Source organism: Dryas octopetala, chromosome 9 (genome assembly GCF_963921425.1).
Source record: "Dryas octopetala chromosome 9, drDryOcto1.1, whole genome shotgun sequence".
Lineage (NCBI taxonomy): Eukaryota > Viridiplantae > Streptophyta > Magnoliopsida > Rosales > Rosaceae > Dryas > Dryas octopetala.
In genome coordinates, this window is record NC_141374.1 from 3,064,040 (window position 1) to 3,136,128 (window position 72,089).

The window sequence follows — 72,089 nt, forward strand, 5'->3', positions numbered from 1 at the left end:
TAGGTTTGCGACCGATAAGGGCAGATGTGATATCTAATGTACCCTATTTTCAATATCAGTTTTGGGCTGATGTCTATATCAAATTAGACATCCTATTTGTTAAATATCCGATATTGTTAATAAATAATATATATCGATTTTTCAAGTTTTCGATATCTAAATGAACAGATTCCGATATGTAATATACTTTCAATATCATTATTTTTTCAAGAACTGACATTAAAAGGTATATTAAATATCTGTTTGGTTCTATTTTTCGATATTATAAACTCATCAAAAGCTATATTTGGTAGGTTGTTACATCACTTTTTTTATCAAAGCGATATATAATATTTTTAACACATCAAATTTGTAACTAAAACCGATATATATGTACACATTAGATATCTGTTTGTTCGTTGTTTTAGATATTATAAGTCTCTTAAACATCATGTTTGAGTTAGAATGTGAAATAAAAATAACATTATATATCGGTGTTATTTGTTATTTCGATGTATATACCTATATAAATATCAGATTTAATACACATTAGATATCAGTGTTTAACTGATATTGTAAATTTTTTTGAATTAAAAAAAATAGAATAAAATGGGTTGTTAGATATTAATTTTTCCTGCCAATTTGTGCAATTTAAATGCTTCCATAAATTTCATCCAACATTCTCATACATTTCCAACATCCAATTTCAACCCATATTCAAGTTAACAAAAAAGAATTACAAATCCCTCTACAAGTGGGGATAACCATAATCCATATATAACCCCCTAAGCAACTTCAAAAATCTACACAAAATATAAGGCATATATGGCTAGTTCTAAATTATGCACACCTATGACTAATTGATAATTATTATCCAAAACCAATACAGATTTAATATAAGCAAAATTAAAAGGATTCATTTACATAGATAAAAGTTACCTAACTATACAGTAATATTCCTTAGTCCATAAAATTCTGAAGATTACTTCCACAATTTCCATATCATGTCCTTTTATTGAGAGTGTAATACTTGGGGTCTCTTTCTTTAGCCTAGGGAGCTCAACTTCCTCAAAAGCCTGCAATTATTAAAAGAACTCATCACATTGGCACATTATCCACACATAGTTGAAAATTGTCATTGGACCAAAGCAATTAGCAACACTAAAAAAACTTCTAACCACAACCAATTGCATATTTATATATTGTAAGTCAACCATTACATACCATAAAATACTCAAGTGTTCCAAACTTGTTGACCAAAACATACTAGACCTATCAGCCTGCCATCTCCATTACATCACATATTAAAAATCATTCCCCTAAACAAAAGGTCCAAACGGAACCAAGTAGACAGATCAAAACAGTGAACACATCACCTTTAACCAAACTTGATGTTATATATCAAGACCATCACCTAAATATAAAGCAGCAAGTTCACTCAATTTCACCTCAAGGGGATGTTCACTGAACTAAAATACCAATCAAAATACTAGAAATAGCTTTCTTACTATGATCATATCAGCTGGCTCATGGAAGTAGAGTATTGCTGCTGGTGGCGCCAACCTGTCCTCTAAGGTAGCTATCAAGTGCACTTGACACCCTACCATGTAAAGGCCTAATCAGTAAAGAGGTTGATGAACATAGGGGAAAAAAAAAATTAAAAGAGAAGATGCGATTTTGGTAAGTAAAGAGAAATAAATGCATCATAAACATCATACCATATTTCCATTTTCGATGAAAGAGCCTTTGAAAATTCCACCAATGAAAATCTGAGCAATAAGGGAAAAATGAAATATGATAGAAGCTCCAGATATCAACAAAGACAAGTAGCACATCATAACATTTTGTTAATGAAAATTGACAACAACAAAAATTTACCCTAACATGCATACCACAAAATTATCATATACAGAGAGAATGTCAAAAACTAAAATAATTAAACACCAAAAACACCCAAAAAATTACTTTCTAAGCAATCGTATGAATTATATACATTTTATATAAAACATTTAACATTGTCATGATTAATCTTCATATGTCTATTAAAAACAAAGAACAAAGATACAAAACAAGGATAAGAATCTAATTTATACCAGCAATGAACAAATACTGTACAAGTAAATCACTTTACTTATATATATCTTATCTCTGTCTTTAGGCTTGCCTTTATGAGAGCTGAACCTGCACCCTCTATCTTGACCCAACCTGTTGATTAAACACCATATAGCCCATTTAGTAAGGATGAAATTGCACATACCGATGACGATACTTAATTGTAGTCCTTCTTGGGTTTTGAAGCCTTAGTGTTCTTGTTAAAATGAATTCCATTTCAATCTTACCACTACAATTTTCTCCTTTAATGCATTAATAAGAGGGAGGAGAGGGGAAAATTCCATTTGGCTGCAATATGCACATAACTTTTGACACTAGGAGTACATCAAAATAAGAAAAGTCTGATTGTACTTTTTTTTCTTTTATTTGGAGGCTACATATGAAACTTCTAGGAAAAGAAAATCATATATATTTGATATTCCCCTGCAAATTTAGGGCGTTTCGCGTTTTGATGCTACTGGTGCTCTGCTGGGATCTATAGATGGGTTTTAAAAAGATAAATTTGCAAAACTATGTTCAGCTTCTACCATATATTATCAATATCAAACAAATTATGGCCTCAAAAATATGTTGGGAGGTACGAAATACCCAAAAAGTGGGGAGCTTTACTTTAGATTCTACTTAATGTATAGTCCTAGTTGATGTTGAAAATGATATATTCTTCCTAGCAAAATTATTGTGGACCTGGTCCTGGAAACTGGGAGATTCAGATACGTACCCTGCCATGGGCTTCTCAAAATATAGTATGAAGGAATTCATTCACAGCTATTTAAGATCACATGCAAAAGCATAAACAAGGAAATACCTAATTAAGTAAAAACAAATAAATAAAAAAAATGAAGAACGAAAATGGGTCAAAGAGTACCTGAGAAAGATTATAATATTTTTTTTCGATCTGAGATGTAGAGAGAGAAGTTAGAGAAATTGGGAGTTAGGTTTCCTAAAATTAAAGACAAAATGTTGAATTCAAGAAATCACTTACCTCAGAAATTGGGAGTTAAGGTTTACCTTAGAAATTGGGAGTTAGGGTTTACCTCAGAAATTGATAATGACCAAGAGGATGAATCAGGCAAAGAGGGAGTGAGAGAGTGATAGAAACAGAGAGAACAAAGGGTGCTGGGTGTTTCAAGGGATGAATGAATTGGTTGAGAGTAGGAGGATTGTGGTGGTGGTGGTGGTGGTGATGGTGATCCATGTGGTTGTTGTTGTTGTCGACGGGATTTGGGAGAACGCTTCAGAGCTCTCCATTCCCTCTCCACATTTCAAAACCCTATTTCAAAAAATAAGAGGAAAAACTTTGAGAAATTCTTCACTAATCAAACTTATTCTAGATTAAGAAAGGAGAACAGGGAAAAAGAAAGAAGCATCCATACAATGATGAAAAAATGAAGTTCTTAACTAACAATATATTACTGCAAGCATCCGAATTAAATACCTTATGAAGGAAAATCAGCTATATTTACCTACTTAATGAAGGAAAGAAACATCTCCAATCAAACCAAGTACAAACTTGTTATAGCAATATATAGTTTACTGCAATATCATATTCAAAAGCTAGCCTAGATAAAACCCCATCTCAGCAAACTCAACCAATAAGACCAATAAGACCAAATGGGCCTAATGTAAGCTTGTAAATTTGAGAATAAAAGGTACAGTACATAAAGTGAGGATCTTTTTGTTGAATTTCAATAATCGAAGCTGTACCTTCAATCACGACAGGAAGACATCCACTACTTCGCCATGCTGATATCTGTAAACAGTCCAAAGATGGAAAACACATATGAGATTGCAAACATAACATTTTCTTGGGAAGATGTTTTAAAACTATTCTAATCCCTTCTGAAAGTATCAGTATCTGATACATCCACTTAGACTCTAAAACTATTCTATGAACCCAAAAATAAAACTGAAAAAGAAATAGCCAACCACATCATACCAAAGACCAAAGTACTTCCAAACACGAATTTGAAGTCAATCAGACCCACCCTTTTCCTCTAGTATCTTAATTTACCCCACAAACTCATTATTTACTTCACCCCACATTGATCAACCAAGTACCCCCCCCGATTCCTTGTATGCCTTTCCTTGATTCGTCTATCATTTTAACGAAGTCAAACAAGCCTCATGTAGAATAGTCATCATATTGAAATAACAAAAAACACTTGAGCACTAACTTTCTTCTTCTTTCCTCCATTCTATTCAGCTACCAATCATACCCTCACAAACAACCATATTCGTAAAACGTACAACAAAAGCAACACAAACCCAAATATATACAAATGTATATATATATATATATATATTCAATATGTTTAAAAAAAAAAAAATTAAGTAACACTACAAGGAAATACCCCATCGAACATGCACCATCCAATTTCCATATGTTTTGCTTGTTTTAGATCGACCATGCTATATATATGTAGTATGTACCATATACTGGCCTCTATACATAATCTTAGATTAATTTTTGGGAACTTAATTGGATGCATATATGAATTATGAATGAAGCAATATATATTGGTTTCATACTTCTTTCATCTTCGAAACTGCAGTGACTTTTGCAAAATAAAGAATCAAATTTTCATTTTATTTCATCTAGCTAGTAGATATATATATTGTTGGGTTTTCTTGGTATTTGCATATTTGCACCCAAACAAAAATATGGGTTTCATAAAGCTAGCTGAATATTACCATTGGAAATTGAACAAAATTCGAACAGCTAGCTGGTGCACAGAATACAAGATGATCATGATATTGCTAGATGTATTGAAGTGATCATTTGAATGAGTAGTTACTTAATTTTAGTCACTATGTGATCAGATCATAGAAGCTAGCTAGGCATTAAGTGAGGGACAGTTACCAGTACTTGTTAATAAGGTACATATATAATTAAACTGGGCTATATAGCTGGTCGATCAACTAATTGAGTGCATGCTAGCTGCTTGTGCTTTTTAGACCCCAAATTTGAATGCAGAGTGTAAATACCCATTTACTTCATACAACCACCACCATGCAATCAATCTATCCTAGCTTGTACACAAGGCAAGGGAATATATATATGTTGACTACTGTTAGCTAGCAAGGGTCAGGACCACATGAACCACAATACATCTCCATAATTCAACCGCATGAAATAATATTGCAGCTAGCTGTGTCAAGTTGTACCTTATTTTGAATCTGATATATGCATGTTTTAATTTTTTTTGAACCTGGGAGGGGTAATGAATTAAATTATAATTTATTAATTATTATGTGTCAAGGGTCAAACCATGAAAGCAGAGATCTTGCTGATACTGTAGTACTCTATCTGTGGAATTACTTGCAGAGGAAATGAAATGAGCTACTAGAGAAACACAATACACAAGCTCGTTATCACAATACAGCTATATAGAGAAAAGGCAAACCTTATATAGCTCGTTATCACAATACACTCGCTGCAGCTTGCTCAGGCTCACAAGCTCCCAAGTCGAAAAAAATTGTACACCTACCAAAGCTCCTGTGGTGCTGAAACCAAAAGCCATAATCAGCACAAATAAAAACCCAAAATTCCTAAGTTAATTCACAGAATCAATCATGCCAAGAAAACCACAGAATAACCCCCTAATTAAAAGAAGCAAATGAAGCATTAAGCCCATAAAAAATTAACCCTAATTTGAAGAAACAAATGCACCAGATCCCTAATTTCATGAAGCATACGAACCTAGCTAAGAAATCCATAATTTGAAGAAAAACCTAAACAATAGAAAAGCCCAATTTTGAAACCCTAATTTCAGTAAAGAGAGAAGAGGACAGAGAGAAAGAGAGAACCCAGGATGAGATAGAGAGAAGATCGAGGACAGAGAGAAAGAGAGAACCTAGGACGATGACTAATCTTACCTTTTGGTTGCAACCCAGGACGATGAGTGAGGCAGAGAAAGCTCTTGAGGGCCGATGATATGGCTAAGGTCAACTACGCGACGATGACAAGGACTGTGAGAACGGCGACGCGACGATGAGGGCGTGGGTGAGAGAGAGAGAGAGAGAGAGAGAGAGAGAGAGCTCGGGGTGAGAGGAGTGTGAGAGGAGTGTCTGAGCTATAGTGTTTCTGTGTTAATTGTGTTTGAGAGGGGGGCAGTGTCGGGTCTAACTTAAGTCAAAACATTTAAGTTGTAGCAAAAATTTGTATATTTGATTTTTAGCTGAAACAATTAATATCAGTTTATGGTTTAGATATCGGTTATTATAGAATTTTAATTTCTACCCAAAAATTTGGATATCGAATTTAAAAACTTGGCGATATATAAATGTATTTAGACATCATTTTTAGAAAACTAAAAATCCAACTGATATAAAAAATTTTGACAATATCAATTTTTTTAAAACCGATATATTTTTAGTGATATCTAATGGGGTATTTCCTAGTAGTGATGGTTTACAATAAAGATGGCGAAGGATATATAGATATATATATATATATTTATGTATTGGGATAAAGATATTATAATAACGATTAAGGGATAAATGAATTGTTTTCATTTTGGAAGTCCAATGATGACAATGAAGGAATTTGAGTAGAGAGATACATGACTTGAGATGAGGGAAGAAAGAGATACTAGAAGGTAGTAGGCGTACGTGAAGTATTAGACTCAAGTAATGGATTATAGTAAGTGTTAATAATAGCATAATAAAGGGCGTCTCACGTCGGCATCATAAGAAGCAATGATTAAATTAAATGTGAACTCTTGTGATTCTAACCTTTCAAAAGTTGGGTTGGTGATGACTTATGAATGGTAATGAGGAGTTAGACCTTTTGGGGAAGTAAGTATTATCAGGTGATTCAAGAAATCACACGTTCCTAAGGAGATGATGGAAGCTTAAAGGTGACGTACTCCTTCACAGTCAGAGCTTATTTTTGTTTTCATGGATAAGTGAGTAATGGTGTGAAAGACGTGGTCATTTAAAATACTTGAAGTATAATCAGATTTTACCTTGGATTTAAGTTAGAGCTCAAAAGGTTAATCAGAGTAGCGCAACGAAAGCGTAATGAGACTTAGACTAATCACCCCAACTCGTGGCTAGCAAAGAGATTAGCGAGATCGAGATGAATTGAGATAGTTTGGGCAAGATTTCGGGTTTCTTTTGGATATGAAAAAGGATTTACGAACTACAGTTACCAGTCATGCAAGTTGAGGATTTACATGTCGAGTCAAGTGAATGAGTTAGCATATCAATCACCAATTGTCACAAATGAACAGTATATACACAATCACTTGTTGACAACGATCTTGACGTCTCCCCTTAAATTTTTGGAGGGACACGAGGACGCTCTCTCGTTACCTATTTGTGACACCTACTCCCGTGGTACAATGATGAAACTTTTAGTGGATTACCTAATGAGTTATAGTGTGCACCATCACTATAATTTCGAGATAGGAGTTTGTGACTCACCTTTTGGATTTCGACATAGCGACAATTCACTTCGAAGAGTAATATACCTTTGTTTGGATCAAAAAAGCGAGGTACTATATATAAAGGAATATTTTACCTTGGTCAAGTCTCATGGTTGTATCGTTCATTGGTGGAACTGGCTTAGAAAATTGATAAGGAGTTACGAGTTCGGGCATCACTTGTCTATTACGATTATACTAAATTTCGTCCTTTGTAAGGGGGGAAGGTTGTAACAACTCGTCCCAAACTTTTAAAAGAAATCAGAAAATTTATTGAACTTTATTTATTTTAAGAAACTTTATAAGGAAAACGAAATTGGAAAGACCTCAGAAAATTTTAATAAAGGAAATGTTTTAAGAATTTATTCGGTGTTTTCACTGAAATTGATTTAACGTCATTCAAAACTTATTGGTTAAAAGTGTTATGTTTTTAAATTGTTGAGACCTTGTATTTTTCAAAGATTTAAGCATCACTCAACTACCGTGAGTCCCAATCGCTCTGAGTCCCACAGTAATAAGCATCACTCACTAGCAGAAACGTAGTTAAAACCAACTTCCGGTCATCAAGACATCTCATGACCTCAAAGATATATCATCTCAAGTTGTATCATCAACTCATTAGCCATGCTGGGATCCGAAGTACTCGAAAAATTTAAGGCCCCAAGCTTACGGGCACGCTCAATGCTGTATTCCCCCTCAGGAAATGCTCTAGTGCAAATAGCAGTAGTCACTGCCTCAGCTAGCCTATTGATGGACTGTTCAAAACCCCATGACATCTCACGACATCATTTGCAACCCTATGGTGGGCCCCCGGCGGTCGGCCACGTCGAGGAGGCATAATACTTATATGAAAGCCACAGACTTATCAATCATAGGGATGCACATTCAGTGTAAAGTCAAGGAATCTGAAACCTAAAGCTTTGATACCAAGTTTGTAACGACCCGAACCCAAGTCTTATTTCTTTAATAAAAAAATATATCTTTTGGACGGGCCTTATCAAATTTTTGGAAGGGAATTCTAGCATTTAGAGGAGTGTTTTAATTCAAATTTGTAGCCTTTAAGTTCGAGACGGTGAATTAGAACTCGAGTTTCCAAACGCGTAGACAAAAACGGTGTTCAATTTGAGAATTTTAGTAAGAAGGGTGGAGAATTTTCTAGAAAGGGGCAATTGGGTAATTTCAAAGCCCAAATACCACCATTTCAATCAGCCATCTCTCTCTCTCTCTCTCCTCATTCTCTCTCTCTCTCTCTCTCTCTCTCTCTCTCTTCATCTTCTTCCCTCACCGCACCCTCCCCTGCGTGCGTCACCAGCCACCACCAGCGACCATCAGCCACCATCACCGGCCACCCATCGCACCCCCCAGTGCCGACCAGCCCCCCGAGCCTAGTCTCTCTCTCTCTCCCTTTTTCCTCTGTGCGCACTCAACCTCTGCACCCAGTCACCATTTCCGTTCACGTCGCCGGCCATTCCGACCACCTGAGACCTCCGGCGACCCTTCCTTTGGCCGACCAACTTAGCCTGGCCCTCCCCCTGCACCGAGCAGCTCCCACGGGTCGGAAACGACTCAAGAACCACCTCAAAACCGCCGGCCTCATCCTCCAATTTCTGGCCAGTTTTCACCACCAATTTTTGAGGATTGAAATGGGGTTTTCTCATTGAGGTATGGGCTGCCAATTTCCCAGTATTTGGGTGTTTTATTTTGAGTAATTGTAGAGAATTAAAATTGGAATTTTAGGGCCATTTCGGGTTTTAAGTTGGATTTTCAATTGGGAGCGAAATATTGTTGTTATTTTGGGACAATTTGATTTCTAGAAATTTCAATTTATGCTTAGGATTGAGAAGTTGATTGGGCCTTGTTGAAGTCATCCTTATTTGGTTATTTTGGCCTTGAAAATGGCCACTTTGGGCGGCACTAATGGTAGTCTTGCTCACCGCTGTCATAACGTGAAATTGGGATTTGCTCCTAGAGTGATTCTAAGTAGATTGTTGTTTTGGTTAGGTCCGAAGTTGTTGGAGAAGCCGAGAAGTATTGGACATAAATTTGTGACTTGCCGATACAAAATTCATCTTAGGAAGAATTTTCTGATCAAGGTAAGACCTCCCGCTGATTCTCTTTAGTTTGGGATGTGTTTTGGTGTTGTGGTTGAGGGTGGGTTGAGCCGATGAGTTTTCGAGGAAGGAGGAAGTGTTTATAGGGTAAATTTGAGTAAGTAATCTTTGGGTTGAACTAGATGTCGAGCGTGACGAGTAGGCTTGTTTTACACGCACACACTTTAATTTACGTAAATTGAGACTAATTTCATATTCTTATCATTTTGATATAGGCGAGACGACCGGGGTTCGTGACGATCCGGCGGAGGATCGAAGTTAGATTTTCTCACTGTGAGTGGACCTTGAATTTTAATAATTTATGTTTTTATGTGGTTTTAATTTCTTTGGCTTAACTTAAATTCATTTTGAGTTTTAAATTTTAAATGTCTATCAAATAATCATTTATATTTCGTATTCTTCGTCTCAATGTTTATTTATATTTGTTATGGAATATTACAATTTAAGGAAATGTATTTTGATGAATTTGGTATTGTTAAGAAGAGTTTTGGAAGAAAAATGAAAGGATTTGAGATTTGGATTATGTGTTTATGAGTTATTGATTTTTCAAGCACCCACTTCAGTACCCTTCCAGGTTATCAGATTAGATAGGTCTTTGGGACCCATTGCGGCACACACATAGGCTTTGGGCCGTGTGTCGTGATGCTTGACCCTTTGGGGGTTGGCTCTGCGTGCACGTACGACAGACTTTTAGGCTCTGCATGCGTATGACAGATTCTCGGCTCTGCGCATGTATGACAGATTCTCCGGGTAACTGGCTTGGGGTGTTGTATATGTATTATACGGTTTTATGGTGATAATTTATTTTAAAATTATAAAACTATTCAGAACTTTAAATAATTGAATTCTATTTGATAAATAGTTTATTTTCTATTTGGTTATAAAAACTAATTTTGAGCGAGTTTCTGAAAGCGTTTTAAAACTGGGGGATTTCAGAGAGTAACGTGAGGTCTTAATACTAAATGTGGCTTTGAAAGATTTTCTGAAACAAGAAGTTTACTTTTATCTTCGTTTTCATTAAACTGTTCACTCACTGAGTTTTGTCTCACAATTTGTTTTGCTTTGTCTTAAATTGTCCCCCCAGGTAGTAGCTTTGGTGGAGGTCGAGCCAATAACATCGAGGCATTCGCGTCCATCTCCCTAGTCGGACCTTGTAGGCGAGATTTTATTTTTGTAAAAATTTCCTTGTAATAGAATAGGAGCTCTGATAACCATTCTACAATTTTAAGTTGGATTCTGTGAGATTGCTGGGTCTGAGACCCTATTTTGGTTGTGGTAGAGGTGGTTGCTGTTTAGAAGTGCTTTTTAACAGGTTTGAAATTTCTGGGTTAGTCCACTTTCAGGGGAGGTTCTGTCGAATTTTCGGTAGGATTTTCCTTGAATTTGGATCCCGCAGGATCCTTCTGGGTTTCAGGGTGGAAATCCGGGGGCGGTCCTGTCAACTTGGTATCAGAGCATTAGGTTTTAGATTCCTCAGTTCTGCACTGAATGTGCATCCCCATTATTGATAAGAGTTTTGTTTTCTTATAGGTATTATGCCTCTTCGACGACGTGGCCGACCACCGGGGACCCACCATAGGGTAGCAGAAGGTGTTGATGAGACGACACAAGGTTTCGAGCAGTCTATTGATAGGCTAGCCGAGGCAGTGACTACTGCTGTTCGTACTAGGGCGTTTCCTGAGGGAGAGTACAGCATTGAGCGTGCCCGTAAGCTTGGGGCCTCAAATTTTTCCGGTACTTCGGATCCCAGTGTGGCTAACGAGTGGATGATACAACTCGAGAGGATCTTTGAGGTTATGGGATGCCCTGATGACCGAAAGTTAGTCTTGGCTACCTTCCTGCTAGTGGATGTCGCTTATCACTGGTGGGACTCCGAGCGCTTGGGACTCACGGCAGCTGACATCACTTGGGATAGATTTAGGAGAGTCTTCTATGAGAAGTATTATCCCTGAGTTTATTGTGATGAGAAGAGGGCTGAGTTCTTGAGACTTAGACAGGGGTCTATGTCAGTAGCAGAGTATGAGAGAAAGTTTACTGAACTTTCAAGGTTTTGCCCAGCACTGGTGGCAGACGAGGCAGACCGATGCTCGAGATTTGAGGAGGGTCTGAGAGACTCTATTCGCACAGTGGTTACTGCAGCTAACCATTCCACCTTTAGTTCATTGCGGGATGCTGCCATGAGGGTGGAGAGATCTTTAGCGGAGCGGAATAGGAGTGAGGTGAGACGTCGCCCTCACCAGAGTACCTTTATGGGTGGCCCTAGTCAGGGACCATCCAAGAGAGGTAGTTTCAGCTCTGGTTCTTCTGGGAGTGGAGGATTCAGAGTTGACAGACAGAGTTCTGGGGGTAGTGGAGGATCTGGGTACAGTCATAGCTCGAGTCATCCTTCAGGGGGTAGTTCAGCCCGAAACAAGGAATTTTTGGGCAGACATCAGAGTCAGACTAGTGGGAGTTCACATGCCCCATGCCGCAGTTGTGGTAGATTTCATAGTGGGCCTTGTCAGAGGGGTAGTGCTGGTTGTTATCAGTGCGGACATATGGGCCATATTCGAAGGGATTGTCCGAGGTCGCGACGGGGCGATGGGAGAGCTTCAGGGCCCGCCATTCATCAGGGACAGACTTTTGGGGCACAGAGTCAGGGTCAGGGGGCCGTTCAGACTGGGGGTGCCACTTCTAGTAGTGGCGCTCAGTCTAGTCATGCTGGCAGAGGCGGAGGACAGCAGAGGAGTCAGCCAGGACGCCCCAGATCCCAGGGCAGAGTTTTCGGCATGACACAGCAGGACGCTTTGGCTTCACCGGACGTCATTATGGGTACGATTTCTATTTTTGGACGAAATGTACATATATTGATGGACCCTGGTGCCACACACTCTTTTGTTGCACGTAGACTTGCTTTATCTGCCGATAGGATGCCAACCCCGTTGGAATCTGAGTTAGTTATAGCTACACCAGCCGAGGTTTCACTTTTAGCTTGTGAAGTTTTTAGGGGTTGCCCCATCTTAATTGACGGTCATGAACTGAAGGCAGATTTGATTCCCTTGGATATTTTTGACGTCGACCTTATTTTGGGTATGGATTGGCTTGCTACTCACCACGCATCTGTTGATTGTTTTCGGAAGATAGTGACATTCAGACCCCCAGGGCGACCGGAGATTGTTTTTCATGGAGAGCGTCGAATCCTTCCATCTTGTATGATTTCGGCTCTAACTGCTAGACGTCTGTTACGAAAGGGTTGTACGGGGTACTTAGCCCACTTCATTGATAGTCGAGCTAGTGAGGTGAGACTGGAGGACATACCGGTGGTACAAGACTTTCCGGACGTATTTCCAGACGACCTTCCAGGTTTACCTCCGGAGAGAGAGATCTACTTTGCTATTGATTTGGTTCCTGGCACGGCACCTATTTCTTTGGCACCATACAGAATGGCTCCAGCCGAGTTGAAAGAGTTGAAAACTCAATTACAGGAATTAATCGAGAAGGGGTTTATTCGACCTAGTGTTTCTCCTTGGGGCGCACCTGTGTTGTTTGTAAAGAAGAAGGATGGAACTATGAGGTTGTGCATCGATTACAGACAACTTAATAAAGTCACGGTGCGGAATCGATACCCCTTACCTCGTATTGATGACTTGTTTGATCAGCTGCAGGGCGCTAGGGTATTCTCTAAGATCGATTTGAGATCGGGCTATCATCAATTGCGAATTAGAGAGACAGACGTACCCAAGACTGCCTTTCGGACTCGATATGGACATTATGAGTTCTTAGTCATTCCATTTGGGCTGACTAATGCTCCAGCAGCCTTCATGGACCTCATGAATCGGGTTTTCCGTTCTTACCTAGATCGATTCGTCATTGTTTTTATTGATGACATATTGGTGTATTCTCGTAGCGACAGGGATCATGAGGAGCACTTGAGGATGGTTTTGCAGACTTTGAGAGAGCATCAGTTGTATGCCAAGTTCAGCAAGTGCCAATTTTGGTTGGATAGAGTAGGATTCCTGGGACATGTGATTTCAGCTGAGGGTGTTTTTGTCGACCCACAGAAAATTGAGGCAGTCATGAATTGGGAGCGACCGACTAGTGTAACTGAGGTGAGGAGTTTCCTTGGTTTGGCGGGTTATTACCGTCGTTTTGTAGAAGGGTTTTCCAAGATAGCAGCCCCCCTTACACGGTTGACCATGAAAGGAGTGAAGTATGTGTGGACTGATGAGTGTGAGCAGAGTTTCCAAGAGCTTAAGAACCGACTGACGTCTGCTCCTGTTTTGACACTTCCTGATGGCAGCAGTGGATTTGTGATTTACAGTGATGCTTCACGCCAAGGCCTGGGTTGTGTGTTGATGCAGCATGGTAAGGTTGTTGCTTACGCATCTAGGCAACTCAAAAAGCATGAGTTGAACTATCCGACCCATGACCTGGAACTTGCTGCAGTCGTGTTTGCTCTTAAGATTTGGAGGCATTATTTATATGGAGTGACTTGTCAGATCTTCACTGATCATAAGAGCCTCAAATACTTGTTCACTCAAAAAGAATTGAACTTGAGACAGAGAAGGTGGCTAGAGTTGATCAAGGATTACGATTGCACTATAGAGTATCACCCTGGAAAAGCTAATGTGGTGGCGGATGCTCTTAGCAGAAAGACTTCAGGCTCTTTGGCACATCTTAAGGCGATACGCTTGCCTTTATTAGTTGAGTTGAGGACTACAGGAGCTACCTTGGGTGTAGATCATTTTGGAGCCTTGCTAGCTAGTTTTCGAGTAAGACCAGTATTGCTTGATAAGGTACGAGAGGCACAACTTCAGGATTCCGTGTTGATGAAGCTAAGGGATGAAGTGGGAAGTGGGTTGAGAGCTGATTATACGGTCAGAGATGACGGAGTTTTGGTCATGGGTACGAGGTTATGTGTGTCTGCAGATGAGGTGCTCAAGAGAGAGATCCTGGAGGAAGCTCACAGTTCAACTTATGCCATGCATCCGGGCAGCACCAAAATGTACCGTACCCTCAGAGAACATTATTGGTGGCCAGGAATGAAAAGAGAAATAGCAGAATTTGTTGCAAGATGTCTGATTTGTCAACAAGTAAAAGCGGAACGCCAGAAGCCTTCAGGACTCATGCAGCCACTTCCGATTCCCGAGTGGAAGTGGGAGCACATCACCATGGACTTTGTATACAAACTCCCACGTACTCAGAGTGGGCACGATGGTATTTGGGTGATTGTTGATCGACTCACTAAGTCTGCGCATTTTCTACCTGTTCGTGAGACTCACTCTTTGGACAAACTGGCAAAATTATTTGTAGATGAGATTGTGAGATTGCATGGTGCCCCCGTGACTATTGTGTCAGATAGAGACTCACGATTTACTTCTCGGTTTTGGGAGAGCTTACAGCGGGCTTTGGGTACAAAGTTACATTTTAGCACCGCCTTCCACCCACAGACCGATGGACAATCAGAAAGAACTATACAGACTTTGGAGGACATGTTGAGGTCTTGTGTATTGCAGTTTAAGGGCAATTGGGATTCTCACCTACCATTGATGGAGTTTGCCTACAACAACAGTTATCACTCGAGTATTGGTATGGCTCCTTATGAGGCCTTGTATGGGCGACAGTGTAGGACACCTATCTGTTGGGACGAAGTCGGTGAGAGGAAACTTATTGGGCCGGAATTTGTACAAATGACATCAGAGAAAGTACAAGTTATTAGGAGCAAGTTGAAGGCGGCTCAAGATCGACAAAAGAGCTATGCTGATACACGCATGAAGGATCTTGAGTTTGAGGTGGGTGATCAAGTTTTCCTAAAGTTATCACCCTGGAAGGGTGTAGTGCGTTTTGGGAAGCGCGGGAAGTTAAGTCCTCGTTTCATTGGACCATATGAGATTTCGGAGCGAATTGGTCCAGTTGCCTATAGACTTGCCTTACCTATAGAGCTCTCTCGGATCCACGATGTGTTCCATGTGTCTATGTTGCGTAAGTATAGACCGGATCCTTCTCATATTTTGGAGAACCAGCCTGTTGAGTTGAGAGAGGATTTGTCATATGAGGAGCAACCCGTTGAAATTCTGGACCGTAGAGAACAGGTACTTCGTACTAAGACCATTCCTCTGGTTAAAGTTCTATGGAGAAATCACACAGTGGAAGAGGCGACGTGGGAACCGGAGGAACAAATGAGAGCTCAATATCCACAACTCTTCACATGACAGGTACAAATTTCGAGGACGAAATTTTCTAAACGGGGGGAGGTTGTAACGACCCGAACCCAAGTCTTATTTCTTTAATAAAAAAATATATCTTTTGGACGGGCCTTATCAAATTTTTAGAAGGGAATTCTAGCATTTAGATGAGTATTTTAATTCAAATTTGTAGCCTTTAAGTTCGAGACGGTGAATTAGAACTCGAGTTTCCAAACGCGTAGACAAAAACGGTGTTCAATTTGAGAATTTTAGTAAGAAGGGCGGAGAATTTTCTAGAAAGGGGCAATTGGGTAATTTCAAAGCCCAAATACCACCATTTCAATCAGCCATCTCTCTCTCTCTCTCTCTCCTCATTCTCTTTCTCTCTCTCTCTCTCTCTCTCTTCATCTTCTTCCCTCACCGCACCCTCCCCTGTGTGCGTCACCAGCCACCACCAGCGACCATCAGCCACCACCAGCCACCACCAGCGACCATCAGCCACCATCACCGGCCACCCATCGCACCCCCCAGTGCCAACCAGCCCCCCGAGCCTAGTCTCTCTCTCTCCCTTTTTCCTCTGTGCGCACTCAACCTCTGCACCCAGTCACCATTTCCGTTCACGTCGCCGGCCATTCCGACCACCTGAGACCTCCGGCGACCCTTCCTTTGGCCGACCAACTTAGCCTGGCCCTCCCCCTGCACCGAGCAGCTCCCACGGGTCGGAAACGACTCAAGAACCACCTCAAAACCGCCGGCCTCATCCTCCAATTTTCGGCCAGTTTTCACCACCAATTTTCGAGGATTTAAATGGGGTTTTCTCATTGAGGTATGGGCTGCCAATTTCCCAGTATTTGGGTGTTTTATTTTGAGTAATTGTAGAGAATTAAAATTGGAATTTTAGGGCCATTTCGGGTTTTAAGTTGGATTTTCAATTGGGAGCGAAATATTGTTGTTATTTTGGGACAATTTGATTTCTAGAAATTTCAATTTATGCTTAGGATTGAGAAGTTGATTGGGCCTTGTTGAAGTCATCCTTATTTGGTTATTTTGGCCTTGAAAATGGCCACTTTGGGCGGCACTAATGGTAGTCTTGCTCACCGCTGTCATAACGTGAAATTGGGATTTGCTCCTAGAGTGATTCTAAGTAGATTGTTGTTTTGGTTAGGTCCGAAGTTGTTGGAGAAGCCGAGAAGTATTGGACATAAATTTGTGACTTGCCGATACAAAATTCATCTTAGGAAGAATTTTCCGATCAAGGTAAGACCTCCCGCTGATTCTCTTTAGTTTGGGATGTGTTTTGGTGTTGTGGTTGAGGGTGGGTTGAGCCGATGAGTTTTCGAGGAAGGAGGAAGTGTTTATAGGGTAAATTTGAGTAAGTAATCTTTGGGTTGAACTAGATGTCGAGCGTGACGAGTAGGCTTGTTTTACACGCACACACTTTAATTTACGTAAATTGAGACTAATTTCATATTCTTATCATTTTGATATAGGCAAGACGACCGGGGTTCGTGACGATCCGGCGGAGGATCGAAGTTAGATTTTCTCACTGTGAGTGGACCTTGAATTTTAATAATTTATGTTTTTATGTGGTTTTAATTTCTTTGGCTTAACTTGAATTCATTTTGATTTTTAAATTTTAAATGTCTATCAAATAATCATTTATATTTCGTATTCTTCGTCTCAATGTTTATTTATATTTGTTATGGAATATTACAATTTAAAGAAATGTATTTTGATGAATTTGGTATTGTTAAGAAGAGTTTTGGAAGAAAAATGAAAGGATTTGAGATTTGGATTATGTGTTTATGAGTTATTGATTTTTCAAGCACCCACTTCAGTACCCTTCCAGGTTATCAGATTAGATAGGTCTTTGGGACCCATTGCGGCACACACATAGGCTTTGGGCCGTGTGTCGTGATGCTTGACCCTTTGGGGGTTGGCTCTGCGTGCACGTACGACAGACTTTTAGGCTCTGCATGCGTATGACAGATTCTCGGCTCTGCGCATGTATGACAGATTCTCCGGGTAACTGGCTTGGTGTGTTGTATATGTATTATACGGTTTTATGGTGATAATTTATTTTAAAATTATAAAACTATTCAGAACTTTAAATAATTGAATTCTATTTGATAAATAGTTTATTTTCTATTTGGTTATAAAAACTAATTTTGAGCGAGTTTCTGAAAGCTTTTTAAAACTGGGGGATTTCAGAGAGTAACGTGAGGTCTTAGTACTAAATGTGGCTTTGAAAGATTTTCTGAAACAAGAAGTTTACTTTTATCTTCGTTTTCATTAAACTGTTCACTCACTGAGTTTTGTCTCACGGTTTGTTTTGTTTTGTCTTAAATTGTCCCCCCAGGTAGTAGCTTTGGTGGAGGTCGAGCCAATAACGTCGAGGCATTCGCGTCCATCTCCCTAGTCGGACCTTGTAGGCGACATTTTAGTTTTGTAAAAATTTCCTTGTAATAGAATAGGAGCTCTGATAACCATTCTACAATTTTAAGTTGGATTCTGTGAGATTGCTGGGTTTGAGACCCTATTTTTGTTGTGGTAGAGGTGGTTGCTGTTTAGAAGTGCTTTTTAACAGGTTTGAAATTTCTGGGTTAATCCATTTTCAGGGGAGGTTCTGTCGAATTTTCGGTAGGATTTTCCTTGAATTTGGATCCCGCAGGATCCTTCTGGGTTTCAGGGTGGAAATCCGGGGGCGGTCCTGTCAACCCCCAGATTTCCACCCTGAATCTCAGAGAGGTCCTGTGGGAATTCAAAATCAAGAAAAATCCTACCGAAAATTTGGTATAACCTTTCCTGAAAATGGACTAACCCAAAATTTATTAACCTGTAAAAACACTTCTAAAAACATCAGCCGCCTCTACCACAACCAAAAAAAAGGTTTCAAACCCAAACAACACCATAATAACATAAGGTTCTAGTATGGTTTTCAGTGCCACTACTTCTACTACAACAAATTTTACAATTAAAGTAAAAAGGAACTTCCAAAATGGAAGAGATGCCTACAAGATCCAAGTAAAGAAAATGGATGCTATGCCTCGATGTGATTGGCTTGACCTCCACCAATGCTACGGCCTGGGGGGAAACAATTTAAGACAAAACAAGAAAATTATGAGATAAACTCAGTGAGTGGACAATTTATAAGTACGGAAAATAATTGTCATTTATTTTCACGAATCCTTAAGAGTCAAATTTAAATTCTAAGACCTCACGTCGCTCTTTGAAATCCCCCAGTTTTAAAATCGTGTTGAAACTCTTTTTCAAACAAAATCAACGATTAGTCCACATAAACATTTTCATCATTTAAGTAAACACAATTGATCAGAAAAAAACTTCCATAAAACATGCAAGGTAAATGATTAAACATGATATCACGCCAAAGTAGATAATAATGTAATTAACTCAAATCCTCCATTGTCATTTATGCAAACTATCCATCTCTAGGCCATGAAATGAAACATCACATCATATTAGTATCTGGGAAAGTCGCTAGTCATACACTTAGGTAATTAAGCTCGCCACATCCCGTGAATAGGCATGAGCAGGCAAATAAGCTCGCCACTTCCTGAGCATAGTGATATTGATGCACGGGCAGGCAGGTAAGCTCGCCACCTCCCTTGCAGAGCGAATCGATGCATGGGCAGGCAGAAATGCTCGCCACTTCTTGTGCAGAGCGAATCGATGCACGAGCAGGCAGGTGAGTGGGCTCGCCACTTCCTGTGCAGAGCGAATCAATGCACGGGCATGCAGGTATCCTCACCCAAACTCTAACACAACGTTCTCAAAACTATCTCTTAACTATCATTGTTTCACAATATAATGCCTCTTGAATATTCAAATTCATCACCACGTATACAACATCATCAACACATGCTTGCACTACAAGAAAAGTAACTTTTTGTAACTTTAAGTTTACAACATTTAATACATAAATGATGTTAATTATTAATATTTATAACATTTATTTAATAAAATGTTGCATAATATGTTAAGTTTGTTTGATTTAGACACAACACCTGATTTTATTTATTTGCAACGTTACCTTCACGCCTTAAAATCCCTAACCTTTACCACGTGAGAGAAATGTTGTTAACTCCAGATTTTTTAGGGGTTTCATTCTTCCCGCACAGAAATTAGCTAGATAACCTTATCAATCATCTCTCAAATCATGATCGTACAAAAGTGACCCTAAATCTCAGAGGTATGAGGTTCTTCAAAAATACCCAAAATCTAGTGGTGCTTTCTTTCTCTCTTACCCACTGATCTTGGTTTGACAGTAGTTGTGTTAAGAAGTGAAAAATTTGGTACGTCTCTCTTCTTCTTCTTACTTTTTCATTTTTCTGGGCTGCTCTTTTCGCTTATTGTATGATTCAATGGACTTCTCTGTGTACTTTTAACAGTTCATTGTTGAGTAAACAAGTGGAATTTGATGGCATCGTATTGGAATTCTTACTGGGAACACTGGTTTGTGTGTCTCCGTGCTTGTCATGCTTTTTATTAATTATTTTTCTATGTTGGGTTTTATTTAATTTTGTTCAAGTTTAAAACTTCGAATGTTGTTGGTTAAGTTATTTGAAATAAATGTTCTTAACGGGTTTTGAGATATTTGTTTTAAAGTTTTTGTTTTTCGTAGTGGGGTTGGTTCGATTTCGAGTCTGGACTCGAAAATGGATCTGTGGTTGATTATTTTGTTATGGGTTTGCTGCGTCATTCTCTGTTTGCTTGTATTTCTTCTGGGTGTTGCTTACTTCAAAGAAATTTTTTTACAGGATTTATATATCTTTTGCAAAATACAAACATTCGTGGTGTATGAGTGAACTTGTTTTAGAAACGCCAAGGTAGATAACTTTTCTCTTTTTATTTTTATTTAGTACAAAAGACCATCTGATCTCTAGACTCTTCTCTTATATATAAAGTCATTGAGTTTGATGCATGTGCATTTATTAGTAATGAAATATACCATAATGGAGTGTTGTTCTGTTTTGGGACTTCCTGCAACAGATAAGTTAGCCATGTACTAACACCCTTTAATCTTTAATAGTTTGCATTTGTAACTGGTGGAGCATGGGTGAGTTTGCATTTGAGCTGAGACTGAGGTCAATTTTCTGGGTAGCATGATTTGTTAGCCGCAAAACACCCTTTAGCTATTTTGTTAATGAACTATAGACGAATCTTTTTCTTTTTCAATTTGAGATTAACTATGCCAAAAGTTGTATTTTGACAAATTGAAACTTAATTCTCTTTTTAGATTCATATGAATTTTGTATACATCATTAACTTTGAATACTAATTATAAATCTTGTATCACAATGTTTGTTATTCATAGAGTAATCTATATATACTAATTAAAACCATAACAAATAATTTTTTGTACTTGTGGCTGTTTTATCAAATTAACTATATATGTTTATAATTAAAGAGGCTACTTTTGTCTTGATCAAGCATTCTCTTGTACTTTTGTGATCAAACATGTGTGAATATTGAATGTATACTTGTCTGCATCAAATAGATTTTGGTTGCTGTCTTTTTTATATGATATCTTAGAAATAAGTCAATTGGGAATTGCCTTTTTGTTACAGGTTTTTGAAGGAAAAAAACAGAGGGCACAAAATCAGGTAATACAACTCATTATTGCTAATTCCATTCTCAGGTAACATTTGAAAGCCCTTAATTGAATTGTTGAATATAACAATGACATTGCAACATTACACTCACTATTTTATTTAAACTAGACTTGCTTCTTTATAATTGCTTCAACCACAAAATTGCATATTAGCAACCCAATAGTTAGAAAGTATAAATTGCATATTCTCTCATCCTTTTCTTCATTAGTACATGGATATCTATGTTAAGCTAACTGGTACATGGTATAATATGATCCAATATATTATTCAAATCAGGATATATGTGCACACGTGAGAGCAGGCTTTATATATGATGGACAAGACATGGGTGTATCTTGAAAGGTCTTTCCAATTACTTTGTTATAGAAAATACTAAAACATAGTATAGTCAATTTTAAACAATAATAATGATTAGTTTTATGTGTAGACGTTGTAAAGAATACCAAGATGCAGCTAGAAACTTTGTCAATATGGCTCAGACAAGCGCAGGGAATTTTGGTAATATCATATGTGTCACGCCCCGAAACCCAGGTACGTAACAGAGGCACCTATCTTGAGAATACCTGAGACTACAACAACCAATCCCCCGGTGTTATAATCCCAAATATCCACAAAATAGGTTAAGCCTTTTGGTTTGGTAAAAATGGGTTGGATCAGAGTGCTTGAGTTTGCAGCGGAAAGTTTATTCAGAAATAATTAATTCATAATTAAACCAACCCTCGAAGCTACTATTGTTTAGAGTAACTTCAAAAAAACTGTTTTTATAGACTCGATAATTTAAAAGTAGACAACCCAAGGACTCAGTGTATATACAAGATATGACCAAGGGTATATAAAGATAGTAAAAGGACACCAAGGACCTGCCCAAGGAAAATATACTGACTAAACAGGAACACATGAGTTGACAAGCTCGAGACCGCACCACCACCTCCTCAATCGAGGCCGTCAAAGTCCACACGCGCAGCACCTGAGAGGGAGAAAAACAACAATGTAGGGGTGAGCATCACATACGTTCATTGCTCCCCCTCAGGGAACTCCCTGCTAGGTTTGAAAAATAGTTTGAGATAATTTAAAATCAAATGCACAACACAAACCAGTTGTCAAGCTTTGTAAAACGAGTAGCATGCTCATACAATTTTCAAAATACAGTTTTCCAGGCCCAAGTTCAGAATCATACCTGTTGACCAGCCGTTAGGGCTAACTACCCTCTCACAAAAACATAACAAAGTCCTGCAGTCATTTGACTGGGACAGGGTAGCGAAAGTGGCCATTTCATGGTTATACCGCCTAGACTGGCCTCCCAAGAAGGACAATCGACCAGTCCGTCCGTACAACCCCTCATGAGGTTTTGGGGATCGAAACCCAGGGTCTACCGTAAGGGACCTTTCACTCTCAAGTCAAACACAATAACAATCTCACGAGAATATGCATAACAGTCATCATTCTCATCATCATAAAACCAAGCAGATATGCCAATCAAAAACATGCATCTTTATCACACAGTATTTATTATATAGTACATGCAGGAAATCCACTAGTCAGAGTGTGTTGTCCCCCTACCTAGCGTCCAAAGCTTTTGCCTGTTTTCGAGTACAAATCACAATTTGCCACGTCGCAACGATCTCCTTTAGGTAACTGGAGTTCCTAGTTTGACAACAACTGGTGTTAAAAACGGTCTTCACGTAAATTGATGACCTTGTCTGTTAAGACCAGGTATAATTCAGAGGTTTGGCACTAGCGTAACTGCTAGGCTTCTCTGAATTCTTAATCCGATATGACCTTGCACCCCGAGGCAAACAGTCATGTCAGACCGTGTGGTTTCTATATCTATTTTAATTCATTGTCGAGGAGGTTGATCAGATATGAACCTACAACGTGACCAGGTCAGTGCATGGGGAAACTGAGGGAGCTCTGGCTCAGTACCCAACGCCTGTATGCTCATGGACTGACCTTAGTCATCACGTTATTTGGTTACCACTGATATGGCCTCAATATTTATTAAGTTCATTTGATAACAACAGTTAAACAGCGTTCCGTCTATAACCACAACTTAAATAACAGTAGGTTAAATAAGCTGGGTTGAGGGTATACCTGTTGAAGACTTCCCACGGGCAGAGTCTCGGTACTACTAGACTTGCTAAGTAATAAGATTAAAATAGCCTAATTAACAAGAGATTAATTTAACGAAATTTTAGCAGAAATTCGACAGGGATCAAGAAATTACCTATGGAGCTCAGAAATGATTTTTTTAAAACTTCACCAAAACATAGCCTTCACACTACTAGAATTGAAGAGCTCGTCGCCACGATCGCGTAGGCGAAATCGGATCGTCGATCGGAGCTCCAGAACTCAAGATAAACTCAAAACAAGATTGAAGAAGAGAGAGAAAGGAGGAGAGAGGAGAGAGAAGCTCTCTCTTGGGAAGCGTGCGGCTGAAATGGGATGAAAATCAGCTGGGATGTGCGGCACTATTTATAGGGAGAGAGAGTGAGTCAACTCGGTTGACTCATCCGAGTTGACTGGGTTGACTCAAGTCAACCGTCACAAAATGGGCCAATGAGGAAGTGACACGTGGCATGTGCACTAACACTTGGCTGCACATGCAGCCATCAGATCTTGCTGCCATGCAGCGATGGACGCTCCAGATCGTGCCACGTGGCGCGATCTGGTGATTTCCTATTTTATTTTTCTTTTTCGTATATTCCCCAACTTCAAAAATTAATTAAAAATAGCTCGGGACTCAGAAAAATATCCCGAAAAATACTACGGACTCGTATCGACTAGTACTAATTAACTATGAGGTCAAATTACCAATTTACCCTTTAGAAAAATTTCAAAAATTTCAAGCTCCACAAACTAAGAAAATTTAGGAAATTCATAAAATAATCTCCCAGACTCGGAATAATACGAGACTTGCACCGTTGGGTTCGTGAGTTAAAGTACTACCTTTTAAAGTTCTAACTTGGGTCAAAACCCTAGTCAAAATTGGTCAAACAAATTAAAGCTCAAGGTGAAAAAAAAATTAGATTTTCTAACAAATAAATTCTATAAAACCTTTTTTGAAAATACGGAAAAATCACAAAATAAATTTGAAAATTTCCGGGTCTCACAATATGCCCTTGCACTAAATGTCGAAACCTTCACTCTCACCATGCTGATGTTGTTTATGAACACTTGGTTATCAAAGGAATGGATCCTAGATATACTACATGGGTCCTTCATGGGGAAAGTCCAAACATGAATGTAGAATGTGAAGATGTTGATATATCAGACACATATAGAATGTATAAAGATGTTATGATCAAGATTTAGGTCATGGAGAACCATTTGGTGAAAGAGCAGAGGAAGATTTCACGCAAAGGTTGGAAGATGCTGAGTCTCCCCTTTATATAGGATGTAAAAAGTACACTAGGCTGTCTGCAGTTGTACTTTTGTACAAGCTTAAAGCTGTACATGGTTTGTCTGATATTGGTTTTACAGAATATCTTCAGATATTTCGAGATATGCTGCCTGATGGAAATAGTCTTCCTGATTCAATTTACTCAACAAAAAGGTTATTGAAAGCATTTGATCTAGGGTATGAGAAGATAGATGCATGCTCCAACGATTGTTGTTTATTTTGGAAACAAAAAAAAGATATGGAGACATGCCCAAAATGCAGCACTTCAAGATGGAAGTTAAACCAACGCACTAAAAAGGTTCAAAAGGGAGTTCCAGTGAAAATTTTACGCTACTTTCCTATAATACCAAGATTTAAGAGGATGTTCAAGTCAGTGGAAAAAGCATAGCAGTTAACTTGGCATTCTAATAATCAAAGTCAAGACGGAAAGATGCGTCATCCAATTGATTCACCAGCATGGAATACAATTAATAGGAAATGGCCTGAATTTGGTTTGGAAGCACGCAATCTTAGACTTGGACTAGCAACTGATGGATTTAACCCTTTCGGTGACCTTAGTTGTAGATATAGTTGCTGGCCAGTGATACTAGTGATTTATAACCTTCCCCCAGGCTTAAGCATGTTGAAGGAAAACTTAATGTTGAGTCTACTAATTCCAGGTCCAAAACAGCTAGGGAATGATATAGATGTTTATTTAGAGCCCCTTATAGAGGACTTGAAGGAGCTATGGAACAACGGGGTGGACATGTATGATTCATACAATAAGGCAATGTTCAAATTGAAAGCTATTTTAATGTGGACGATAAATGATTTTCCAGCATATGGAAACTTAGCTGGATGTACAACAAAAGGGAAAGCAGCTTGTCCTATATGTGGTCTTGGTACATGCTCAAAATATTTACCCCACAGTAAGAAGGTGGTGTATATGGATCACCGACGGTTTCTTTCATCAACTCATCCTTTTCGAAAAAAGAAAAGTTGGTTTGATGGACATGAAGAAACTAAAAGAAGGCCTAAACCATTAACCAGTCAACAAGTCTTACAAGAAGTGAAAGATATTGTGAATGATTGGGGAAAGAAAACAAAGAAGAAAAGGAAGAGAGACCCAAAAGAGGTACAAATGTGGAAAAAAAAGTCAATTTTTTTTGACTTGCCATATTGGGAGGTATATGTTTAACACTATATTACTTGTTTAATAATTTAGACCATCAGTTTTTATTTTGGGTGTTAATTTAAACCATGATGTAATTATTTTCTTTTGATAATTTTGTAGGGATTACTCTTGCGTCATAACTTGGATGTTATGCATGTGGAAAAAAATGCTTGTGATAGCATTGTTAGCACATTGTTGAATATAAAAGGAAAATCAAAAGATGGGTTGAAATCTCGTAGAGATTTGCAAGTGATGAACATTAGGCATGCTTTGCATCCAGTAGAAAGAGGCAGCAGGATGTATTTGCCAGCAGCAATGCACATGCTTTCCAAGAATGAGAAACTAACATTTCTTAAGAGGTTATATATTTAAAGTTACCAGACGGATATGGATCCAATATTGGGAATTGCATCTTATTAGAGGAATGCAAAATAATGGGCCTTAAATCTCATGATCATCATGTTCTAATGCAGCAACTATTGTCAGTAGCAATAAGAGGCCTCTTACCAAATGGGACAAGGAATGCAATCTTCAGGCTGTCTGCATTTTTTAATGAATTGTGCCAGAGGGTGATTGATGGTAATAAATTAGAAGAAATGGAAACAGAAGTTGTAGAGACTCTATGCATGTTTGAAAGGTTTTTTCCTCCTTTTTTTGACATTATGATTCACTTGACGATTCACTTAGCACGGGAAGCTCAACGGTGTGGTCTAGTACAATATCGTTGGATGTACCCATTTGAAAGGTACTATCATTATTGAATTTTATTTTTATTTATAATTAACTTATCTCAACTCTAACTAACATAATTTTTATCCCATACATCATTTCTCTAGATATATGAAAGTATTGAAGGGGTATGTAAAAAATCGTGCATGACCTGAAGGATGCATAGCTGAGCGTTATCTAGCTGAAGAATGTATGAGGTTTTGTAGTGGATACATGGAACAAGCAAGTATAATTGGTACTCGACATGATCGCAATGAAGATTGGGATGATGAAAGAATATTATTTGGAGGACATACATTCACTACTGGGGTACCAATTATTTTGGATGATGATATGAGAGAAATTGCTCATTGTTATGTGTTACGTAATAGTGCAGAAGTTGAGCCGTATTTTGAGTAAGTTAGATGACTATAACCCTTATTTTAGGAACAATTATCTTAAGTTTTTTATTTTGTTTCTGTTTGGTTTGATATATTAGAATGCACAAAGAGGAGTTGAAACAAGAAGATGCCAGACTTAGAAATCCAAAGTATGAAAGCCTATTAGAAAAGAGGCACACAGACCAATTTAGGGAATGGTTGTCAAATAAGGTGGTTGAGTATTTTTTTTAATTTGCTGCCAATCTGCCTTTTGCATTTACATTTAGTTGGTGATCTCTAACTTAATTTTTATTTAAATAGATTAAGGTCCAAGAAGATGGGATCAGTGACACACTTTATTGGCTTGAATATGGACCTAGAAGTTATGCTATGTCTTATTCTGGATATATTATTAACAGACTCCGTTTTCGTACAAAGGATACTGAGAAGTCAACAAAAAATAGCGGTGTATCCATTGAAGCTGACACTCTTTGTAGATCTAGTGCAAAAGATCCCAATCAAGTTATGGAAAACATCTCTTACTATGGGATTCTAAAGGATATCATTTTACTAGATTACCACAAATTTAGTGTTCCTGTGTTTAAGTGTGATTGGGCTAATATTTCAAATGGTGTCAAGTTAGAAGATGGTTTTATATTAGTTAACCTCCCTGATGAAAAATCAGCCTTTGAAAAAGATCCTTTTATTTTGGCACCACAAGCGAAGCAAGTCTTTTATTCTAGGGAAAGTGATACATCATCATGGTATGTTGTACTAAAAGCACCACCTAGAGGCATTCATGATGTAGAGATGTCCAATGAGAGTGATTTTACTCCATACGCAACTCTAGATAAAGAAACAATTGAGTCTTCTTATATTAGTGAAGATGTCCAGTATGTAAGGGAGGATTGTGATGGAATCTTAGTGTAACTTCTAATGTTAGTGTAATAATCTAGATTTTTATTAAAAAAATTATATTTAGGGTACTATTTCATCTATTGATTAAGCACTTTTTGTTGTTAATTATTGGTTGCTTTTGCTTTGAAATGTCATATTATCTTTTTCCCTTTGTTTTTCATTAATAAACTTCATCTATTGAGGTTCATTGGAAAAAAAAAATTATATATATATATATCTCTATTTAAATTGGCATGTATGCAGGATCTTGTAATTGAAACCAGATTTTCAGAGATGTCCAAAACCAACCCAGAGGTAAACTCCACTGTACAGTTAATTTGCACATATCATCAATATTGGAATTTTGATAATATAAAAGTCTCTAAATTTCATTATCTATTATTACACAGTCGTCTAAACAGGGGAACAAAAGAGCAAGGAAAGAACAAGATGCCAGTGTTGCAGCTCTTAGAAATAATACTGAAAATCGTGGAATTAGAATCCGTGATGATTCTGATAATTCAGCGCCAAATGTAGATGAGATACCTGATTCCTCTTGATGAGTGTGCATTTTGCATCACTTTATGATACTAATTCCTTAACCTAGAGTGTTAGAACTCGCTATTTTGTGTTTCTTGTCTTGTTTTTGTGTTTTCAGGTCAAATGAAGCAGAAATGAGAAAAAGAAGCAAATGGAGCCATTTTGGGGCATTTCCTGGTCAAACCAGGAAAACGAGTGAAATCCTGGTCAAACCAGGAAAAGTGCAGAAATCCTAGTCAAATGAGGATTCCTAGTCACACTAGGAAACATCAAGTCTAGAACCATCATTGCGGAGCCAGAAATGTGAAATCCTGATTCGAACAGGAAATCCTGGTTGAACTAGGAAACCTAACCCAACTAGGGAAAGGAGTCCTAGTGACACTAGGAGACCCCAGGGGCAATATGGTCATTACGAGAAGTCGAAACGGATAAGGAATCTCTCATTTCCAGGAAATCCTAGTTGCACCAGGAAATGTTTTTCAAGGTTCCAGAAGCTTCCAGAAGGTGGTGGACATCCATGGAAATGAATGGAGGGAAGAAATGAATTTGAATTCAAATGGAAATGAGGGGCAAAATGGGAAGTCAAAAGTGGAGGGCCCATGGGCCCTAGGGATGCCGAACCAAGTGGGCCATGCATGCACATGCATGGGCCCAAACCCTAGCAGCCCAAAAGCCACACGCAAGGAGGTAGATGGCAGCCATGCATGCGCATGCATGCCATGCAAACCCTAGCAAGACAAGGGGCCATGCGCAAGCCCAAAGGTGACAAGCCCAAGATGGAAGCCCATGGAGTGAAACCCTAGCCCATCTTGTGCAAGCAACTGAAGCCCAACATGCAAGCCCATGCCGCAAGGCCCTAGTCAGCTAACCCTAGCTGAAGCCGCAAGGCACTAGGAAAAAGAAAACCCTATGCAGCCGCAAGTCTCTTCCTTGCCTCTCAAGGAAGGCTTCTCCTATTTAAACCCCCTCATTCAGACTTTTAGAGACACATTACTTTTTCTCCTCCTACTCCAGCCGAAACCTCTCCCCCTTCTAGTTTTATTTTTCTGTTTTAGGGTTTTATTTTCAGCTTTTATTTCTCTTGTAAGGTGAGCCGAATTCAGAGAGAGGTTTAGAGAGAGGGTGGCGTGACAAGTGAGAGGGAAGTACCACCTGCTGCCGCAAGCCCAAGCTCACCTTGCCGTGAGCCAATTGCTTGTGCTAGGTGCCTCCTCCTTCTTCTCTCCTTGCCGCAACCCCCATTTGTTGCACCTCTGATTTTTGTTTTCCTTCTCCTTCTAGTTTCTATTCTTATTGTTGGATTATGTTACTGATTTTATTTAATTAATTTGCTGTTTTATTTAGTTGTCTCTTTATTTCTTTTATAGCTTTGGTTCTGAATTTATTTAGTTATTTATGTTTATGCAATTTAATTTATGTAATCTAATTTAATTGTGTAGTTGTTCCAGTTACTTTATGTTTCTGATTTTTATTAGTTCATGCATTTAATCTTGTGTACTTTACGTTTCTGATTTCATTTAATTCATGCACTTTAAATTAGTTGTTTAGTTTATGTTTCTAAGTTTGTTTAATTTGCGTTTCTGATTTCCGTTAGCAAGCATGAATTGGGATTTTATTTATTGGTTGCTGTTTTGTTTTCATTTGTTTTATTTAATTATGTAGGTTAGTTATTCTATCTTGCATGTTAGTCGTAGGTCGATTAATGGATTCGTATGCTTTAACAAATCGTTTATCCGTCTCTTGGTCTGTTAGTTTGATGTTTGCGCATATTAAATTTCCACTATCTATTAGAACCCCCGTCACTAGTTGTTTGCATCCTTTGACTGGCCACCTTAGGGTAATTGCATCTAGTTTATCCGTTAGGTTTAGCTGTGAAATAGTCAAAGACACTAAACCACAAGTAACAAGGGAATAAGGGATTATTCTTGGTAGTGGGGTTGGGCGACCTCTATAAGGAAATAGTCAAAGCTTATATGTTGTGCATGTTTGACGTTCTCATAAAACTTAATGACTCCTGCATGGGTAACAGCTGCCCTAGCTTGAACTAGGGAACATGTAGGTTAACTAGCTAAGGAAGGCCCAAGAAGCTCTTAGTTTATGCATTAGGAGAACAATGGCGAGAAAGTAACTAGCCAAACCTTTTTAGCTGTCAAACTTTAATATGTTGTGTTCAAATTAACTGTCATTAGCCTTGGATGGTTATTGCATGCTTATCTGATTTGAAACTGAAAACTTAACATTGCAAGATAGAATAAAGTGTGTGTGCGTGTGGTGATGTGTGCGTGTGTTTCCATCTTCCAAAACCCCCCATTTAGTTATTCTAGTGATTAATTGCATTGATTTATTGTATATTGACCATTCCCTGTGGGATCGACCTCGTGCTTGTACGCTTTGCTACTGATGCGATTCGTGCACTTGCGAGTAAACTTAGAATGAGGTAATTGTTTATTTTATTCTAAGAAAACACATCAACACCTCTCCACTGAAAAAAAAGACCAGGGGCCCTGCAACGATTGATATTATCGGTCCTCCCAAAGATGGAAGACTTGTCAATGTTGAATTTAATCTTTTGGGTCAACCTGTGAAGAAAAGTTCTAATAAGCTATCTTCTTATATTGGTTGTTTGGCACGACAGGTGGTGCCCATAACATTAGATAATTGGCATGGTCTTGATGATGAAACAGAAGAACGACTTTGGATTTGTGTTAAGGTAAGTATTGTAACACATACTATTGCTTTTTACTATTATTAAGTTTATTACATTATAACTTGTTCATAAACCATTTTCTTTTATAATGTAGCAACAATTCAAGTTAGAGGAATGCCATAAAAAAATTGTTTTAATTTTCATGGGAAGGAGCTGGAGGACTCACAAATCTGTTCTAACACGAAAAATACGAGAATTAGCTGAAAGTGAGGATGTTTCCAGACATATTGGTGCATTCAAGGACTTGAAACCCAAAAGCGCTAACGAAAAACATTGGGCGAAGTTTGTCAAAGACAGACTGTCTGATACCTTCAAGGTTAGCATGTTCTTCTATAATAATGCAAATGTTGACATTTTTTATTAAGTAAAACAAAGATTGATGCCTTCTTAATTACATGTTTACTATTTTTTTTTTAATTTTAGGAAAAGAGTAAAAAGTTTCAAGACATGAAGGCAAAGCAGACTCTCATTCACACCACAGGTCGGAAAGGCTTTGCTCGTTTAGAAGATGAAATGGTAAAACTTGTATTGTCTATCAATCTTTAGTTCTTCTAAAATTGAAATTAATGAGTTATCCACTAATTATTTCTATGTTTCTTAAGAGAGAAGAGAATGGATCAGTGTCTAGAGTTGATGTGTGGCTTCGTGGATATTCAAAGAAAACAGGAAAGCCAATTAGTGAGGCACTTGCTGATGCAACGGTAATATACTTTAATATAGACCAAAAGGGGTTGGAATCCCTTATGGGAATGGTTTATTTCAATCTCTTAACAGTTATACATTGTCTATTTTTTTATTTAATGTTAGTTTGCTTTTTTTTTAATTATAAAGTTTTTCGAATCTGCAATGTTCTTTATTTGTTTGGATATGAGGTGTTGATTTTTGCAACTCCTATCCACTCCATCTAAGTGTTAATTTGTTTGTCCCTTTTGAGTTAGCAATATAAATACAAGCAGTAAATTTGTTAATTTTTAGCCTTACACTATTAACCAAAATATTTGCTTACATTCAGCAAAAAGTGAGTGAATATAACAAACAACATGCAAGTGAAGCTGCTCAATCTCTCAAGGACGATGCTCTAACCCATGTATTTGGAGCTGAACGACCAGGGCGAGTTCGAGCACTCGGGTTTGGAGCGACATCAACAAGATTCACTTTACAAGCACATAATAGGTCCAATGTTGCATGTCTTGAGGGTAAGATTAAAGATCTTCAATCACAATTTGATGAGCTGAAAGCCTTGTTTATCAAACAAGGCATCAGACAAAAGGTAATTTTTTTTTTTTGCTTTATCTAAAAGCAATGAACTCTATTACTCTAATTATAGAAATACACTAGCATGAAAAATGTTAAATTCATGTACAACCAAGGCCCTTACATGTTTGCTGTGATGTGAGCTGTGGTTCAATTTTAATTGACACCAAATGATGAACAATATATATGATTACTTCATGTTCAATTAGCATATATATGACATTTTATTATTTTTTTTTAGGATCAAACTACTACAGAGGACACATTGGAGCATTCTGAAGATATTCTACAGGTGTTGTATGCGTGTGTGTGTCTATTTGGTGTGTAAAAGATTCCAATTGTCTTATGATTTGAAGAACAACTATCTGTATTACTATAATTTTAATTTGATACACAAATGCTAAAATCTTTATAGGATCAGACTGCTACTCCTAAGGATAGCATGCAACATTCTAAGGAAACTTCAAAGGTTTGCATTATATATATGCTTATTCAATTTGGTCACATCTTCTTCTTGGAGAAAATTGACCGCATTTTATTTTTCTTTGTAATTACTCTATTTGCAGCACATGAATCCAACTATATCAGATGCAAGGAATGTGGAAAATGGTCGATGTAAATTACTATCATGGATGGGAACTGGAGAAGTTGTAGCTGAAGGAACTGTTGCATCAAAAGATCCTCTTTCAAAGGTACACCATGTTTGTCTTGGACCAGATTGTTGGAAGGTTTGGGTGACACTTATAGTATTAGAAGATGCTCCAATATAATGTCCAACATCAGAGTTTAATGTGGTTGATGATGCAATTGGAAGTATTATTGCTTGGCCCAAAAACTACATTGTTCTAAATTAAGTACTTAATTTAGAACAATGTAGTTTTTGGCTATTATGCAGAGGGGTGATCTTTCTAGGTCCAAAGTCTAACTAAAGTATTTTTGGTTCTACACATGGTCTAGGTATACCAATGCAGGATATGTTTTTTGAGTTTGTGCATATTTGGTCTTTTGCAACTCCATCTTGACCATTATTTTGGCTCTAGTTGATAATGTATATATTGACCTTTTTGTGGTCTACACATGCATTTGGTATATGTTAGAAGTAGGTGACCTTATTTTGTTCTACATAGTTGGTTTGATGTAGAATTTAACTTCTAGTTGAATGTATTTAAGTTCTTTTGTAATTTCCACTAAAAACTAAGGGGGCGAATTGATGTAATTATTTTACTATGTGATATTTTATAATTAATTGTAAGAATGCGATCTATTATTCACTTGATTTTATTTAATTTTTTCAATGTCTATTTTGATTCATGGATGACTTTGAGAGGAACATTTTAGAAGTTAGTGGGTGTATTAAAATATTTCTAATTGAACAATAATGGTTAATCAAGAGAATAATGATGTAAAAAAAAAAAAAACCAATATTCGCAGCATTTAAACAATGTTGCAAGCTGAGTAATACATAACAACATTTGCAATCTAATGTCTTTAGCAACGTTAAAAATATGTTATGAATAATATTTGTGGGGGATGTAAGACCTCTGTTGCAACGTTAAAAATATGTTGTAAATGGAACTTTTGCAACGTTATCCAACTGTTATAAAAGTCAATATCCAACGATGAAAAAATGTTATAAAATATCATTTGCAGCATTTCTTAGTAACATGAAATAAACGTTGCAAAAACAAGGTGTCTTTTGCAACGTCTCAATATACAGCGTTTAATAAAACGCTGCAAATGATAATTTAAAAATATGTTGCAAATGTATGTATAAAAATCCAATCTAAACATTCACCCTCCACCAAAGAGAATCTTCTCAAATAAATAAATCAAAGTTCAAATAAATCTAAAGATATGAATATGGATTTAAATCACTTTCAAAAATCAAAATCCAACTCACAATCTTTTTAGCTCAAATCCAAACTCAATATAGTCAAGAAATGAATTTAATCATCAAATGTATAAAACATTTCAGAAAAACAAAAGTCAGTCCACACACAAAGAGAGCCCTAGCTTCGATCCTCCGTCGGATTGTCACAAGTCACGGTCGTCTCGCCTATAAAATAAACAATAAAATAAAATTAGCCTCGACTCGACAACATTAAAGGTGTGTGTGTGTACAAGACCTAACGACACACCCGTCTCTCGTCCGACACAACGATTTACGATGCACCATTTAAACGCACAAACACCTCCTCAATCACCCCAAAGCTTCCTGGCTCTAACCAACACCACCCAACCATCCAAACAAATCTTAACCTTAAAAGGAAATCTGCACAAGACTTATTTCAGTCGAAAAGCTCGTTTTAGAGAAATTTGGTATCGGCCAAGTCTTACATTCCTGCCCCAAAACAGTATCGGCTTCTCCAACCACACTCTACATAACCAAAACCAAACACTCACTCAAAATATTGTCAGAAATAATCCCAAAATCACAAAAATACAGTGGGGGTTTGAAATTGCAGTGGTTGCTGCCCAAGAAGCTGTTTCAAGATCAAAATTAGCCAAAATTATCAAAATTCCTCAAACCTACTCAATTTCTGCATCCTAAACAATAATTGAACTTCCTAATATTGCAATTCTGTCCAAATAAAAAACAATAATCACCCCCAAATCCGAAAACCCCAAAGAAATCCCGAAATGGCATCAAATTCCCAAAATTTATAGTTTCTAAATTCAAGATTTCTGAGCTACCAAACCAAAGAAAATGAAAACCAAAAGAAAGAGGAAGACAACCCACCCAGGATGGAGGTGATTGGCGCCAGAATCGGGTCAGAAAAGGGAGGAGAAGTTGACGGTCAGGAGTGCCTTTTTCGAGCTGGATTCGCATGCAGAGGTGGCTGGGTTGGCGTGCGCAGGGGAGGGATGCGGGAGAGGAGAGAGAGAGAGCATGCAGGGAGAGAGAAAATGAGAGAGAGAGAGAGAGAGAGAGAGAGAGAGTGAGTGAGCTCGGGGGAGGCTGGTTGGCGCCTGGGGGTGCTCGCCGGAGGTTGGGGTCGGCGGTGGTGGCTGGGAGTAAAACCATTTAAGTAAAAATTACAAATATGCCCCCGACTTTAAACGTTAGTAAAACCCAAATCGTAATTTTGATTTACGAGTGCTTCGTGTCTACGAACTCGTGGAATCAAGACCCATTCAACGGGCTCAAAGTTAAATTCAAAAGCCTATTAATTTTAAAAGTCAACTTTGGGTCAAGCCCAATTTTTTTTTTTTTAAAGAAAATTAAAAATTAAGCCAAAACCTTTTTTATTTCTCAAATCAAATCCCAAAATCTTTAAAATAATTTCTCAAATAAATTCTCAAAATATTTAGGATAAATCCTTGAAAAAAAAATACGGAGTCTCACAATTTAATCTCCTACTACGCCTCTAAATGGCCATTACGAATAAAAATTTAAATTTCTCATGAAATTTGGGTCGGATCGTTAGATTTTTGAATTTTATTTGGATACTTGAGTTTGATGTGGTATGTGGTATAAGTCAATAATAGTTTGAGTGGTATGCTTGGTATTTTCCACACTAGATTTTGTATGTAATTATAGTAAACATTCTTTGCAAGTATTAGAGTTCCAGCAAAAGAAATGCAGTGTCATATTTGATCTTTCACGCAATCTTGCAAGGGTTTTGGAGTTTTGTACCCAAAAGAAATGCAATGCCAAGTCTGCTGTCAGTTTCCATTTTATCTTTAATACTCTTATCTTGCCTTTCTTTATCTTTTTTATCTCTTTTTTCTTTGATTTGATTTGATAATTCTACTGTATACTATCATTGCTCTTTATGGTAGATTTGGTGCTTAAAGATATGTGCATCTGTTACATTTATTAATAAAAAATATGTCTAAATAAGCATAGCATTATATATTATTGTCTTAAATTAATTAAATAGTTCTGAAAATGTTGTGTGCAGAGATTAGCAAGATGGAAAGTAACTTATAATATGCAGAATACAAAGTATGATACATTTGAGTAAATTGAGTCATGCAGTTTATTGTTGTTAGAATAGTTTAAATGCTAGTGTTAATTGCCTTTTTATTAACTCATTTCAGGCGCATTTTCTATCTCTTCTTTATGTGGATGCATGCTGATGATGACGAGATTGTTTTACTGGTGAGAGCATCTTCTTACTTAAGAATGATATTCTTCTATGTGTGCCTTTGTAGGTGGGTAGGTGGGTGTAGTGAGTTATGGTTTGAATGTAGTTTTAGTATAAAATCAGGCTTTCTTTAAACATGGAATCCCTTATCTTTTATATAAATTAATTTATCACTTGGTTCGTTTCAGGTTGGTGGATGAACTTGCTGCTTTGTACAAGGTATGAGAATGCACTTTTCTGTATGTGCATGTGCAGCATGTCCTATTTCCATATGTTTAAAGTTGCTTTTCTTTTCTTTTTATTTCAGCTCATAGATTTTTGTGGTGCAGTTGATTCTGAAAATGAGACAATTATGGATCTTAATTATTGCAGATTTGGTACTGTTTCCACATCTCATGGATCAGAAGTATCTAGAAAGTTAGAGGATCAGCAGAAGAAAAAGGCTAGAGCAGAGAGGTTTGGTCTTATGCCTCTTTTAATTTGGTGCTTGAACAGCTTCAAGAATTTGAATATTGAAAATCTTTAGTTATTTTGTTTCATTTATGTTGCAAAATGTTCTTAATGTATCTCTTGTTCATCAGGTTTGGGCTTGCTGGTTACTCTTCCATTTGCTTATCGACAAGGACAACGCTTCAAGGAAAAGTGAAGCCTTCAAGTGACAAGCCCTTATTATTCGAGTCATATATACTTTGTAGGTGATGTGTAGCTTAGTTATTTTGGTATATGACTCTTTGGACATTAATTTTAGTTCTAATAGTTTGGTAGCTTGTAATACTTGACTTATTTTTATTATGAAATTATCAATGCATGCAATTATTATATTCTAATGAATGTGTAATTTTGATTCAGTGTTTATATATTCATTTTGCCCTTATATTCAAATTATAGGCACAATTGTATGTTTAATTTATTGATATCCCTTTTGTAACGATTCGAACCAAATTTCACTGAAAATTTAAAATTTTTATTTTTATTAAACTTTGACTTTACAAGGCTTTAAAGGAAGTTAGTTTGTGGGACCTCGGAAAAATTTTCTAAATTACTTTAGGAATTTCTAGACTTTAATTATTTTTATAAGAGACTTATTTGAATTTCAGAATTTTATTTTGAAGCGTATAAGACGTTGAGACGGTGAGAAGTTCAAATTTATTTTTGATAGCCTGTTTTATGTTTTCACCAAAAAATGAATCTGACAGAAATTGGATTATTATTTTTAAACATTTTAAATTTTGTAATTTATAAAAGTTTGACCCAAATGTTGACTATCATATTTAATTGGTTTTCGATCTCAGTTTTGGATTTGTTGGAAAGGTCTCGAGTCCACGAGTTCGTACACACGAAACACGCGTAAATCAGAATTTCAGTTTGAGAGATACGGGCATTTGAAGTAAGGGGTAATTTTGTAAATTTACAGAAATGAGTTTTAAAAACCCAAAATCACTCTCTCTCCTCATTTTTTTTTTCTCTCTCTCTCTCTCACCTTCCTCCCTTGCGCACACCAACCCAGCCACCACCACTGGCCTTCGCTGGCCATTCCCTCCAACCCCGACCTCCGGCGAGCATTTCCCCCCCAATGCCGACCACCTCCCCCGGTCTCTCTCTCTATTCCTCCCGCAGACTCTGTCTCTCATCTCCTCTGCGCGCGCGGCCTCACCACTGAAGGCAGTGGTCCGGCCACTTTCCTGGCGGCGCAAGGCCACTGGCGTCATCCCCAGGAGCCGGCCATCTCCTTTCGACTTTCCCCTCGCCGGCCAGCCTCTCCTGTGCGTAGGAACAGCTCGGGAAGCTCTGCCTTGCCGCCGGCCCTTTTCGTCAATTTCGACAGTTTCCGACCACCGTTGGCCGTGATTCTTGAGGGGTTTTACTCCTCTAGGTATGGGCTTTCATTCCCCCTTGGTTTAGTTGATCAATTTTGAGGATTTTGTAAAATTGAAATTTGGGGATTTAGCACCCATTTCGGGTTCCTCTTGAAATTTTGAAAATTGATGATGTTGTATGTAATTTTAGACAATTTACACCCCTAGGAAACGGTATTTGATTATTAGAAATGAAAATTTTAAGAAATTTGGACAATTGGTAATATTTAGATTAGACATCGCCACTTTGGGCGGCGACGGCGGTGGTTTCGACTACCCTACCGTCAAATTCTTTAATTATTATGAAATTGAGGTTTATTTTTAGTTGGTAATTGAGTTTAGATGGGTTGAGGTTGCTGGGAGCCTGGGACGTGATAAAACCCCAAATTGGACATTAATTTGGTTACTTTTTCGATACCGAAGGACTCCTAGACGAACCCCAGCTGAGGTATTGCGTGTATAAGGTTTAATTGAGTAAATTGAGCAGATTAAAAAGTTTGAGTGTTGCTGGATTTGGAGTCGAGAAGGTGCTAGAAGGCTTTTGAGTGTTGGGCTTTAAACATAATTTTTATTTTAATCGTGAGAAAATATAGATTTAAGCGGAAAGTTTAGGTTCACAACACACCTTATATTTTCGTTGAGCCGAGCCTAATTTCATATTTATTTGCGTATATTATAGACAATATCAATGACGCTCAAAACAATCCGATGAAGGATTGACGTTGATTTCACACTGTGAGTGAACCTTAGTTTATAAATTATTTAATGAATTTCACATTTTGACTCATATTGCTATCTTGAGTTTTGATCGAGAAATAATAAATTGTGAGTGGATTGACTTTTGTTTTTCCGAAATGTTTCTGTATTTTAATTCTTTTCTTGATTTAATTGAGTTTGGATTATTAAAAAGAGCGTTGAGGGAAAGAAAATGGTTATTCATTTATCTCAAAAGTAAGTAGAGATTTAAAGAGTATTTTAAAACTGTTGTGTAAATGCGCGTATTGATCAGACGAGCCTGCCTGTGTAAAATGCACGGGATTATGGCCAGGATATAAGCTTGCTCGTGCGGAGTGACCTCTCCGTACGAAATTGTGGCTAGGATACGAGCTTGCTCGTGCGGAGTGACCTCTCGGTACTAGATTGTGGCCAGGATATAAGCCTACTCGTGCAGAGTAACCTCTATGTACGAGATTGTGGCTAGGGTTTGGCCTACCCATGCGCGGGATTGTGGCCAGGACATTGTTTACAGTTAGAGGTGTCTGTCACGCCCCAATTCTGGGCCTAGGGAAATTGAGCTCGTGGCAGCCGACGTACCCCTCAATTAACATGAACTTGACCGTTACCCCCGACGGCTCAAACTCACATTAACTGAGAAGCACAAGCCTTAAGTTTATCGTTCTACCCATGTACAAAATAGGTAAGCAGAGTTAACTAGCGGAACGTCCACTAAATAGTGAGCTCGTCGGAAGGTGTGTTTCTAATTCATTTATTAATATTAGGCCCGAGTTAATTATTATCAATTAATTTAGGTAGGATTCAGGATCTAAGTAACTTGGTCGACCTAGGTCAGATAGCCAAATTACAAGTTAAGTAATCCGGGGTTAACCTGACACACCCCCAAGAGTAGTCTTGCAATAGATAAACCTCAAGTAAGCCAAACATTTGTAACACTAATGAGCCAAAGACAAACGAAGGATAAGTACGAGAGTCTAAGACACTGGTCTGGTACTCACTCACTCATGAGGGAATTGCTGGAACTCGAATATCTAATTGTCGTCGAAGTAGGCGGTGTCTCGTCATCAGATATCTCCACTAGTATCACCATAGCGCCAAACCTGCAAAATCTATGTAAGGGTGAGCATTACCAAACCACCGGATCCTTTGCTCGGCTCACCCGACCCAAAAATGTGTCCACACAATCTCAAGTTTTATCTTACTTAACAAGCAAGTCGTTTAAAAACAACCATACCCAAACAGGGCTTCACACCATAAATCACAATTCGTACAAAAACGTAATAAATCACAAGATAACATGCTATATCAAGTTCATCATGTAAGACATGTCATTTTGTACTTTCATGGAAAAAATGTCAGAGATGCATGCAACAAATATCTTATGCACGCGTACCTTTGCCAATCCGCAGAAGCACATCTCATTACCTGTTAAATAACAGTGGACCACCATAGCCTGTACCGCAGTGCCATCACTACCCGGCCTATCCTCCTGCCGCAAATTAGTGATAAGAACGGCCCTCACAACCCGTGGTACCTCCACGGTCACAAACCCAATATACTACCAAATCAAATGTATCCACGCGGTCCGTACTATCCCAGTACGTTCTGACTGAACCTGGGGAGCTGACCAGGGGGCCGACTGCTCACTGGGTTTTCCACTGTGGTTTAGGGAATCGAAACCTAAGGTCGCTCATGCAACCCCTCGTTCTAAGACTAGGTGTCCAAACACTGAATTCTCATTAGTTTCACAAATACTCAATGAGAATAATTATGATGCATGAATGCATCATCCACTAGCATCAACCTATGCCAAAATCAAGTCCATGTAGGAATGCACATGCTCAATATCAATTTCAGTGTTCAACGTATAACAACATTATCAACCCAAAACCATTACATAGTTAAGGGTTCTCATCAGTAGCCATTAATCATAGAAATGATACAAGATTTTTCACGTACTGAAATATAAGTCACACAAGTAGTTCAAAGGGGATTTATAAGCCTCATTACCATATTTAATTAGGTTATATTATGAGGAATAATTCATTAATCAAGCTGGCCGGTTGCAAGGCAAATAAGGATAAATCACCTTTAAATTATAGAGTGACTCTAATCCGATAATTATATTTCTTTTAAATCATCAAATAGCACATAATTTTCTCTAGGCGTTTAGGCCTTTAATCTAACCATTTATGCATCCTATAGTTCAACTAGAGTTTTTAAATAGCAATTAAGCAAGTACTAAGCCTGTAGGTTCCATATTTCACAAAAATTAACCCCCATGGATGCAAGTATCACACTTACAATGTACATACACAACCAATCATGCACATGCACAAGCACAAGCAAGACTCTCCAATTGTTAGTTTCTAGAAAATTAACTTGAGCAAGCCCCTCCTACCTTCTTTAGTAGCTGCCCCCAAACTCCAAAGCTCTTAAGAAACTAACAAGGCCCCTGCAACAGTACACAAAACACACCAAGTCACAACCAAGTTCAAGAATGGGGTTTTACCGAATTAACGCACTTGTTTGGCAAGCTAAGATTGTCCCGGACACCAAATGAATAGTCCAAGGAGTGAAAACATTTAAATGAATGCTAGGTGGACCTTAAAACAAATTTATAATGATGTAAATAACTCAGGTGGTCAAATGGATGAGTTTTAAAAAGGAAAGAATTAGAAGGTAGCTGATTGCCAGCAAATAGGATCACTGGAGCAGGGTGTAGTCTCAGATTTTTAAAAACATAAGTAACAGTCCAAAAGTTATGACAATTGGTGGGATGATTTTAGACATACAGAGGGTCACTCACAAAAATTATCAAGTGGTTTGGAGTTGTGGATCAATACAGTTTCGCCAATCAATCCAGCCTATGATTTGGGAGCAATGCTCATCCTCCAAATTCAAAGGTGGAGTGACTGATGTCTTAAAACCTCAAACCGCATGATCCAATATAAGGAAACCAATCAAAACAGGTATAACATCATCCCCTCAACCTCATTTTAGGTTTAAACCACTAGAACACAAGGGAGACTCAAAAACTTAGACTAGTAAAAAGGAAATTGCTGCTGTCAGGTTTCAGAAATTCAAGGTCAGCTTAGAAAATTCATAACTAATTCGTCAGAGGTCCGATTGAGGTGTTCTTGGTCTCTAACTGACCGTTAGGATGTCTAGTTTATGCATACCAAACATCAGGTCGAAATACTTTGTCAAACAGTACAGTTTTCAAAAATAGTAACTCGGGGTCAGGAGTTACAAAAACCAGAAAAAGAGAGTTTTTGACAGAAAACTCAAAACTCTTGACTCTTTTGCCAAACCAAGTAGACCAACACACCCAAAGCAACACCAAGACAGATTCACAAGGTTCACAAATAAGTTTAGAGCTTCTTACCCCAAAGCACAGCTTGGTTTCACGAGACAGTACCCTCAAACCCGCATGCAAGTGCACCAAATCCCTTTTCTGATTTTGCATGTATCAAGGATGAAACCCTTAACAGCCTATCAGTCTAAACAAGTAAAAAGAGAAACTTGACTCACAAATAAGGGTAGGAACTTACCAAGAAGAACAGACCTACTCTCGGATTGCACATGCATTCACAAAATACAATCCATATTAGTGATCAGCTTAAGAAATGACCAAGTCCTGGACTTGATCGACAAAATGAAAGGTTTTTGGGAACGAAGTCAGGAATGAAACGAGGATTGAGAAATCCAAACCTTCCTCAACTAGTTGCTGCGTGCTCTCCCTGAGTGTAATAAAAGTCCAGCAGCCCCAAAACACAAATGAAGGTATCAAAGTTAGTTCAAGGCCTTGGTGAAATTTCTAACTTCAGAGAAAGAATCTGAAGGGCTATCGAAACGTAAGGAGGTAACATGCAAAAGGAAAAATTACCGAAAATCAGTCCTCACCTCTTCTATTCATGTAGCTCAGAGACGATGGTCTCCGACTTCTCTCTCTCGGCTCAAAGGTTCCTCACCTAGTGAACTCGAGAATGTTGTCTAAGATTTGGTTCTGTGGTTACAAGACTGTTTGACTACAGAGGAAATGGAAAGAGAGAAAAATGTAGAGAGAGAAGAGAACACAGACAAAAAGGATAAGAGGAAGGTGAAAGGGTTGAGGGTTGGCGTACATGAGTTTACAAATGATGGCTGGTTGGGTTTCCAAAACTAACAGCCATCAGAATTAAATAACGTGTATGTGGCTGTCTTAGGGGCTAGGTGGGCTGCTGATTGGGTTTTGGGCCTAGGCTAACCATATGTAATTAAAGAGCCCAGCTGGTTTTAATTTTTCATGCCAAAGGAAATTAATTGGGCTTGGATTTATGTACTAGGGTCCAAAATAAATAATTAGGTTTAAGGGAAAAATTAAATGGGCTTCCTGAGAAATGGGAAGCCGGCCCCTCTTGCCATGTGTCACGCCCTCAAGTTCGGGTCTAAGAGTTCGAGTGTGAAATTACTACATTGTCCCTCCAAGGTTACTATCGTTAATCCTTGTCTCACTCGCAAGGCGCGAGCAACAAAATAAAATAGAAATAAAATAAAAATAGAAAGTAACACTAACAAGGACAAGGGTAGTTCCAACTATAAGCAAAAGTACTACGAGTCACGTTTACAACTGAGATAGAAGTGGTGGTTTGATCTACAAGTCAACCATGGTCAAGTAATACCGTAAAAAAAAAAAAATTCGCTCCAAATTTTTCCGGGTATCACAGTGTCAAACGGGTCGGCCAAGCCCGTTTAAGTTGAGCCTATCATGCTTTCGTGCTGTGCTCGGGCTGGCCTATATAGTTAAGACCTAAACCTGGCAAGGCCCGCGAGCCATTCGTGCTCGTGCCGTGCCTTAAACGGGCCGGCCCACGGACTTTTTTTTATTTTATTTTTTATGGTGATAAAACTAATCTTATGATATTTTTTCTTATTTATAATTAAATATTAACATTATTTTACATAAAAATTGAATATTTTTGTTGAAAAATTCTCTAAAAATGTAAAAAACAATGTCAAAATAGTCGTGCCTAATTCAGGCCCATTTTGTGCCCGTGCTCGTGCCGTGCTTGCCCCGTGTCGTGCTCGTGCCGTGCCGTGCCGTGCCCGATGGGCTAAAAACATCGGCTTGGCCCGGCCCATTCAATTGTACAGTGCCGTGCCGTGCCTATTTTAATCGTGTCGTGCCGTGTCGTGCTCGGGCCGGCCTGACCCGTTTGAGACCTCTATTTACAGTACGGGTACAAGTATGGTGTAGTTTCATTATTCTTTCAAGGAATTCTATTACAAAAGTTTAAACGAGAAGTTCTTTTTATGCTTTATCTTGATTCTTGGACTTCTACTTTTGTATGATACTTCTATTTAGAAAGTTCTCAATGAATGACTGCATATCGGTTTTATTCATGTATTTTATGTTAAATGGTTTTATGACGTTTTAGAAAAGATTTCAAAAATAGTTTTAAAACTGGGAGATTTCAAAGAGCGATTGTAAGGTCTTAGAGATTATTATTTTATGACTTCTAAAAGAATAAATAAATTTTATGTTTCATTTTCTTAACTCGTCCACTCACTGAGTTTATCTCACGTTTTTCCCATATATTTTGTTTTAAATTTTCTCCCAGGTAGTAGCGATGGTGGAGGTCAAGCCATATACGTCGAGGCATAATTTTTCCACTCCCATTCCTCGAACATTGTAGGCGACCTGTCCACTTTGTTATTTCTTTTAGCTTTAGTATGAAACTTGTTGTATTAATAGTTCTAATAACCGCATTTGGACCCTATGAATGAATTATTTTTATTTGTTGAGTCTGAGACTCCCTGTTGTTTGCAGGAGAGGTGGCTGTTGAATTTTAGAAGTGTTATTTACAGGTTTATAAATTTTTGGGTTAGTCCAATTTCAGGGGAAGTTCTGCCGAATTTTTGGTAGGATTTTTCTTAATTTTGGATCCCACAGGACCTCTCTGAGTTTCAGGGTGGAATCCGGGGGCGGTCCTGTCACCTTTTAGGTGAAACAAATTGATATATATATCATACATTCCAAATCCTTTTTTTAAACTTGAAATAATAAACAATATCAGTTTTGGTCTAAGAACTGAAATGTTATACCGTTTTGATATCTGGTTCTTTCTCAGACCTGATATATAAACAATATTTAGATATCAGAGCCAGTTCCATACCTGATATTGATACCATGATTTTAAATCATATTCTACCTCAAACCTGATATTGATGCCATGGTTTTATATGATATTCTACCTCAAACTTGATATTGATACCATGGTTTTATATCATATTCTACCTCAAATACGATATCTATTGACCAGAACTATTGATATTCGGATTTTATAGATATAAGAAATAATATCAAATTGGATATTCATTTTGTATTTAGGACATCAGGTTGAAAAAAAAAAAAAAAAGATATATAAAGAATATTTACATATCAGTTTAAAATTGATATCTAAAATGTGAACATTAAATATTATGATTGACTATATCAGACGGCTACCCAATTAGATATCAGTCCACGACTGATATATATCAACAATTTTGTAGTAGCATGCAAACTAAATACCGTTGCCTATGGTTGAGAGGAACTCGAACACCATTAATGAGCTTGAACACTTGAACACTCCAACCTTTACTTGAGCCTTTGATGATCTTCACACACTTGACCAACCTTTACTTAAACACTCTAACCTAACTTAAATGTTTGTACAATCAGGTTTTGTGTTAAGAAATAGTCAATTACGAAGTTTACGTACATATATATATATACAAAATAGGATGCATGAAAGACATATACCTGAACATCTAGTGAGCAAACTGTATATGAGATATTGTTGTTGATGCAACAACAAAGATTGCTCACTCATGCACTCAAACACAAACCCAAAGACCTAGTCAAGTATAACATACAATCAAAGAGCATTTTGTAGTAGGGAGATGCCAATTATAAAAATTAACTTTGACACTTATAGACTTAAATCGAAATTGAATATTTTGATATACAATGTGAAGTTTTCATCTTGGCAAGGATCACTGAGACGATAGAGCTTATACCAATACACACTCAGACATGTTTCTATCAACTTAATAGTGTCAACACAAAATAATGATCCTTACAATAAGCTTATCCACCATAATGAGAAACATCTAAGTTTATTGAAAATAGTGAGTAATTTTAACCCCCTAACCACCCAAAAAATTTGCCTAAACCCCCACCCATCTAGAAACTCTCTCAAAACCCCCTATAACTTATAATCCTAAATTACCTTTCTGACGCACCCTGACACGCACTAACGAGCGTTGACGTCATTATAACTGAATTTTGGTGAAACTGATTTTTTTTCTGAAACTGAATTTTTTGCTGACGCATGGTTACACTGAAACTAAAATAAAACACTAAAACTGAATTTCAAGAATTCAGTTACACGAAATTGAAGAATTCAGTTATGAATTCACTTACTGAAATTGAATTAAGTGATGAAACAATTACACCTTGACTAAAAAGCAATTACACCTTCACTAAAACAGTTACACCTTCACTAAAACAATTACACCTTCACCCAAACCATCAAATTCGGAGTAACTGCAACTGGAGCTTGGCAACCCTTTCAATTGTCTGCAATGCCTGGGTTCAAAATTAGGGATTTCAATTTCTTCAAAAACCAATTCAATTAAACAAAACCAATAGCAATATAACACAAAGGAGAATTGATTCCATACCTGTGTCGAGGCCAACGGCCACCGGAGTCACCATATAATGGGTAGAGAAACCGCATCTTTGTAGCTTCGCAAAAGCCGTGGTCAGTGGTGGTCGGAGTGAGGAAATGGCAAGGAGAGACTCAGCGTGAAGAGAGGAAGATATTGGTGCCAAAGCCAGGTTGCGACGCTGCAAGAAAAGAAAGATCGTCGGCGGAGGCTTCGCTATTGTTTGGCGTTGTTCCATCGCCGTCGAGGGTCGGTTGGGTGATCGGTGGGTACCACCGTGTTCGTCGCGAGGAGAGGAAGCTATTGGTGCCAGAGTTAGACCGCGATGCTGCCGGAAAATGGAGATCGCCGACAAAGGAGCTTGGGTCTGCCTGGGTTGATCCGTTGCTGTTGTTGGGGTTCGTGGAGAGTGGAGGGTAAGGGGAGGAAGTGGGATCAAAGAGACGAGCATGGTGGGACCAATCTGGCCGAAAACTGTCGCCAGACGGTGGTGCATGCGCCGACGATGCCGACGGGAAGAGAGAGAGATAGAGAGAAAACGCAAAAATAAATATGGGAAATTTAAAAAACATGGGGATTCAAAGATGGGGTAGAAACAGAGACTGGAATTAAAAAAAAAAACATAATTAAAATTTTATGAAAATTAAAAATAAATAAAAGGGGTAAAACTGAAAAATTAAAAGATAGGGAGTCAAACTTGGCTGGGTATTAGTTGACTAGGGAGTTTAGGAAAATATTAAGTGTAAGATTGAGGGTTATGGGAGAGGTAGATTTTGGGTGGGGGTTATGAGAGATTTTTTCTCTAACTAGGGGGTTTATAATTATTTACATTATTGAAAATATGATAAAAGTTAATTACCAAAAATCTGGAAACAAGAGCCTCAATACTAAACATAAGTCCCTAAAGTACTAGAAAATCTTACTAGAAGCTGTTGTTTCTTAAATTTTTGTATGTGAAGATAGATGTTGCGTGCAGAAATTGCTTCGCTTGTTGTTCTACATTAATATGCTTCTAGTATTAATAGCTTTAAAAAGAAAACTTTTAAATTACCTTTCACTGAATAAAGTTTTTCAAATTTTAGTTCGTGATAGAGAGAAATTTCTCTTCAACATATATAGATCAAGCTGATTTGGTATCTCAATTAAATAACATGATGATACTTATGCTTTTATAATTCATCACTTAAAAATTTCTCAAATTTCAAGAAGGTTTCTATCTCTTGAAATTGCAAGTCAGTTTCTACCCCTGTTATAAAAAAGCTTTTTTCGTTGGTGATATAGTGTATGTAGGCACGCAATTAAAACTAAATATATAGAATTCAAGATCAGCTTAAATATAAGAGAATAATTTGTCTGCCCCTGTGATAGGGGCATACTTGTGTAATAGTAGAGAGAAAAAGAGAGAAGAAGGAGAGGAGAGAGAGAAAAAGGGAGAGACAAGAGAGATAGAGAAAAAGGGATACCATAGCTGGTAGCCCTAGCGCGGTAAGTCCCTCTCTAAATATAAAGATGTAAAACGTATTGTCATATGACTCATATTTTAGAAAAAGAAAAAAAAAAAAAAAAAAAAAAAAAAAAAAAAAAGGATACCGTCACATTAAAATATAAATTAAATTTATTAAATTATTATTTTAATGTATTACCCCTTTACTTGAAATATCACAATACATGGTGTGTGGGCGTTGGTACGTGTCTGTATATGTTTGTATGTGTGTGCGGTGTGTGTGAGGGAGAGTTACATGGGGATGCGTGGTCTGGCTGGGTTGATGACATTGAATGCTCCACACCTACTCCTTAATAAAAGTTCCATTATTAGCTGCCATTATTAAATAGGTAGCTGAGTAGTGGTGGCTCAACCTAATCGCTGCCAGGAGTAAGCAAAAAACAGCAACAAGATCGATAGATGATGGTAGAAAAGAGATCTGTAAGCTCTCCAATGGAGGTCATCATGGCAAACGATCAAGATGAAAGCAGAAGTAGCAGCACCTTGCGCACTGCTGAGACCTTGCTCCGCCTGCTGCCGATTGCTCCATGTGTGGCGGCTCTTGTGCTTATGCTTCATGATTCCCAGACAAATGACTTTGGCTCTGTTTCCTACTCTCATCTCGGAGCTTTCAGGTTTATAACTTATGTCTAGCTCATGTCTAGCTCCCCTTGTTAATTGTTAATTTATATATCGATCACCAGATTATTTATGTGTTTTTCTTAATCCTAAATTTTAAAACCAAAGATTAAGTAAAGATTCCTAGCCCAGTTTGACAAAAATGAAACTATACCCATATCTATTTAACATATGATATATATTCAATCCAAATGGATAATTTATTGAAATTAACTTTACTATTATTATTTAGTTTCGGGTCCTAACATTTATAATATTGGCTGAATAGTAATAGAATGGAAATTACTGATTTTAAACTAAGATATATCTTACTTTATTTGGATTAATTCAGCTATGAGTTATTTCTTTTAGAAACCCAACACAAATTTATATATTCGGCACTCCCAAAAAGTTATCACACTTTTTTTCTTGAACTAAAAGTTATCATACACTCTCTTATCTTTGTGTTTTATTCTCCTTTTCTCATTTATGAATTTAATTGTCAAAATTACCATTATTCTTTAACATGCAGAAATTGATCTACGGGTAAGTTATAGGTTTTTAATTTTAGCCAAAAGATTGCTCCAATGGATATGATTTATACAGCTAGCTCGAGAAACCAGAATTCTGTGGAGAGAAAAACTAAAAAAAAAAAAAAAAGGAACTTCAAGGTCAAGAATTCTCTTAGTTATTGATTGTTCAAGTGAAAAGAAAAATGAAAATTTTTTCTTCGTTTTTTTTTTTTTTGTACAACTAAACACATATTATTACCTGCCCAAGTGAAAAGAACAAAGATGAACAACCCACTTTCCCCATAAAGTCATAGTCATCAAATACTCTAAATTAATTATCATTTTCAAAACACCTCTTTTGTCATCCCCATTTTTGGGCAAAGAGGCAAAATTTTGAAGTCCTTACTTTTTTTAAAAAAATTTATTAATCAACTGGCGTCCATGAGATTTGAACTTAGAATCTCATTCGACAAATAAAGATTGTGTGTCATTTACTAAACTATATGATTATTAGCGTATCTATCTTAACTTAAGCTTTGATGGCTTCATTCTTTTCTCTTCTGAAATTTGGGTCTTTAGAGGAAGAAAACGAGTACTAGCTGCTAATCTTAGCTTTTTAGAATCTCCTACATTCGATCATAAAAGAAGTGTTGTTGATTCAAATGGATATATATATATCCAAATTTTGATGTTGTTTATATGCTCTAGAAATTAAAAAAACAGTTGAGGAATGTGTTATATATATATATCCAAATTTTGATGTTGTTTATATGCTCTAGAAATTAAAAAAACAGTTGAGGAATGTGTTATATATATATATCCAAATTTTGATGTTGTTTATATGCTCTAGAAATTAAAAAAAAAACAGCTGAGGAATGTGTATGATATATATAGGATAATTCTCTAATTAGGATGTTTCCAATAATATTAATAATTATATAAACATTTCTTTGTTCTTAATTATATATAAAATTGAATTACATATATCATATATATATGTCTATGATATGGATGATGGATGTATCCATGCAGGTATTTGGTGAATGCCAATGGCATTTGTGCTGGATATTCTCTTCTTTCCGCCATTATCGCAGCCAAGTCTCGACCCCCCACCAAGTCCCAAGCCTGGACTTTCTTCTTCCTAGATCAAGTTAGTTGTTGATACAACTAATTAAATTAATTACTTAATTCGATCAGTTTTATAACTCGGATTATATATACCCTAATTAAGAATTATATTAATTATGACAAGAGAAAATGCACTAATTATATGTGCAGGTACTGACGTACCTAATTCTAGGTGCTGGAGCTGTGTCAATGGAGGTTGTTTACCTGGCACACAAGGGCGATGCAGCCGTAACATGGAGTGCTGCTTGTGAGACTTTTGGGGGATTTTGTCACAAGGCTACAACTTCTGTTGCCATTACATTTGTGGCCATGGCTTGCTTTGCACTCATTTCACTCATTTCTTCTTACAAACTATTCACCAAGTATGATGCACCTGTGAATGTGGCCATCCCCATCAAGCCCATTCAAACTGCCACCTTCCACGCCTGACCTGACCATCACTTTCTCCTTGATTTACTTCTCGTGTTTTTTTTGTTTTTAAAAAAATTTGGTCCTTAATTAATTTACTGCAAAGTTGCATGGACTGAATAAAATAATTACTGCTCGTTTGTAACCCTTTTAGGTGATTATATATATATATATATATATCATTTGTATGGATTGCTATGATCGAGTCGCTTTTTGTACTTCCCAGCATGTATATTAAAAGGAAATCTAGCTACTTTGCTTAGCAAAGGACTCGCTTCACAATGTAGAGTAGGATTAAAAGAAATTTCAGGAACTCGATCGGCAGCAAGTGATTTTATTAACTAATTGTCCAGGCAGCTTATACCACCAACAAATGTAAAATAGGCAAAAGTAGATCTCCTATTATCAGCTGAAGCTGCCCAATCTCCGTCTATATATCTTATTAGTTATCACATCAAAATGAGCATATTTGGTAAACAACAACCCTTTACCAGGAGGAGATTTCAAATACGTCAAGATACGCTCTAATCCATCCATATGTGGCTTGAGCGGAGTGTGCATGAATTGACTTGCAACGTACATTCACAATATAGGCAATATCAGGACGTGTATGAGACAAATAAATTAGCTTTCCTAGCTACAAGTCTATGATATCCTCCTTTATTAGCATGAAACTGAATAAAAATACTCAAACTTGTGGTTCTGTTCAATAAGTGTATCAATTGGCTTACAAGCATGCATATATGTTTTAGTCAATAGATCAAGTACACACTTCCATTGAGACAAGAAAATCCCATGTTTGGACTATGGCACCTCAATTCCAAGGAAGTATTTCAAGTCCCCAAATTGCTTCATTTCAAATTCATATACCAAGTATTATTGTAACCTAGCCGGCCATCTCCCCTTGATCATCACCTATTAATACCATATCATCCACACAGATAATAAAATCAATAAGCTTACCATTCATACGCTTCAAGAACAAGGTATGATCATATTTACTCCGCTTGTAACCAACGTACATTTTTGATAGACTTGGTAAATCTTCCAAACCAAGCCCTAGGAGATTTTTTCATGCCAAACAAGGCATTCTTCATCATACACCTGTCCAAGCTTTGCCATATATGGTATACTAGGAGGAGGATCCATGTACAGTACTTCTTCTTCAAGATCACCATGCAAGAACACATTCTTTAGATTAAGCTAAAGCAAACATTACTACAAAAACCTCGATATGCACCAGTTAAAATTTGATGTTTAAGTTGAATGAATGTTTTTGTTTAAGTTTAATTTGATGTTTTTGTTGTTAAAACCGATGTCTCAAGGGGTGATATCTAATGTATCTACTTTAGATATCGGTTAATATATGTTGTCTATAATTGGTTTAAACATATGAATTTTTGTTCATCTGATTTCAAATAAAAACAAAAGAAATCTGTTTTTCTTTTTTCCGATGACTAATACAACTGAAACCTATATGTTAGATGTCTAAAACACCATCATTTCCTTTTGAACTGATATAAATATTCGATTAGACTTCAATGTTTACTCTTTTTGGATGTGGTAAAAGTCAATAAATCTAGTTTTCTTTCTCAATTATTTACATCAAATTTCATATGTAATCAATATGTAAAATATCTAAACCATCATTTCTTTTTATGAACTGATGTAAAAATTGGTTTAAGCCTCAATGTTTTAAGATTTTTATATGTGGAAAAGACATCAAAATCTTGTTGGAAATGTACCTAAAAATCAATGGCAATTGGTTAACCAAAGGTGTTTGGTTGAAATGACTCGAGTGATATTTCAATTAAGGTGTATTACCATTAATAGAGCATATACATTATTCACTACACTAGAATTCTAGGATCATTGTGTAAGTGAATGAATGCGTCCATGGAAATCTAATAAGAAGAAACAAGATGAGCTTGGAGACCATTGAGACTCATATTATCGGATACTTAGATTCCCAAACGTTTTTAGTCAATGAAATGAATGTTAACTAGGCATTAACATTTCAATAAGTTAAGAGTTAAGACTAGCACATACTGTCACACCTCGAACCCCAGGTATGCAACAGATGCACCTGTCACACCCCAATCCTGAATAAAATCTAATATCTAGGAGTGAAGCGTGACTTACGTCTTAATCGCAGATTAATAAAATTTTTTCTACAATTAAGACGTGAGAAGAAAATAAAAATAAAAATAAAATAAAATAAAATAAAATAATATAAAATAATTGAAGAGACTAAGTAAAGTGAAAATGAAAAATAGACTTTATTTAGCAAAATACTATTCCAAGAGTACCATACTAGATGTTCATCTTCTTATATATTACAATGTATTGTTAAACAAACAAAACATAGTACTCCAGCAAATTCTCTAAATTTCCCTTGGGTATTCCACATCATTGGTCATATTTTCGTCACCTGCATGATTTATTAGGGTGTGAGCTTTTAAGGCTCAGTAGGGTATATTGATCCCTCATGGCCAGTTATCACATTTAATCAATGTCTCAGTAAAAGAAAATAAATACAGATAATGATTTCAATTATATGCAATGAGAATGTGTGTACTCACTCCTTAACCATTCCCGTTGACACATACCCAAGACAAACAGGCCTACACGTCCCATACCGTGCATCCTTCCACTGTGGCCCCGAATGTCCCAAGTATGAGCCAACACCCATCCGTCCCTTAAGCCCAAATATTTTGAATATAATTAATTCCACTTTTTCTTCAATAATTCTTCCACAAATCATGAGATCACCAGGTACATCTCCCTTTCTCCATGGTGTCTCTAGTAAATCACGAGACCACCAAGTTCATCTCCCTCTCTTCTTGGTGTCTCAATTAATCATTTTCTTAACCTTGTTCACAATCACACTTTCCTTATGCACTTGTGATTATGCATGTAAAGAAAACATTAATGCATGTATAGAGAAATTAAATAGTACATGCATAATAATTTAACCTTACGCAATTTGAGTGTATCACAGACTTAGGAATTTCACAGTGCACACCCAAGATTAATAATAAAAGCTTATTCACAAATATAATGCACTTAATACATTTAATGAAGAAATAACATCACAAGTAATAAAGATAAATTATCACAAGAAAATAAATCACACAACATGACACAAAGATTAATTGTAATATAGTCCAATCATTGGGGAATTAGAGACCCTACCTTAATCTCTTGAGCTCGAGTTCCTTCTTGGTCCGTTCCTATGTGTTCGGGTCTAAAAGTTTAAAAAAATATAGTTTAGATATAACTTAATTAGATTTAAATTTATTTCACTTGCTTTTTAAGGAGAGTGTAACTCACACTCTAACTTAGAGGTGTCGGATTGACGCGAAACTTATACCATTGGACTCGTATCGAAAAATAGAGTTAGGAGGGTGAAAAATTGGGCGAAAACGGTTGCCGGAAACAGCCTCACGCGCCACCACGCGCCGGCGGTGCGAGTGGGGTGGCTGGCCGGTCACTGTTCATCATCTTCTTTAAACAGTCCCTGTTTTCCAGATTTTCCAGTTTTTTTTATCTCATTTTTGACTCGACTTTTGACCTATCAAACCTTCACTAAATTGAGCAAACTTATACTTGCTTTAAAGCTCTGCATCACCTCTTTACAACCATATAAAGAACATGAAAAACGGACGGTTAAAACTCAAGTTATAAGGCTCGAAAGGAGGCCATACGAACATGCGAATTTTCTGGAAAAATTTCCAGATTTTTCATAGTTATTTGTTTTTCATTTTCCTTCAATTCCAAACCGCAAAACATGTTTCTAAGGCTATAATAAGGCTATCTACAACCTAATTTTTAGTTTTACAACATAAAAGAAAGGTGTGTAAATAAAATTATAAAACAACAAGTTTTAGAAAAAAAATTTGTTAAGGACACCCATGTTTCCATGGGTTCCTTAAACTCACCTTTCTTTATTCCCTCCTTGAGTTCTATAGAGGCTAAAAGCTGTGAGTTCCTATAGTAAAGAAAAACCATAGATGACAAAAAGAGGTTAGTTTTAAGGAAAGTTTAAAGAAAAACTTCTAAGATAAAATTTCAGTTTCTAACCTTACTAGAGTTTCCAACCTCTCCTTCTCTAACACTTTCTAGTTCAGTCTCTCTCTCTCTCTCTCTCTCTCTCTCTCTTCCTCTCTCTCTCTCTCTCTCTCTCTCTCTCTCTCTCTCTCTCTCCCTCTGTTCTTATCTCTGTTCAGTTTTTCTTCGTTGCTTCCTTAAGTGTGAGCTCTTCACACCAAAACCCCTTCTTATAATCCAACTTGTTTGCTGAAATCTGGTTAAGTTCATTGGCTCTCATCATTGCCTAGAGGTGACTCATCCCTCTAAGAAAAATCAAAACCATTGATCAAGGCTTATGTGTATATGTAATTAAGGGGATGGACGTTGGTATTATCTTCAAAGCCATTCAGATTTTTATTTTTATTTTTTTTAAGTTGGGCTTTTCATCTCTTGTAAAACAATTGGGCTAAAGCCCAAACTTAGAAGTTTAACCCAAATTTTTAAAGCCCATAAATATTATTATTATTATTATTATTTTTTTTTTTTGGACATTACAATCTACCCACCTAAAAAAAAATTTCGTCCTCGAAATTTAGACGTACCTGTGTCAAAAATCTCTGGATATTTTTTGCGCATGTCAGATTCTAATTCCCATGTAGCTTCTTCTACATTCCCATGTTGCCACAAAACCTTGACTAATGGAATGGTCTTTGTGCGCAAAACTTGTTCTTTGTGATCGAGTATCTGAATTGGTCGATCTTCAAAAGATACTTGCTCATCAACGCTGAGTTCTCCCCAGTCCAAAACGTGTGCTGGATCTGGTTCATACTTCCGAAGCATAGATATATGAAAAACATTATGGATACTAGAGAGTTGGGGAGGTAATGCTAATCGATATGCTACCTCTCCAATCCGTTCGAGAATTTCAAACGGTCCGATAAATCTTGGAGCAAGTTTCCCAGATTTCCCAAACCTCTTGACTCCGCGTCGTGGCGAGACTTTTAGAAAAACATGATCGCCCACGTTGTATTCTAGTGGCCTTCTTCGTCGGTCTGCATAATTCTTTTGCCGACTTTGAGCAGTAAGCAAGCGTTGTCTGATGATCTTTATCTTCTCTGTGGCTTCTTGGACCAAGTCTGGTCCTAACAAAATATCTTCTCCCACTTCAGCCCAACACAAAGGCGATCTACAAGGTCTTCCATAGAGTGCTTCATAGGGTGCCATCCCTATGCTAGACTGGTAGCTGTTGTTATAGGCAAATTCTGCTAATGGTAGGTGGTCTTCCCAATTTCCTTGAAAATCTAGTATGCATGCCCTCAACATGTCTTCCAAAATTTGGATAGTTCTCTCAGACTGTCCATCAGTTTGGGGATGAAAAGCGCTGCTGAGGTTCAGTTTCGTTCCAAGTGCATGCTGTAAACTTCCCCATAATCGAGAAGTGAATTTAGAATCTCTGTCTGAAACGATCGAAATTGGGATTCCGTGTAGTCTTACTATCTCCCTAATGTATAGTTTTCCCAATGTTTCGGTGGAATCAGTAGTTTTTACGGGTAGAAAATGAGCAGATTTGGTTAAACGATCTACAATAACCCATACAGCATCTCGTCCCTTTGACGATCGCGGTAGCCCCGTCACGAAGTCCATTGTGATGTTATCTCATTTCCATTCAGCTACAGGTAGTGGTTGGAGCATCCCTGCTGGTTTTTGGTGTTCTGCTTTCACCTGTTGGCACGTGAGGCACTTTGCAACATAAGTCGCTATTTCTTTTTTCATGCCCTTCCACCAGTATTGTCGTCGAAGATCGTGATACATCTTAGTGCTACCTGGATGGATAGTGTAGGTAGAAGAATGAGCTTCATGTAGTACTTCATCTCGCAAATTCGGGACTTCAGGCACGTATATCCTTCCCAGGTATCTTAATCCACTGTCTTTGGGAACGGTCTATCCTTTATTTTCATCTTCTGCGGCGAGCTTTTCACGTATGGATTTGCAAAATGCATCTTCTTGTTGCTTTTCAATGACTTTTTCCTTTAAGCTGGGTTGAGCAATTAAATTGCAAAGATAAGCATCATTGTTATTGGTGTCAACGTATAGATTATATTCACGAATGGCTTCTACAACCTTCCACTTCTGAATTCGTAAGCTTCCCACCGTTCCTTGAGATTTTCTACTCAATGCATCTGCGACTACGTTAGCTTTTCCTGGGTGATAATGTAGTCCAAAATCATAGTCTTCTAAATACTCCATCCATCTTCGTTGTCTCAAGTTAAGCTCCTTTTGAGAGAAAAGGTACTTCAAACTCTTGTGATCCGAATAAAGTTGAAAACGTTCGCCATATAAGTAATATCGCCATACCTTCAAAGCATGAATAATAGCTGCAAGCTCCAAATCGTGTGCAGGATAATTCTTTTCATGTGACTTTAGTTGTCGAGAAGTATAGGCTATGACCTTGTCAGATTGCATTAAGACACCTCCTAATCCTTGTAAAGAAGCATCAGTGTAGACTACATAGCCTATATCTCGCTCAGGAATGATTAGTACTGGAGCAGTGGTTAATCGCTTTTTTTAGTTCCTGGAATGAATTCTCGCACTCCTCGTTCCACTCGAACTTTGCCCCCTTACGTGTCAACTTTGTCATTGGGGCAGCGAGTCGGGAGAAATCTTTTATGAATCTTCTGTAGTAGCCGGCTAGCCCAAGGAAACTCCGTATTTCAGTGACATTTTTTGGTTGATTCCATTTCAACACTGCATCAACTTTGGAAGAATCTACTGATATACCTTCTTTAGAAATCACATGCCCTAAAAATTTTACCTCTGTGAGCCAAAACTCACATTTGCTAAACTTGGCATATAACTTGTGTTCTCTCAGCGTTTGTAAGACGTAATGCAAGTGTTGTTCATGCTCTTCTTTAGATGAGGAATAGACGAGGATGTCATCGATGAATACGATCACGAACCGATCCAGGTAAGGTCGAAAAATTCGGTTCATCATATCCATGAAAGCTGCTGGTGCGTTCGTTAAGCCGAATGGCATCACCAAGAATTCGTAATGCCCGTATCGAGTTCGAAAGGCTGTCTTTGGTACATCTTCCTCCTTGATACGAAGCTGGTGGTATCCAGATCGAAGGTCTATCTTGGAAAAGAAACAAGATCCTCTTAGTTGATCAAATAAATCATCGATCCGAGGCAGCGGGTATTTGTTCTTTATTGTGACTCTATTCAGCTGGCGGTAGTCGATACACATCCTGAGAGATCCGTCTTTCTTCTTCACGAAAAGAGCTGGTGCACCCCATGGTGATGTGCTGGGACGAATGAACCCTTTTTCTTGCAATTCCTGAAGTTGAGTCTTCAGCTCCTTAAGCTCTGCCGGTGCCATTCGATGTGGAGGTATAGAGATAGGTGATGTGCCTGAATAAACTTCTATAGTGAACTCTATTTCTCTTTTCGGGGGTAATCCGGGCAAATCATCTGGAAATACATCTTCGTATACTCGCACCACTGGGATGAATTTAATCTGCGGTCCATCTTCTTTTTCGATCTTGAGGTTAGCGATTAAGCTCCTAAAGTCATCCTCTTTTAAGTTAACAGTTAATCTAGGATGGTGAGTTTTCCTATCCCCGTAAAATTTAAATGTTTGTCCATCCGATGTACTTACCGTTACCATTTTTCTTCTACAGTCGATAATAACTTGGTATTGTGTGAGCCAATCCATTCCGAGGATGATATCGTACTCCGACATGTCCATTATCATCAAATCAAAATATACTTTATGACCCGCTATTTCTATCATGCAATTTTTACATATTCTATCAATTTTTCTAGCACCTCCTAACGGAGACCCAACTTTCAGTGGAAATTTCATGAATTCAGATTCTAACCCAAGGATGGATGCAAATGACTTTGAGATGAAAGAATGTGTAGCGCCAGAGTCAAACAATATTTTAGCCCAAGAATTAAATACTAGGAATGTACCTTCTACCATCTCTGGTTCTGTTGATTCCGCCTTTGCTCCCATAGCATACACTCTTGCCTGGGCAGGTTGTTCAGAACGTTTTATACCGGGTGGAGGTTTAGGTCTTATTTGAGTGGGTTGTCTTCCGGGACGTGGTGGCTGTTGTACCATTGGTGGCCTCCATTGGTTCTGTTGTGGCGGGTACGGAGTACGGTATTGAAATTGAGGTGCGTGAGGAGCCTGATATGTCTGCAATTGTGGACAGAATCGTTGGGAATGCCCAGCTTGCCGGCAGTGATAGCAAATTATTGAGTCTCGGTTCACCACATTTGATCTTGGTGGCGGAAGTTGAGAAGGTCCAAACCTTGGGCGCTTGCTGCTTGGTCCTCCACTTGCATTCTTATGAATCCAATTTTTCCTTACCTCTGGAGTACTTCGTTCAGCTATAAGTGCTCGATCTACGACATCTGCATAACGAGTTAATATGAGAATATTCACTTTTTCTTTGATTGCAGGTCGAAGACCTTCCTCAAACCTTTTTGCTTTTGTAGCATCATCAGGTATCATGTAAAGCGCAAAACGTGATAGTTCATCAAATTTGGCTTGATACTGGACCACAGTCATTTCCTTTTGGAGAAGGTACATGAATTCACGTGCTTTTGCTTCTCGTACAACTCCAGGAAAATATTTTTCAAGGAAGATCCTCTCAAACTCTTGCCAAGTCATATTTTCTGTGTCTTGCATCCCTTGAACTGATTCCCACCAATGATATGCCTGTCCCTCAAGATAAGAACTGGCAATAGTTACTCATAGTCCTTCTGGTACCCTCTGATTCATCATACTTCTTCTGATTTAACGTAACCATTCTTCTGCTACTATTGGATCTGGTATACCCTTAAAGACAGGGGGTCGAGATTTTCGAAATTCTGCTTGAATTCGCATGACTCGTTCCACTTCATCTTCTTCGTGACGTCCTCGATTGCTTTCACGAATCGCATTTGCCATGTCTTGAATAGCGGCGATTACTCCATCGTTTCCATTCAACACGTGGTTCGCATCCTCTGCTTCTCCAGCCATCTTAATAGAATAAGAGTTAATGCTAGTTAGCATTTCTACAAATATAAAATAATTTCCAAACTTATTTACCGCAATTACATATATAATCTATAACCACACCACAAAAAGAGTAAACAACCATTTAATATTATAGTTAGAAATCCATGTATCTTTTTTTTTTTTTTTTTGACTTTGTCATTTTTTACAACTCCTACCTTCCATTTTCATTATCCTAGTATCTAAGTCAAAAATATTTCCAAAACATTCCCCGAAATATTTCCCCCAAAATATTTCCAGTTACCAAAATCAACCCCCTTAAATACGGTCATCTTTAAGTTAATTTTTAGTGCACTCTATCCTACTCGTCGTCAGAACTATCATCTGTGACTGGTGGTGGGGGTGTGTGGGGCTCGCCACAAGCTAACTCTGTAGAAATCTCTGTCACAGGTGCCACTGCTGCTATAGGTATTGCTTCCATAACCTGTTGTCCTGCATGTAAATTTTGTGCTACTGCTATCTCACAAGAAATCTCATAAATCTCATCATCCATAGCCAACTCTAATGCCCTAACTAAAGCCCGAGCATGTCCTCTTACACTGTGTCGAACCATCTCCCTTTGAGATTCCGGTACAAGGTGAGGAAACAAAATCAAGATATCTCTAATCTCATTAATCAAAAAGTTACGAGCATCCTGATTGACCGCTTCATCATATACCGCTTGGTTAAGAGGAGCTATCCCCTCAGGACCGATGCGATAACCCCCCCATCTATCCATTCCTTCAATTACATCCATACTGTCAACATAATTAATTTGTCCATAGGGTTAGTAGAACATAAACAAATAAATATTGATTACAAACAGCAAACAAAAATCAATCATATACATACATATATTATTTCTTTTACCTTTTAAAATCGTAGATGAAATATAATCCTACTCAATTTGTCCCATTTCTCAAACCTATAAGCTCTGATACCAACTTGTCACACCCCAATCCTGAATAAAATCTAATATCTAGGAGTGAAGGTAACTTACGTCTTAATCGCAGATTAATAAAAAATTTTCTACAATTAAGACGTGAGAAGAAAATAAAAATAATATAAAATAATTGAAGAGACTAAGTAAAGTGAAAATGAAAAATAGACTTTATTTAGCAAAATACTATTCCAAGAGTACCATACTAGATGTTCATCTTCTTATATATTACAATGTATTGTTAAACAAACAAAACATAGTACTCCAGCAAATTCTCTAAATTTCCCTTGGGTATTCCACATCATTGGTCATATTTTCGTCACCTGCATGATTTATTAGGGTGTGAGCTTTTAAGGCTCAGTAGGGTATATTGATCCCTCATGGCCAGTTATCACATTTAATCAATGTCTCAGTAAAAGAAAATAAATACAGATAATGATTTCAATTATATGCAATGAGAATGTGTGTACTCACTCCTTAACCATTCCCGTTGACACATACCCAAGACAAACAGGCCTACACGTCCCATACCGTGCATCCTTCCACTGTGGCCCCGAATGTCCCAAGTATGAGCCAACACCCATCCGTCCCTTAAGCCCAAATATTTTGAATATAATTAATTCCACTTTTTCTTCAATAATTCTTCCACAAATCATGAGATCACCCGGTACATCTCCCTTTCTCCATGGTGTCTCTAGTAAATCACGAGACCACCAAGTTCATCTCCCTCTCTTCTTGGTGTCTCAATTAATCATTTTCTTAACCTTGTTCACAATCACACTTTCCTTATGCACTTGTGATTATGCATGTAAAGAAAACATTAATGCATGTATAGAGAAATTAAATAGTACATGCATAATAATTTAACCTTACGCAATTTGAGTGTATCACAGACTTAGGAATTTCACAGTGCACACCCAAGATTAATAATAAAAGCTTATTCACAAATATAATGCACTTAATACATTTAATGAAGAAATAACATCACAAGTAATAAAGATAAATTATCACAAGAAAATAAATCACACAACATGACACAAAGATTAATTGTAATATAGTCCAATCATTGGGGAATTAGAGACCCTACCTTAATCTCTTGAGCTCGAGTTCCTTCTTGGTCCGTTCCTATGTGTTCGGGTCTAAAAGTTTAAAAAAATATAGTTTAGATATAACTTAATTAGATTTAAATTTATTTCACTCTCTTTTTAAGGAGAGTGTAACTCACACTCTAACTTAGAGGTGTCGGATTGACGCGAAACTTATACCATTGGACTCGTATCGAAAAATAGAGTTAGGAGGGTGAAAAATTGGGCGAAAACGGTTGCCGGAAACAGCCTCACGCGCCACCACGCGCCGGCGGTGCGAGTGGGGTGACTGGCCGGTCACTGTTCATCATCTTCTTTAAACAGTCCCTGTTTTCCAGATTTTTCAGTTTTTTTTATCTCATTTTTTACTCGACTTTTGACCTATCAAACCTTCACCAAATTGAGCAAACTTATACTTGTTTTAAAGCTCTGCATCACCTCTTTACAACCATATAAAGAACATGAAAAACGGACGGTTAAAACGCAAGTTATAAGGCTCGAAAGGAGGCCATACGAACATGCGAATTTTCGGGAAAAATTTCCAGATTTTTCATAGTTATTTGTTTTTCATTTTCCTTCAATTCCAAACCGCAAAACATGTTTCTAAGGCTATAATAAGGCTATCTACAACCTAATTTTTAGTTTTACAACATAAAAAAAAGGTGTGTAAATAAAATTATAAAACAACAAGTTTTAGAAAAAAAATTTGTTAAGGACACCCATGTTTCCATGGGTTCCTTAAACTCACCTTTCTTTATTCCCTCCTTGAGTTCTATAGAGGCTAAAAGCTGTGAGTTCCTACAGTAAAGAAAAACCATAGATGACAAAAAGAGGTTAGTTTTAAGGAAAGTTTAAAGCAAAACTTCTAAGATAAAATTTCAATTTCTAACCTTACTAGAGTTTCCAACCTCTCCTTCTCTAACACTTTCTAGTTCAGTCTCTCTCTCTCTCAGTCTCTCTCTCTCTCTCTCTCTCTCTCTCTCTCTCTCTCTCTCTCTCTCTCTCTCTTTTTCTCTTCCTCTCTCTCTCTCTCCCTCTGTTCTTATCTTTGTTCAGTTTTTCTTCGTTGCTTCCTTAAGTGTGAGCTCTTCACACCAAAGCCCCTTCTTATAATCCAACTTGTTTGCTGAAATCTGGTTAAATTCATTGGCTCTCATCATTGCCTAGAGGTGACTCATCCCTCTAAGAAAAATCAAAACCATTGATCAAGGCTTATGTGTATATGTAATTAAGGGGATGGACGTTGGTATTATCTTCAAAGCCATTCAGATTTTTTTTTTTTTTTTTTAAGTTGGGCTTTTCATCTCTTGTAAAACAATTGGGCTAAAGCCCAAACTTAGAAGTTTAACCCAAATTTTTAAAGCCCATAAATATTATTATTATTATTTTTTTTTTTTGGACATTACAGCACCCTCGAATATCCCAAGATTTTAATGCCACTCAATCAAGCATTAATCCCCCAAGACACCCAAGGTGGGTTGAGCATTTTTGAATTAAATGGGTTGGATCAGAGATAATAAATAGCGGAAAACATGTGAAGTAAAATAAAACTTCTTTATAAAACCAATCCCCAAGGTTACGATAGTTCATTGCAACCTTGAAGAATTACATAAATTCGAAATACATAGCAATCATAGAATAAAGGTTTCAAAACTATGCAAACGTATAATCAAAGTAAATAACTCAAAACCATCTTCAAATAATGGAGGTAAAATCATTCAAGACATACTCGATACGAGAAAACAATCAAATTACATCACCAATTAAATCCAGGAAGTTGACAAGTCTCAAGATGCTGCTCTGCTCGACCATAGTCCAAGTTCGTCTCTTTACCATGCTCGTACATATAAAAACATCCAATAAACAAGAAACACAAAAACAATGTAAGGGATAAGCATGTCATACGATCATAGCTTCCCTCAGGAAACCCTGCTAAGTTTGAAAACCACAAAATATTTCCCAGTGAAAAACATAGTGTAAATCATTTTCTTACGAATCCTTCAATCATCCAAAACAAGTTCTTCAAACATTTCCTTTGAAATCCTTTCAAAACATTTATGACTTGGCTGTACAACAATATAATTATAAACATGCAATTTCACAATAAATCAATCATTCCTGATGGTCGATACACGTTAGGTACAACTATGGCCAGCTATTAAAAGATATAGTATCCATAGTGAAAGTGTTACGGTAAACATAAATAGTAACTTACAATTGAGAAACCGTATTTACTGCCACCTGATCAATCATGGGTCCCTGTTTCGCACAAGCCCACATAGCCACGTATTATCTTGGCTAAACTCCCCATAATATACTGATAAATTCTTGTAGAATGTTTAGGGATTTGAACCCAAGGTCACGTATTATGCTACCCAAACTCTCAAACCCATCATACAAATATAGCATGTTATAATAATTTAAAACACAAACACTCACAAAGTCCATAGTTAGGAATGTAGGATAAATCCCCCTACTTGGAATCCAATGTTTTTCACGTATTCTTTTACATAGCTTATGCATCCCCATCCGTCTCGAATCCATTGCCTTCTTGTCACGTCACAAAGAAATCTTTCGGTAACTAGTGTTCCTAATGTCCGACAATACGACAATTTAGTCAAAAGTTAAGTTCAACACAATCTCGTTATGACTCATCCTTTTAGATTACATGTCCCTAAAGACTCTATGTGAGACCCCGTATTTTTCAAATTTTTATTTTAAAATATTTTGAGAATTTATTTTAAGGATTTTGGAAATTTATTTGGAAATTAAAAAGGGTTTTGATTTAATTTTTAATTTTTGTTTTAAATTGAGCTTGACCCAAAGTTGACTTTTAAAATTAGTGGGCTTTCATCTTTGACTTTAGGCATGTTGGTTAGGTCTCGAGTCCACGAGTTCGTAGACACGAAGCACGCGTAAATCGGAGTTACGATTTGAGAGTTACGGGCATTTGAAGTAAAGGACAATCTCGTAATTTGTACCAAAGGGGTTTTAAAACCCAAAAATCAGACTTTTATCTCTTCTTTTTTTTTCCTCTCTCCCCCCGCGATTCACTCTCTTGTTGCACTGTGCAGCCGCCGCCATCACCGACGCGTGAGGGAGCGTCTAGCGACGGCTGCCGAAGGTTGAAGCCCAGACGAGCTCTCCATCCTTCCCTCTTCCCCCGCCTGGTCTCCGTTCAACCCAGAAAAAGCCCCGAAACCCAGTTCAAGGTCGGTTTGGAGCTTCGGCATTGACCCTACTTTTCTGGCGGATTCGAGGCCTGCGACCACCTTCATCTTCTTCTTCTCGTCGAGCCGATCATGATGGTGTGCTCTGATCGTCCACTCGACGCTCCTCGACGGCGGATAGAGGCTGAAAAGGCCGGCGGCTTCTTCCGCCAGTTTCGAGCTTTTCCGGCAAAAATTGGCTGTCGACCCAAGTATAAAAGTTGATCATCTCGATGTCTTCTTCGTACTTGTGTAATTCGTTTAGGTGGATGTTGAGTTTTGAAAATCGTGCAAGTTAACCACCAAGGACCACCACAGGTCCCACAGCGTTTGGCCGTGCCGATGGCTGGAATTGTTGGTTTTTGGCCTCTGGCCAGTCACCCGAAGCCCGTGGGTGAGTTTCTGTGTGTTTTGTGTACTGTTCTAAGTCAGGCAACCACCGTGTGTGGTGGCGGCCGCCCGTTTCGGTCGTTTAGCGGCTATTTGTGTTTCTGGTTTGTTTTTGATTGGTTGTCTGGTCTTAACAGGTACACGGGCTTGGAAAATCTTATCCCCAATGCCATTATGCTGCCGAATTTGATATCCGAGCAATAGCGTCATGAAGGGCACTTCGGTCATTTCACGTGGTTGCATTGTGAATGATACTTATCGGATTTTAATGTAGAGTACCGTTAATGAATTGTCTGTTTTATGTGTTTGTTGTTATATGTTAGGAAGACTAAGTGTAGGATTTGGATCATGAGAATGAATTGACGAGGATTTAAGGCTAAGGAATTAATTGGGAATTATAGAGTTGCCCTGAGATTAATTACTGATTAGATGAGAAATGTTTATTTTTGAGGATCCATGAATGATGATTAAGCAATTAGTTTTACAAAATAATCAACTTACTTATTGAGGAAGTGTTGGTATGATTTGAGTGGCAAACAAGTGAGAGGTCATGAGTAGAAATCAATTTCGGAAAGGATTCGGCATAGTTCGGAGTAAATAGTGAGTGGACCTTGTTTTATAAATGTTTTAAGAATAAATTTTCTCACAGCAAGTGTTGATGGTGATGCATATGTAGAGGTGAATCTGAAAAGAAATACAAGGGGCATTAATATATTATTAAACAATGAAAGTTATGAGATGGTTTCGAGGATGCTGTGATTGAGGTTGTGCGAGAATACCTGTCTTCCCGTGCATCGATTCGCTCTGCACGAGAAGTGGTGAGCTTATCTGCTTGCTCGTGTCTATGCACGGGATGTAGCAAGCTTAGTTACCTCAGTATATGACCAGCAGTTCCCCGGCTACTAGTTTGGCGTGAGGTTTCAATTGTGGAGTATTTTGAGAGTATTAATTGTTTTTCAGAGGTCGATTTACAGTTTTGAGATGATTTAAAAATGGATTTGAGAAAATGTTTTAAAATTGGGGATTTCAAAGAGTGATGTGAGTGAAATTAGATAGATGTTTATTTGTTTGATTGCTTGTTTGCATTGTTTGCTAGGACTTGGTAAAGTCTAGGCTTGAATCTTGAAGATGGATGATGAGTGTGCATTTTGCATCACTTTATGATACTAATTCCTTAACCTAGAGTGTTAGAACTCGATATTTTGTGTTTCTTGTCTTGTTTTTGTGTTTTCAGGTCAAATGAAGCAGAAATGAGAAAAAGAAGCAAATGGAGCCATTTTGGGACATTTCCTGGTCAAACCAGGAAAACGAGTGAAATCCTGGTCAAACCAGGAAAAGTGCAGAAATCCTAGTCAAATGAGGATTCCTAGTCACACTAGGAAACATCAAGTCCAGAACCATCATTGCGGAGCCAGAAATGTGAAATCCTGATTCGAACAGGAAATCCTGGTTGAACTAGGAAACCTAACCCAATTAGGGAAAGGAGTCCTAATGACACTAGGAGACCCCAGGGGCAATATGGTCATTACGAGAAGTCGAAATGGATAAGGAATCTCTCATTTTCAAGGAATCCTAGTTGCATCAGGAAATGATGGTCAAATTCAAGGTTTCAGAAGCTTCCAGAAGCTTCCAGAAGGTGGTGGACATCCATGGAAATGAATGGAGGGAAGAAATGAATTTGAATTCAAATGGAAATGAGGGGCAAAATGGGAAGTCAAAAGTGGAGGGCCCATGGGCCCTAGGGATGCCGAACCAAGATGGGCCATGCATGCACATGCATGGGCCCAAACCCTAGCAGCCCAAAGGCCATGCGCAAGGAGGAAGATGGCAGCCCATGCATGCGCATGCATGCCATGCAAACCCTAGCAGCCAAGGAGCCATGCGCAAGCCCAAGGTGACAAGCCCAAGGTGGAAGCCCATGGAGTGAAACCCTAGCCCATCTTATCCAAGCCACTGAAGCCCAACATGCAAGCCTAAAGCCTAAGACCAGCAGCCCATGCGCAAGGAAAGGACCCTAGCTGGGCTAGGCGTGAATCACTTAAGCCTAAGGAGCAGCCCATGCCGCAAGGCCTGATGCACCTAACCCTAGCTGATGCCGCAAGCCACAAGGAGAAGGAAACCTAGCAGCCACAAGTTTTCTCTTCCTTGCCTCTCAATGAATGCTCCTCTATATATATCCCCTTCATTCAGAACCCTAGGGATGACTTTTCTCACCTCCTACTCCAGCCGAAATTCTCTTTTGTTCCTTAGTTTTATTTTTGCTGTTCTAGGTTAGTTTTAGTTTAATTCTTGTGAGGGGAGCCGAATTCAGAGGGTTCTAGAGAGAGAAGGTGGCGTGACAAGTGAGAGAGAGAAGGACCAGCCTGCTGCCGCAAGCCCTAGCTCACCTTGCCGTGAGTTCCTCCTGCTTGCTAGGTGCCTCCTTCTTCCTCTCTCCTTGCCGCAGCCACCCTAGTGTTTGCATCTCTGATTTTGCTTCTTTTTCCTTCTAGTTTCTATTTTAATTGTTGGTTTATGCTACTGAAGTTAATTAGTTTATGATTCTGAATTTATTTAATGCATGGTTCTGATTTCATTTAATTTATGCAATTTAATTTAGTTGTTTAGTTGTGCCTTTAATTTTGCGTTTCTGATTTTATTTAGCAAGCATGAATTGGGACTTTGTTTATTTGTTAGTTTCTGTTTTTATTTATTTTATTTAATTATGTAAGTTAGTTATTCTATCTTGCATGTTAGTCGTAGGTCGATTAATGGATTTGCATGTTCTAACAAATCGTTTATCCGTCTCTTGGTCTGTTAGTTTGATGTTTGCGCATATTAAATTTCCACTATCTATTAGAACCTGTCACTAGTTGTTTGCATCCTTTGACTGGCCACCTTAGGGTAATTGCATCTAGTTTATTTGTTAGGTTTATCTGTGAAATAGTCAAAGACACTAAACCACAAGTAACAAGGGAATAAGGGATTATTCTTGGTAGTGGGGTTGGGCGACCTCTATAAGGAAATAGTCAAAGCTTATATGTTGTGCATGTTTGACGTTCTCATAAAACTTAATAACTCCTGCATGGGTAACAGCTGCCTTAGCTTGAACTAGGGAACATGTAGGTTAACTGGCTAAGGAAGGCCCAAGAAGCTCTTAGTTTATGCATTATGAGAACAATGGCGAGAAAGTAACTAGCCAAACCTTTTTAGCTGTCAAACTTTAATATGTTGTGTTCAAATTAACTGTCATTAGCCTTGGATGGTTATTGCATGCTTATCTGATTTGAAACTGAAAACTTAACATTGCAAGATAGAATAAAGTATGTGTGCGTGTGGTGATGTGTGCGTGTGTTCCATCTTTCCAAAACCCCCCATTTAGTTATTCTAGTGATTAATTGCATTGATTTGTTGTATATTAACCATTCCCTGTGGGATCGACCTCGTGCTTGTACGCTTTGCTACTGATGCGATTCGTGCACTTGCGAGTAAACTTAGAATGAGATAACTGTTTATTTTGTTCTAGGAAAACACAATCAACAAGTTTTTGGCGCCGTTGCCGGGAATGGTGTCTAATATCAATAAATTGGTGTACTTAGTCATTAGAATTAGGTTATATTAGCTAGATTTCAGTTTTTGTTAATTCTTAGTTTTTAATAAATGCCATGCCCTAATTTGCATTCTTTCTACTGATTATGTGTTTTTCTCTTGATTAGGTGTGTTTTATGAACCCTGAACTTGTTGCTAGGTTGGAGAGGCTCAAGAACAAAGCTTTAGGTACATCACAAGTCAGCCCGCAACCTAGTGCATCAGATTCGAGTAGTGAAGAGACTGAGAGTGTCAAAATGGCTGAAGCAAATGAGATGATGCCGCAGCCCCTGAGCCATTTTTCAGCACCTTCGCTGCCCACTCAACCATCTTGCATTCGGTATACAACCATAGCCACTGATTTCGAAATCAAGAGTGGTCAGATACACTTGTTGCCGAGCTACCATGGACTGAATGGGGAGGATCCGATCCACTTTTTGAAGGAGTTTTTCGGGGTTTGTGAAGCCGCACAATTGAGGGGCCTGAATGCTGATCAGTACCGTTTGAGGATGTTCCCTTTTGCGCTTAAGGATAAGGCAAAGAGGTGGTTGTATTCGCTGCCCAGTGGTTCCATTTCGACATGGGATGATCTTTCGAGCAAGTTCCTGAACAAGTTTTATTCCATTTCCAAGACAAATTCGATTCGGAAGGAGATCCTTAGATTTGTGTAGAAAGCGGACGAGCCATTCCATGAGACTTGGGACAGATTCAATGAATTACTTACAAGCTGCCCACACCATAACCTATCTCCTTGGTATGTGATTTGTTGTTTTTATCAGGGATTATTGGAGAGAGACCAAGCCAAGGTGGATTCGGCATGTGGTGGTGCGTTTATGTCAAAAACGGAGGATGAGGCTACAGATTTGTTTGAGTCACTTTCTTTGAGTTCTCAACAATGGGATTCCAATCGTGCAAGAGGAGGACCAAAGAGAGGGTTGTATGAGGTAGCTGATGTGCCGAACACCATGGAGGGACAGATTTTGGAAATCAAGACTATGGTGCAGAAGTTATCTTTGGCTCAAGAGAAGATGATGGGTATGCAAGAACAAGGAGGTGATGTGGAACACGTGAATCAGGTTGGGAATTATCCTAGGGTGCCATATGATCCATTTTCTAACACTTATAACCCTGGATGGAAGAATAACCCTAATTTCAGGTGGAGCAATAACAATGGACAGCAAGCTAGTGGGAGCACCAACAAGCCGTATATGCACCCTAATGCCGAGAGGTCTAGTTTGGAGGACAAGATTGCTCAGATTGCTCAAAGCACCACTTCCCTTGCTCAGAGCACCAACGCCTTCATGAACCGTACCGAGCAGCAGATGCAAGCCAATTCGAAGGCGATTGCACACTTGGAGAGTCAAATGGGTCAGATTGCCACTACTTTGGGTCAGAGAGAGAAGGGGAAATTGCCAAGTCAGCCCATCGTCAACCCGAAGAATGAGGAGCATGTAAATGCTATTTTGAGGACTACTCCAAGAAAAAGAGTTAGAGTGGTCAAGACTAAGGAGGTGATTGAGATCATGGATAGTGAGGAAGAGGAGGATCCGGAAATGATAGAGGAGAAAGCTGATACACGTGTGATTCCCCTCATTCCGGACATCGACATCACCAAATTTCCAGCAACCATGAGGGAGTTGAAGTCTATTGAGAAGAAGGTTGAGGAGCAGGGGCATAGTCACAACGTTCCTAGGGAGATTTGTGGTTATCTCTTTGCATCTTTTCCAAGCAAGAAGAGGGATCCAGGCTCGTTGGTCATACCATGCAGCATAGGGGAGTATGAGATCGCCAATGCCATAGTTGACAATGGCTCAGCTATCAATGTCATGCCGCTGGTTGTGTTCGAGAGGCTTGGATTTGTGGAGGCTGATTTGCAACCGTTTGATTTGGACATTCGCTTCGCCAACTCTTCAGTCGAGAAAGCCCGTGGTATGCTTGTGGATGTTTTGGTTAAATGTCGTAAATTACTAATTCCCTCTGATTTCATAGTGCTAGATGTGCCGAGACTTCCGGGCGACGTTTCGATTATTCTTGGGAGACCATTTTTGTGCACCTCTAACATGGAGTACAAAGCATTGGAGAGTACCATGAAGATTCGGCACTACACCAAGCAAGAGGTGTATTTGCTCACTTCCGAGATGCCAGAAAATGAGGAGATCACTTTTTATGGAGAGGAGAAGTCAGAGATGGAGAGCTTCTTCAGTTCGTTCTTAGGGAGTGCCGAGAGTAGCAATGGCAAGAAGAAGAGGAAAGGACGCAAGTAAGGAGAAGGCAATGTCAGGCTGAAGACAGAAAAACAAGCGCTTATTGGGAGGCAACCCAAGTTTTTGTTTCGAATAATGGAGGAGGAGTCGTCGAGGACCAAGGAGGCCGCGCCTACCCTTGGAGTGTCCACGCTTGCGTACGCAAGTAAACAGTTTCTTTATTTCGCTTCATAAGACAATTTTTCATTTTGGTGTGTTTATTTGGTTTTGGATATTTGCAATTTCCCGTTTTTCTTAATTTGATCATTCTTGCATTTATTTCATATACATTGAGGACAATGTATCATTTAAGTGTGGGGGGAAGGGCAATTGTCATTTGTTAGTGTTTTTAGGTTAGAACAAGTGTTTAGAGTGTTTTAAGTGTTTTTGAGTGTTTTTAGAAAAAGAAAAAAAAATTTTCATTTTTAGTGTTTTTAGGTTAGGAAAAAACTTTTTCTTTTGTTTTTAAACTTAGGATGTCAAAACCCACATCAAAATGCACGTTTTCATTAGATCTCATTCACCTTAGTGATGGATGTGATTCTTTAGAAGTGTGCGACATTGTTTTAAAAACAAAAAGTTTTTGAGT

The 72,089-nt window shown here is 37.9% G+C and overlaps 1 protein-coding gene, 1 long non-coding RNA gene and 1 pseudogene across 2 annotated transcripts; 2 read left to right on the forward strand and 1 right to left on the reverse strand.

Annotated features, from left to right (window-relative positions):
* Window positions 1-22,301: 22,301 nt before the first annotated feature.
* Window positions 22,302-23,848, reverse strand: LOC147273177 (uncharacterized). The gene is made up of 3 exons (XR_015119725.1): window positions 23,650-23,848; window positions 23,517-23,562; window positions 22,302-23,069 (listed from the first exon to the last, which is right to left on the reverse strand). It is a non-coding gene; the product is annotated as an uncharacterized LOC147273177 (long non-coding RNA).
* A 727-nt stretch (window positions 23,849-24,575) lies between these two features.
* Window positions 24,576-47,261, forward strand: LOC147273178 (uncharacterized; annotated as a pseudogene).
* Window positions 47,262-48,666: 1,405 nt separating this feature from the next.
* Window positions 48,667-51,205, forward strand: LOC147273179 (CASP-like protein 2A1). Its single transcript, XM_086256725.1, has 3 exons — window positions 48,667-48,959; window positions 50,487-50,604; window positions 50,733-51,205. The coding sequence occupies exons 1-3, from the start codon at window positions 48,745-48,747 to the stop codon at window positions 51,009-51,011; spliced, it is 612 nt and encodes a 203-aa protein (XP_086112851.1). The 5' UTR covers window positions 48,667-48,744; the 3' UTR covers window positions 51,012-51,205.
* The last annotated feature ends 20,884 nt before the right edge of the window (window positions 51,206-72,089 follow it).

Excerpts from the sequence above, each read along its gene's own strand:
- LOC147273179 (XM_086256725.1), top strand. The coding sequence starts at position 48,745 with ATGATGGTAGAAAAGAGATCTGTAAGCTCTCCAATGGAGGTCATCATG. Across the intron at positions 48,960-50,486 it reads TCTCATCTCGGAGCTTTCAG|GTATTTGGTGAATGCCAATG; the intron begins GTTTATAACTTA and ends GTATCCATGCAG. Across the intron at positions 50,605-50,732 it reads CTTTCTTCTTCCTAGATCAA|GTACTGACGTACCTAATTCT; the intron begins GTTAGTTGTTGA and ends TTATATGTGCAG.